Here is a 54,431-nt window from a genome sequence, read left to right as displayed (position 1 = left end):
GGTTACAGTATTAATTTTTTCTATGTTTCACTATTAAAACAGAAACTTTTATCAGCATTAGTTTAACTGATTTTTAAATACGTTATAACTGTAATAACACTAGAAAATTGTAGTATGTTGTATTAGTTATATCAACCAAATACGTATGCCTAATTAGTAAATAACCAATTGTTATACTCATTATCAGATTATGTTGGTTTAACGTTTGAAATATAAAGCCAAGGGCAAAACAATTGACAAAATGTATTCAGTTGGGGATTATAATTTGGTAAATGAGGGCGATTATCTTCAAAGTGTTGAGCACACGCGGCAAGTTAATCGTACTTTGGAGGAAATTGACGAAAATCTATACGTAGGTTCAAATTAAAATTACTTTAAATAGTATTTTCTTTGTAATTGCTAATCGTGATAAGATAGTATATGGGTGGGCTTAATATACTAAACCAAGTTAACTAACACTGCAAGTCTAATAGATTTTAATTTATAAAACATTTGGTTTTACTACATGATATCCTTGGTTCGATCACCATTGCTTCCATGCTGTAGCTCCTTGTGTAATGTGCTATGAACGGTGTAAACCGTTGACTAAAAAAAAACAAACTTCAAAATTGGAAAATTATAATTAATATACCTTAAACTGCAAAAATTAACTTGGCGCTGGGTTGGTGTAGTGAATGGTATCCTATATTTAGGCTGTAAAATCGATTCTTTTTTCAAGGACAAATAAACACAAAAATACTGATTTAGCTAAAATTTACACTGTAAATTCGAATTTATTTTTTTTGTTAAGTTATGCTGTGTTAGGAGTAATACTCTACTTAAGTAAACAAGTTGTATTAAATATACTTGCAAATACACATTTTGTAAATGTTTTGTTTGTTTACATATCTTTCCAATTTCAGGAAATAGACTCGATAGAGATGTTATCCCCCGTAAGTTCCGATACGGACGACGATGAAAACGAGACTTTTGAACGTCCGCAAGATGACGCTATATCCCCATTTCAAGCCGACGTAAAACGCGCGGCATTTTTGCAATATTTGAAAGAACGGTACCCCCAACATTCTGAAGTTATTGGTGGAAACTCAATGCAAAATGTAAGACTCTAAAAAGTTTTTTTTTATATTTTTTGCAAAAAAAATATTAGCAATTCACAATAAGTAGTTCTCTATGTTATTTTTGCTAGATTATAAAACAATTTTTACAAAGTTTTAAAGTTTTATTTAAAAATTATTTTAAATTGGCAAATGCTAATTATTATTAAATATAAAATCGTTAGTTTAATGCAGTTGTACTAAGTAGCTAGACGTATCTCTTTAAATAATAACTGGTTAAATTACTTAACAAATTAAAGCATAAATTTTATATTATATCAAACCGTTATCTTTAGACAAAAACAACGATTATTATTAACTTTAAACCTCATTTGAACTTCGGTATTTTTTGTTTAAAAAAATCCGGTATTTGGGTTTTTCAATACAACTAAATCAAGTTAAATTTGACAGCCCACCCACAATTTTTGTTTTGTTAAAGAGGTAGTTAAAACAGATTTATGTTCGTATGTGTTTATGTATTTTCAGTCACGGCTCTTACATTATAAAACTTGTACTCCAAGCGAAACAGAGTTTTGATTTAGTTACTTTTGAGTAATAAAAACAAGCCATTTTTTAATTCATGTCATCAAGAAATTGGTTATTTTGATTATTAAATAATAATAATATTATTCTTTTTCTTAAAAAAAGTTAAAACTTGGTTTGTTAAAAACAGTCGGTTAAAATTTTTAGTAATAAAAACAAATCTTCTTTCATGGTCGTAACTGACGGCTAATTTTCCTCTCCCATTGTTTGGCAACAAAAGAGGCATAGTTGTGTACGTTCATCAGACCGTGCAGTAAAAGGAAAAAAGGTCGTCACGCATCCGTCTTCAAATTGTTCCGTAAACTTAGCGCGCTGGTATCGTCACTTCGCAACTAACTAGTTTATCATTTATGGGCGAAAATAATTTAAGTTAAAAGAATTTTAAATTTTTCAAAAAAATATGGAATAAATTTAAAAGAAATTTGAAAGCTTTAAACACGGTAAGTAAAATATGCTTAATTTATTTATTTTACCGAATTAAAATTTATTTTTAAAGTTGACAGTTATTAAATTGGCAATAAAAATATTTAATTTTGCTAAAATGCAAAAAATGTTGGTTGTCAGAATATTAAAGATACTTTAATTTTTTTTTTTTTAATAAAAATATAACAATTTTTGCGACTAAGTGTCTTAATAGAATAAGCAAACAACAGAACAAGCAAAGTTTATTTTATCAACTAATAAGCTGTAATTACCACAACAAGAAACAAGTGAATTAGGGTGAAGAATGAGCGGTTAGAAAATTGTTAAAAATGTTGTTAGGCTCTTTGTAGTGGTTAGAAAGTTACAGGAACTTAGGCCGCAGCAGATTAAACAGGCATGCAATATAACACGTTTTGTTTACGAAGGAATTTCTTGTCTTTTGGTTAAGGTAATTAGCAGTCATTATATTCTTATGGGACCTTAAATTTAAAACAACGAATGATATTTTAATCATATTTTGGCAGGCACAATTTAATGCCACTTGTTTAGAAATGCTGTTTTTAGTATAACAAAGCATCTCGATTACAAATCTGTGTGTAATTATGCAAGTATTTGTCCTCTAAATCGAACATTACGCGCTATAAAGTAAGCTGTAAACAATATCAAACTGTGAAATAGACCATTACAAATTCAAAACAAAAGACGGCTAGGTCATATACAGTTCTACGCCGTAGCTTTTTATTGAAAAATAACAATTATGTTTTTGCCCGGTCGTCAATCATTATTACCAGCGCTTTTCTAACCAAAACTCATTCTGTTTTGTTTATTTATGGTAAGGTTAATTTACGCGAAAGTGCTGTAAACCTTAAATTAAAAACGTTGGTCTTTTTCTTTAAAGTCGGTCACGGCGTTCGCCCTTGTATAAGATTGATTATTCAAATAAAAGAGGAAAGTTTTTTAATAAAAGTCAGAATGATTTATCTCTACAATCTGTTATTTGCATTTTAATGGAAAAATAAACGACAGTTTTACATTATTGGTTAAATGGTTTGGGTCATATTTACTTTTTAAATTAACTAATTATCTTTAGGAACTCGCCAAATGTCTTACTACTTTTACATTTTTTTTAAATATATTGACATACTTTATTCATATTTACATACTTTATTCATAATTTTATAATAACTATAATTTTCAAAATGGTTTATTTTTTACAATTGCGACAATTATACTGTATTGTTCATATGAGGTTTTTACAATACTTTTACAGTTCTAAATTTTTGAAGGACCGTAAAATACACATGATTAATTTTTTGTATAAAAAATTATACTACCGTTTTTTTTTGTGTTTTTATATTCGGTTTATTGATATTTTGTTATAACTTATTATAAAATAACAATATGGTTTTGTTATAAAAACATTACCAATGAAATTGTAAAATGACTATGTTCCTGTTTGTTTTGCCACCAAAGTGGGTAAAGTGTTAAAAATGTTTGCCAAGATGACGCATAACTTGATTTTTCAAAATCAATCGAAATAAAGTTTTCTTTCTGTCTTTGAACTGAAGTCTTGTTTATTTTTCTTAAAAAAACACAAAACTGAATAAAATTTGTTAGGTTTAGTTTAGTTGTATATTTCAGACAAAACGAAAAAATTATTTTTTTTGTGTTGCATTTCGTAAAAAATAAATAAGTTGACACAATTTTTTTTTTAAGTATCAAAAAATGCAAAACAACATAGTAACATTTTTCAAATTTAAAACACAGTTTCTTTTGTGAATGAAAAACAGGGACCATAGATCAAAATGTTTGCACTACTAGATTAATACAGCAATTTAAATATTTGCACCATGTCATAAACTGTTCATATTTAAACAAGGTCGCCAATGTCAATGTATGCGAAACCCTTAACCTACTTTGTCTCTTTTGATTGCCTTGTTTGTTTAGGTGATAGTACTTTTTTAATTTGGGAGAGGGTTAAATTCTAAGGATTTTTGTAGGCCTATATATGATAAGAAGGGTAAACAAAATAGTTGAATATATTGACACAAATAACACTTTACACTAACGGAAAACTTTATAGGAAAATATTATTAAATATTAACTGTTATAGTTTATCTTATCAGGTAGTAAAAATTTTTCAAAATTTTATTTTTTGTTTTTCAGCCACAATTCTATCATTCAAGAACTCGGGCAAGTTACGCAGCTGACTTCTCGTACTATCGACGACCGCTGACGTCATCGTCCAACGAAAGTGACGTCACATACCACGGGAGTTTGTCACGTGGTGGAAGACTCCGAAGCAGTTTACCATTGGTCAGAAGCCGAAGTCGAAGCAGGGAACGACCTCTCGGTTAGTCACATATTTTTTTGATTGTATATTTTTGAATCACTTGTACTTTATGGTTCTTAGAAAAACTCTTGTACTTTGCGGTGCTTTCTTACTCTCTATCTTACTTTAACGTCTTGAGTTTTTACTAGGATCGTGAAGTACAAGTATTTCTATTTATTATTGTTTTACTAAACTATTCAAGATTTTGTAGTTTGATAAAGAAAATTGACAATCTTAACCTAAGTACATTTATTAATGCTGTACAAAGAGTAAAATAGTTAGTAATGCTTTAGTATTTTTTTTTAAGTTCACGTTTTATTTCATTTTAATAACATAAAAAAAAGCAAAAAATGCTAAGTTCCTGTTTTTTGGGGCCAGTGGAAGTTGTCCAGCTGTTTAAAAGTATCCGTTGCTCAAAACAAAGCTAACCCCTCGCGTATAACTTTACGAAACAACTTCAGGCCCGAGGAGAATAAATTATTCTCTGTATCGTTGCCACGAATTAGACAGGAATGTACATACATAACAGAGCCAAGTAGTTAGAGAACTGGCTACGTTGACCAGCAGGCATGTCTAGTATCATTATCAAGGGATATGTTTGGTTTGTTCTTAGCGCAGTGCAGAAAGCCATAAATCATAGTGTTTAGATAGGAATTTTTGTTGGTTTTACGATAGTTAAAGAACGACTTTTAAAATAGCCAGAGAACAATAAAATTTATAGTCAAAAGGAGCTAAATATATCACCTTAAACAATTTTAGTGTCATGAAAGTAAGGACTTTTAGCTGCAGAAAATTTTGTATGTAAATTGAGTCTGTTTGTGATTTTTTTCCCTGAACGGAGTAAAATATAACTGCCTTTGTAAAGTAACTTGTTGCTATTTTCCGTTCGCACGCTTTAAAATGACAAAGGTGTTTTATAAATGTACTCTATTTGTGTTGTATAATAGCCCATTCAACCTGTATTATAGATGTGTCTATTTAAAAGTCTGGTATTTGTATTCGAGTCGTCTGTCTTCTTTCACGTCTGCGTCTGCCGGGCTTAGACCGTTGGTCTAGTATCTCGAATAGCATGTTGCCCTTTTCAGCAACAAAGGAAAAATTGTAGGACTTAGTGTTTGCAAAAATTCCTTCGTCACGACATAGGTGTGGTTTAGTTCGCTTAGTTTAATGTGAGAAACTGGATACCGGAAAAAGATAACAAAAGCGCCAATTTAAATGCCAACTTTGTCGGTTAACATTACTTTACTAAAATGACTACACATAAGGCTGTTACTAAAAATGCAAAACGTTTCAAATTTGGAGTGTATCTATTTTTGCTTGTGTTTTTTCTCTAGTTTCTCGTTTAAGTCTAAATAACTGTATTGTATTCTAAATAATGCGTCATAAATGGTAAATAGAGTTAGTTTTTGTCGGTCGTGGGAATATTTTAACTTCCCGTGACAACGGTTTTGTAGTATGCTGTTGCTATTTTTAGTTTCGTGTTTTGTCTATTGTTAAGTGTTTATAGTTTTGTGCGAATTTACAAGTTGTGTAAAAAGAGATTTAGATATTTTTTAAGTTAATTATATTAGTATTACTTTAAGCCTTTTGTGTATGCTAAAAAATTAAAAATATTCTGTTGTCAGTATTTAAATTAGGGTTTAAATAAAATTTTGTTGAATAAAAAATAACGCTGGACCACTCCTTGGTAAGGCCAAATATTTTTTATGGAGGTGTAAATAATAATAATACTTCGCACTTTAAAAAAGTTCCGACTCTATTATTGAAAAGTGTTGAAGCGTAAATTACTTGAATGCTATGATCTCGCATATGGGGGCTCAAGCAATGCGACAATTTGCTTTGATATTCGAATACTGCGGACGATAGAAGCAATAAGCATGCTGCGAAAGCGCGCTGACCATAAAATAAAAGGCACTTTAAATCCGTCTTGGGATTGGGATTTTAAAGCCTTGCCAGCGGGATATGACACACACTTGTGTTTTTCTAGGTCGCTAAACTTCAAAGCGTTTAAAAGATAGCCCGGCCAAGCCTGGGTGGCTGAACTATTATTGTTTTGGTGAGAAAATGCTACCAGTTATCTCACTTATGATTTTTGTGCGGTGATCTGTGACCGAATTAACATTTAAAACAGTTAAATTTAATTTAACCTACAAATAAACGGAATTGTTTTTCAAAAGTTAGAAACCGTAAAAGTTAGAAGATGCGAAAACCGTAAATATTCCCAACACGTGACCATACAAACCCATTTTGTATTAACAAAAAACGGCGTAAAATAATTATTGAAAACAGGTTAAACTTCCAATCGATTTCAGCGAAATGTCAATTTCAAGTTCGCACTTATCTCACGGATTACTAATTCTGCACATCGAAAATTTCGTGCGTTAAAAATAGCAATTATTAAAAGAGAAGAATTGGCTGGTATTCAATAAAAATACTGCCCGTAAATTTTCTATTGTTTGGAAGATATCGCGTGTCTTAAACTAGGGTTTTTATATAGGCGCGCTAGATAGTCAGATACCAAGAAGGCTGCTAGGCAAGTTAAGAGCACAGGAAGTGGGCTATTATGTCAACATCACACTTCAAGTCCCTGCAAAGTCTTTGGTTTCAAATGACTCAAGTCGACCATCGAAAATGACGATTTTTTCGCCAAAAGGGCGTAGAATACCTGATATATATCAGATGACTGTTATTCGGTTTGTTTTGCTTTTTAATTGGTAGTTTTGTAGAAAAATCGGTATCCAGTTATTATGATTTTAAAACCTTTAACAATTTTGACACCTCAAATTGGTGTTTTCCAATTCCGTGTTTTTAAATGGTTTCTCCTTTTGAGAAAATTGTAAATTACTGACGCACAATTACAAAGTGTGACCGCTATGTGTGTGTTTCGTGTGTGTAATGATAGCCTTCACGCATGACAATTAATATTTTTCAAGTGCTTTAGCGCTTTGAGCGCAATTTAAGGCTGGGTCGTGCTTGTAGAACCTTTTTCTTTCTACGGCAAAGCTGCTGGCGCCGAACTAGCCGAAGTCAGTAAGGTTGTACTAGTCGGTATGTAGATAACAGGTAGCGGCGACGACAGAGTTTTGCTATGTTTATCGGTTAACGTAAAGTCTACATACAAATCAAATTAAATGAACGGTAAAGCCCTGTGTAAATATTAAGGTCGTCTCAAGCTATGTTTTTGTAAAATGAAATTCAAATTAAGACGAGACTGATCGAGATAGCAAAAACTAATTGTATTTGTTCACACTTGTAGAGAAATTGAGGTTAATTTTCAAGATAGCAATAATTAAGGAGGCCTAATTAGTGGCTTGTAAGTTAATTGACCTCAATTGAGGTATTAGACATGTTGCCGAGGTAAAAACGTTGCTGTTTTACAACTTTCGACTGCACCATTATTTAGCATAACATTATATTTGCCTCATGTTTAAAATGTTGTTTTGATGGTCTTATCAACGTGTAAAAAATTTGTTACATCTTGTTTATAGCTTTCCAATGTTTTTTGCCCTTAAGAGTAACTTTAAGAGTCGAACTTTTACTTTTTTATTTGCGAGTTAAAGACGCGTCAGTCAGCATTATGGTCAATTAACGGTTACGGTTTTTGTTTTCACAAAACATTACTCGCGTGACTTTCTATTAATTAACCTGACAAATATGCATTTCGTCGTCGCTGTACGTCATTATACCACGCAAACTTGTACCGGTAACACTGCGCGCATTGCGACCCTTTGAAACGATCGGAAGTATATTTGTTTAGTTATTGCGAGTTCTTGTTTACCACCAAATAGGTTTTTCATTTGAAATTTGTTTGCGGGTCGGAGTTTCTACGAAAACTGTGAAATCGCGGCAAAGAATTTCCGGAGGGTAACTGAACACCTAAATACGATACATTATTGGGTTTGGTTATATAGTACGTTCAATGCTAGGTCTGTGTTTTTGGCGACGTCCTTTGTGTAGCAAAACCACAATTCTGTTACTTTTTCTCTGAACCTTGAAGTTTGTATTTACAATTTTTTTGCAATTTTAACAATCGTATTTTTGTTACTTCGAGTAGGTATTTGTAAACATTATTGTAACCTAACCAGTTTTTGGGTTTAGTCTGCGATTAGTTTATTTAGTGATATTAAAAGCTAAAAGTAAATGTAGCCTATTTGACTATCAAGGACAACAATAACAATTTAGTTGCCAAGGCAGTTAACTCCCATAGCTTAACATAAGGATGTAAGTGATCCATATAATAGCCAATACCGCATTGAAATGGGATTTTAAGTGCGAATAAATGTGTATTAAATGCTAAACTGGAAGTCTCAATCTCTTATTACACCACTGGGACTTTTGCTAAAACCAATTACACAGGGAAAATAAGAAAAACATTTAAAAAGCTACAGAAAATAAATAAACCCAAGCTTTTACATTTGACACTGTAGACTACATTGCAGCTTAGCGGAATCTAACAATAGTATTTGTTGTTAATCTTAAGTAATTACAATTATTCAGTCTTTACGCACGCGATTTTTATTGCAACTGCAGTTTTGAACAAAAATTTTCAAGTAGCCGATTAGAATAAGCTTTGTTCATAGAGTTTACATCCTGCATTCAGGGTTCAATTTTCGATTGTGCTAAGTAAATGCGATATCTACGCCTAAGCTAGGTCTAAGTTGATAACAATAAAATGACTTAATTCTTTTGGAATTTTCTCACGGCATTGTTTGTGCTAAATTGGTTTAGTAGTTTTTGTTCTGCACGCGACTTACGGGATCTAATCCAATCTACTGTCTTATTAGCTATGCTTTTTGTATTTTTAATAAACCTGACAATTTTTAAAAGTTTTGGTGATAATATATAAAGATTTAATATAGAGCGAATTTTAAAAAGTTGTTATGGGTTGGGGTTTGTAGTTCAGCCCATACAATTTATATTTTTCATTCATTCTAATCTTTTGGTTAACCATGCCATTTTAGAGTGTTGATGTTTTTAGACAAAGTCTGTATATCCAAATACGTTTTTTAAGTAAAACGCGTTTTAGTTAATCGTTATCGACGTGATGTTTACGGCCAGCTTCGATCAATTAATAAATTAGCACTGATCGTTAAGTAACTTGCTTAATCCGATTAACCTGTATTTGCATATCACAGACTTATCATTTTCAACATTTTTGACTAAAGCATTTTTAGAAATATATTAAAGTTATTTTGTAGGTTAAAAAATAACATTATTTGTAGCATAGAAGGTGTTGCTTTTTAAATTGGTTATTATCATTTGTGGTTTTTATAAAATTCTTAGGAGTTATCTTTTAAAAATCTAAATTAAAAGCTGATGACAGAATTTTAAAGTTTTTTTTGTTAAGAGAATACACCTGTTAGTAGTTATCTTCCAATTTTATCAAGTGTTTTCAGTTAAGGAATGTTATTTTTAAATTTTTACATGTTTTTTCAAGTGTGTAGTTTACTGCCAAAATGAGTCATTTTTTAAAGGCAGGTTTTTATTGTTTTGGAAAAACTTTGGCGATTAAATTACTTTGCTAGTAATGAAAAGCTAAATGACCTTTATTTTTATACATGTTATTCTTAGCAATGTTGTATTATAATTCCTTGTTTTTTTAGATGAAATAATTAATAAACTTGCAAACTCTGTTATAAAGGTATTATACACTTGGAATATAGCGGTGAAAGTAGGGTAACGTTACTACCCAACGAACTCACAAGTTTGGACACAATACGGGCGCTTTTCGTACAGTCATACCCAGGTCTTTTAACAATGCCGATGCTAGACCCCCAACGACACACGATGTACATCAAAAACAAAAAGAATGGGGCTTATGACGAAATAGACCATGTCGGGTAAGATATTTTTAACAAGCAATTTGACCGAAAAATTTAGCTGTATTTTAACCGAAAACTGTTTAAAATGAAAATTAAAACTTGATTAAATGATAAAAGGGAACTTTTACTTAACTTAGCGTGTATTATATTTTAAAATACATTTTAAAGCGACTGACACTTTATTTTGCAACCTTACCCGCAATCTAAAAATAATCACGACCCAAATGCTATGTAAGATATATATGTAGGCATATGTTTTTTCAGTTTATTTTTTTAGTTATATTTGCTCTCAAAGATTTAATCTCTGCTAAATTTGGGAACTCGAAGCATATAATGTGGTTGAAATTTGTGCTTTGATGTTTAGCTTTGTCTACCAGGCTGCCCGCGATGCAAATTAAACCAATTTCTCTTTACCTATAACACAAATTAATGGCTAGATTTCAAGAGCTTTTTAAATCAACTTACTACTAGTTTTAGGTGTGTTTTTTTGGTTAGGCCGATTAAATTTTTATTTTGATTTGTTTTTAAGGATGATCAAGGACAGATCAATTATTCGAACCCGACCCTATAATGGATCGGGGATTCCCCTTCCCGGTAACAAAAAGCCTGCCACGAACTCGAAACCTAATTTCGGGGCCGCAAAGAACGCGCCGAGAGCCAAGTACGCCGAGGACATTAACGTTGCCGAAAGAAATCACAAAAACCAGGAGAAAAGGGCATTAAAACCACCGACCAAACCGTCAATTAGGCAATATCAATCAGCGCCGAGCCTCATAAAACAACAAGTACCTCTAACGAGCGAAGCGAGAAGTCGTTTGCCTCAAAAAACCAACGAAATTTCGGCGAAAGGAAAAGGAAAAGCACCGACCCCGCCTCCGCGTTCAACAAAATCAAAGTTGGGAGAAACGACTGAAAGTCAACCCGGTAATGTTTCTCCGCCGTTAAGTGATGCTAGCTCGGGGAACGCTCGGAGTGGGATTGGGCTTGGCGGGGGGAGCATACCACAAAAAGGATTTGCATTTATACGCAGTGAAACTGGAGAAGTATTGTCACCAAACCAAAACCAACAGAGAGGCTTACGTCAACCTAATGCATCCAGACTATCACCTCCTTCGGTTGAATTAAAGAAAAATGGCAACGGACCACAAATTGCACCGAAGCCAAGTCTTAGGCAGCCTAAAAACGGCCAAGACATTGAAAATTTTCAATCCCCTTCAAATAGCACTAACCCCAAACAAATACAACCTCGTTCTCTTGGTTTAAAATCGCCCCCTTCAGCTCAAAGGTTTGGGCTTAAAAAGCCTACATCTCTGGAAGCGCCAGATTATGATCAGCCCGGTCGAGGTAGTGGTGTAACATATACAAATATTAAGAGATCTGCGTCGCCGGAACGACGTGCTACGATTAATTCGTCCGGAGGCTACGCGGGTTATTGTAAAGCCGGCAGATCGTTCAAGGGCCAGCAGTTAAAGCCAGTTAGTATACCACAAGTGCCAGACGTAAACAAAACTCAGCCACCTTCAATCGAAGCGAGTCAGACTGATCGAAACGTAATCCCAGCGAACGCGGTACCGCCTAGTAATGAAATCATTTCGTCTGATAACATCAACCTAATATCAAATAAAACAGCACCCCACTTCGACCGAACTCTATCTTATGAACTGGCAACGACGGGTCAACAAAATACGCCTTCGGAACAAAGCGAGCCCAAAAAAGACGACGTAAAAGCCCCTAAAAAAGGTTTATTTGGTTTAAAACGACTCGTTTCAAGTAGATCAAGTTCAAGAGCTAACCAAGGTCCAGCAAAACAACGTAGCCAGAGTGCTGACCGCACTAAATCCTTGAGCACCAAATCGCCGGATGTTTCACAACCGCGTAAAAACACCGGGTTGACCCGATCAGCAAGCTCGTTGGGACCAAACCGCTCAAACTCGCCAAGCCCTGAGGCTTTACCTTCAAGACTTCAACACTTGAACCCAAATAAGCCTTCCCCGAAGCCGCAACGCCAACCCACAATTCCTAAAACAGAAAACCTTAGTTCTTTGATAAAAAACGACGATTTAAGGCAAAACGATCCCATATATTCTCCTAAAGAAACAGACAACAAAGCACAAACCCCATCCGCGGCAAATGCGCAGGTTCTGCCACCGCCACTGCCAATCGGGGTTTTAAAGAACAGTAATTTAGAGAAAAGTGTATCCTCGACGTCGATTCTCTCCGACTCTGGTAGTAATTTGTCTACCACGCCGTCCCTAAAAACAAAGAAGGTCTCTTTTCAGGAAAACGTAACAGTTTGCGATTCGAACGGTATCAGCACCTACAGCACCGGTCTAAGACGAAACTCGACCGACCTAGTCGAGCCAACTTTATACGATCAATCGTTGTCTAATGACGTCACTGAAAACGATGTAGACGCGGCAGTAAATGACGTCATACGAGCGTGGAGAGCGCAGCCTAGCTCGCAAGAAGTTGGTCAGATACCTTTAAACAGATTGCGGCCCGGTACACCCCACAGCATGCTTGAAAAAATTAACGCCATGTCTCGGAATTCGCCAAATTCGTCGCAGAATTATTCCTCGCCACGTTCTGTTTCTCACCAATCTGCAGTCGCGGCAGCCATACAGAGCATAAGCGGTCCAGTGGAGCCGAGCAGGAGTGAAACGTCTTCCAACTTCCACCAACGCTTTGCAGTGTCCTGCGCTTCTCCTATTCCGACCTTAAGCGCTAGAAACGAACGACCGCAAATTCCACACAAGGAAAACTGGAGCCCGTTGAAGCGGCCTATTAATGAGACACACAGCGGTGCGGATGAAGTTATGGTTGCAAACCCTGTGCAAGTTACAACAGATCATAATAAATTAAAGGGTGCTAACAAAGAGCCTTCTTATTTTGAGACCCAAAATCAACCAGCACCAGCAACCCCACCATATTATGAATGCTGTGAAACGCCGAACAATCGTCCTATCACACCGAGCCAGTTGAAATTGGCATTAGGAGATCAAGAAACTCAACGGCAGCATCTAGCGACCAAAAATACTGGCGCAACTTACACGCAAGGTGGAGCTCCCAAGGTAGGTTTAAACTAAATGAGTTTTTAAGTTTAATATTGTTTTAAATATAACACGAGGCTTGCTACTCTAAGGTAATATGGAGAAAAATACTTATTTATAAATTACTTCTTTTATTTTTGTAGGCATTGCGAGAAAACGTTAACTACACGCCTTTAAACAACCCTAATAAACCACGTGATGACGTCACTAAAGAACAAGTAATTGAGATGGAGCGCCATCTCGAGGGCTTAACCGGAATGGTCGAATCAATCGCAAAGGTAAGACAAAAAATTGAATTGTCACATTTTGTTAAATTACAGAATTCTTTACTTTACAATTGCGCGTTATTAATTAGTCGCTAATAATTTTTTCGTGTAAACAAATTAGAAAAATGACCATTTTTAATTATGTAAGTTGTTTATACAGCCGAATGACAAGAACACTAAATTAGACACCTCTGATGTTAGAGAACAACTTCTTAAGTTAAGAGAAACTTCGCAGATTTTAAAAACTCAACTTAGCGACTTAAAAAGATTACAAGTAAATGTTAATAAATTTTTTAAAATAATTTTTTAAGTATTCATATTTTTTCGATTGTCTGCTTTTAAAAATATCCATATTTTATCAACAAATACATTGTAACTGGTTTTCAATCTATAATATCTTATTTATTTTTATTAAGCGTTCCAATATGGAGAACATGAACGAACTAGTTACCGAAAAAGCAAAAGACATCACACAATTTATATCTACCACCGCCGGCGCTCAACATAGACCACTGCGCATGCGCAGACTTCGCCTTGATCAAGATCGACATCAGTATGGAACAAACGCAACTGCAACGGAAAAGCAACTGTCGGAAGTCGAGGCAGCAGTGGAAGAATTAAGAAATGAAGTTGTAGAAAGAAGGTAATTTGAATATGAAAATAATACCTAATTTATAAACGGTTGTAGGTACAAAATTAAAGTATAAGGTCTATGTTTCCCCTTTACCTTATGGTGATAGATTTTATACCTTATTAGAATAGTTTTTAAAATTAGACGTGTGTAAGCTATTTGTTAAAGCCAGGACAAAAAGCAAATTTTGTGGCCTTAGTGCGACTCGAACCAAAAACCTTTCGGTTCGTACAAGTACGATATACCGATATATCACATTACCAGACTTATTATTTATTTACGTAAATACGATAATTGTGCGTTTGTGAATAAATTAATTTGATTATAAATCTTAGGGTATTTTCTCTGTTATTAAAATAAGTAATTAATTGTAATTAAACCCCATTAGAACATTCTTAAAATAGTCTAAATTTTATGGTTCTAATAACTGATTAAATCCTAATAATATTTATAAAGTGTAATTAGTGTTTTCGGGAAATTTTATAACTAGAAAACAGTAAACAAAATTATGTATGACAATGTTTTTAAAAAAATAATTAAATCAAAAAATTGGTATTTAAAAGTCAATAGCTCAAGCTTATGAAAACTTACCTTGCATCACAAACTGCAGTTTTATTTACTTTGTAGACTTAGAAATTGTACATACATATCGTCTCTATCATTTTTTTTATATATATATTCTTATTGCTATAGATGCAGGGTAAATTCCAGAGAAGTAGAAGCGCTGGTGTTGCAATTGAGTCAAGCCGGAAGAACGGTTGCAAAACTCAAAGGTAATTTTTTTATTTGTCATTTTAATTATAAATGCATTATCTAATAGTTATTAATATATACCAGTGCCAATATGTTGAAATGGTATAAAACCTATAAACCTCAGGACGTTTATATTTCTATTAAGCATAAATGTAAAGTTTGATGTAGTAGACGAAAATACATTAAAACGACTGTGTAAATATTTACAGTCTATTTTAAAACATTAATTGGGTTAATGCATGTTGAAACATCAACAAAACTACCTAGCATAGAATTCCCTTCACTATTAAACCAAGTTGCAATTATCTAATTTCGCAATCGGTTTAATTAGTTTAATGTTGTAATTTTGTTGATGTAACAATCGGCCTAATTACTTCATGTGGGTTACCTTCCTGTTGCCCACTCTAGTATACAGTGTAGCATTAAATAGCGGTCGTCAACAAACAATCTATAGGCTACTATTGATTTTATATAGGAAAGCTACTTGCGTAGGCCTATCTCTTGACCTCAGTTGTCAGGTTTAAATTGTTGTTTTTAATCAGCCTGGGCCGTACTTTAGCTCTTAACAGAGAGTTTACGTGGTATGCAGTTACGTGCGTTGTTTGAGTGCCTATTGTTGTGCAGCAGCTGCACATGCATTTAAACGCAAGGTAACTCGCATATCCGGATCCCAGGCTATTCCTGTTGAGATGCTATGACGTTTTAAGGAAATGATAGAAAACAAAAGTACACACGAATCAATACATGCAAAAAATAAAGAAAAAGTGTGCAAAATATGATTTAAATCAGACTAGAATATTTTTTGCTAATTAACCACATTTGATAAACAAGTGATAACAGATTTAAAGCGAGATAGGCAAAGAAAAACAATACCGTAAAAGCAAGGGCTATTTTTACTTTCGTATATAAATGATTCACAATAGAAAACTGAAGATTTTATTTGTGGGTTTTGTCTTTAAGTCGCACGCCAAGGAAGGGTAGGCCTAAAACTATCCCATACTAATGGGATAGGCTTAGTTACCATTTACTTGTTAGTTCCTTACAGTAGTGACTTACCGTTTACGTAGGCTATTTTTCGACCTTTAACCAGTCAGTCGTGTGTAACGCTATAGACTTGGTTTTCAGTCAAGCATGTTATTATGAGGGTTTTTAAGGTGTTGAGTTGTTTTAGTAGGTATTTTTCGACCCTATTGTCGAGGAATTAATTAAAGATAAAGCGAGTACGCGCGCAGATTTTAAACTTAATTTTCGTTTAACGTGCATCTGTCAAAACATGGCAGACTAAGATAAAAAGAAAGCATTTGCCTCTAAATGGTTTGACGTGGCTTCGCTAAACAACAAATGATAGTTATGACGTCATATTGCATGCTAGACAAACTACGTTTGGAAGCGAAGTATGTTTTTATACGGTTAGATTTGCTGTTCGCATGCCAGTTTTAAAAAGAAAAAACTTTTTATTAAAAATCGTTTTGAGCAGTGTTTACTAGAAAAAATAATAATAATAATAATAATAATGTATTGACGCGACAGTTTTATTAGCCTCGTGCAAAAATCACGAGTAACTATTTATTTAGTCTGATTGATTTGTAATGTTGCCATATATGTCACTACATCAGGTAAAGGATATTCATTACATAACTCCGATGTCGTAGAAAATTATTAACTAAAGATATTAGACCAGAAAGTTATATTGACATAACGATATTCATAATCGTAGTTGTGTAACTTGAACCAATTTTATTGGTTCAAATTTGGACTGTGAAGTGTAAAGCACACATCCTGTATCGCTATACCAAATAAGAGTTAAGGCTTACAAGTTAAATGCAGGCTTATCATAATGCCTTGTTTGCAATTTCGCTACCTTTCTTTATATCAGGTGGTTTACGTAATAAAGAATTGAGAATGGGGTTATTTGAATGGCAATTAGCATTCAGGACATTTCATTTTACGACTAGCCTTAACGCGTTTTCAGCAGCGACAGTTGTCTTAATAAGGCAAACGACATTGTTTTTTATGTTGTAAACAAGATGTAATAATTTCGCTACATAGCGCAATCGCCTGCTAGGAAATTACTCACAGTAATTATACCTAAAGGTGCTAAATATCTTAGATTTAAAATCAAGTAGTTATTCTCATATTTCATATCTTACAAAAATTACCAAGGCAGCAAGGGTTGGAATAGTATAACAATATATACTGTACTAATCGCGTAGGGGATTTTTTAAAAAAATGTAGCAAGAATTTTATCTTAAAACTGGAAGCACGTGATTATGAGTCACCTCACGTATTAAAGTTGATGTATTTGTTGAGAGAATTATTTAGCCATTTTCGAACACGTGCTTTAGATGTCATCGGAAAATTTTCGAAAATTAACAAATTTAAATTAGTAAGTTAGCAGTTTATTTAATTACTTACAAAGCACGTGATATAAATAGTTGTATATATTTTACGTAGCTGCTGTTGCGCTTGCGTATATAAATAAGTAAGTTTAGGCAGTCGCTTATTAAATTGGAAAGTCATAAATAATTAATTATTTTGTAAACTTGTTTTAGTTGCTTCTCTTTAAAAAGTTTTAGTGAGAATTGGTCCTTCATCAATTTTAATAAGTTAGTCAGTATATGTCAATATTTATTTTTCTGTTTTGTTACAGGGCTATGACCAAAGTACAAGTTATCGATTTGTACCTAATTAGTGTATTTCTTGATTGTAATTTAGACTATTTGTATCTCATTTACAAGAAAAACAACCCAAATAAACTTTTAATTAGCGTAATTTCAAAATCCTGTAAAAATTTTAGACTTTTAAAAATAGAAATCATATATTTATAAATCCCCCATATTTGGATCACTTGTCGATTCGTTCATGATATGAATTCACGCATTCTTTTAAGGGCCGTCTCGATTTAAATAGACGGTAATTTAATATAATTGCGCGTGTGGGCAGAAATCAGTTGAGCCTTTTTTACGTTGTTTATATATTATGACTATTCGACTATATAAAGAATCACTAATCTATTTTAACGATCATTGTGTTACTAATCTCTAGTCAATAGGCGTGTGTATAGGTAAGACAATATATCTAATTTTTTGATTGCCCTCAGAAGAATTAAGTTAATTTAAAAAGTCGTGAATATACATCTAAATATAAAGAAGAAAATGGCAATGCAAGCCGCTACCCTAAGGAACGAAAGTCCCTCGTTTTTGAAACGAATAAGGACAACTCCAAAGTCAATACGAAAAAAACTTGGATTTTCACATCCAGCTGCTACTACTCAATATTCGCCAACTAATGGTGTTAAATTGGATGGGAAAAACGAATTGAAAAATACGGAACTAACTCAACAAAATACATTCGACTTTAACTGCAGGTAAGAATTTAAATATTTACAATTACCAAAACTAGGATAGTGTGGGATGGGAAGTTGTAATTGTGTAGGTGGCTTAATTACTACCGGCAATAAACAATTAGAGTTAAATAGTAAGAATGCCACTTAAACTATTTGTAAAGTGATTAATTATCATTTTATATAAAATAAAATGGTATTTAATTTTTTAGTGTATTGGTCATGAGTTTAGTCACCTTTATGTTTATTAATATTATTATTTATTTTTTATGACGCATACATTTAAGTTCGTGCTATGAACTAAGCAATTCGTATTTAAAAATAATTTACGTTTTTTTGTTTGTTAGGTATCTCGGTCAGCGGACGGTTTATACATTAGACCCTGCTGGTTGTTATGAATTTGCTGAAGAACAATTTAATAACATCGACGAAAAGGCTTTACCAAAATCACGGTTTAGTATTAAATCAAAACACGTTGAAATTACACATAAGCCTCGCTCGCCAGTTCCATTGAAAGCAAAGCCAAGGTTTCCTTCTGTTTCCGCCAATTCGCCGTCGCTATTCAGAAAGCGAAGCAATACCACACCGCAACAGCCCAATCATTCAAACACGATTTCACATTTGCCAACCACTATGCAACACCACGACCGAGCGCAATACGCTGCACTATACAAACGTGTGCAGTCGGTTGAAAATATTCCATTGGCCCATGATTCAAACAACAACTCGAATCCCAGCCATTTAAAGTCATATGCGTCTAGTCCCAGGCTGAGAAGCAATACCACAAGCTCCTATTACGGTTCTGCTCAAAATCTAGCCGAGCCGTCGACAGACACTGTTTTGTTACATGAGATCGCGTATTGCGTTACAGTCCCTGGCCGACCTCGAGTATTTCTACTTACCTCCCGCGGAAAGGAAGGCCTCAATTGCCGCGCCCTGTTATTCTCGACACGAGAAAAGGCGCAGGCCGCTAAACTAGCCTTGGCAAAACAATTTCAAATTGCTTTCGCTGAATGGAAACAGCAAGCTCAGATTAAGCAATTACAGCGCCGCCTATCGCGTGGAATAAGCAACGATGACGTATTTGAAAGAAATACGTCACCGAAACGTTCTTCTACCCAAACCAGCTTAAGCGATATAGAAGACCAAGACGAGTTCCCAACCCAAGTTGCCTTACATCAAGAATTCGTCCGAAGAGCCTCGTGTCTTCATAACCCGGACGAACTTGCGGTTGGCGAGAACATTGACCAATTAGAGCGAAGCTATGGTCACGTGTTAAAATCACGAAACTGTCATTCGTCGCCGTGTACTAGCTCCGAAGACGAAGTTTAAATTTTTTTTTCATCTTTTTCGAAATATTTTTCTAACAAACTCATTTTGTTCTAATTTTAATACTGAAGTGTGTGCTATTTCATTTTTTATGTGTTGGTTTATCATTTTTTTGCTAATATATTTTTACTTGTGCTAACAAGGTTGTGTTTAAAATAAAATACTCCTATTTGAAAATTGTGGATGATGTGTTGTGACACAGTAAAAATAAAATGCATTTAACAAACTGGTAGATAGGTCACCCCTACACTCGGTTTTTCAATTGTCGTATTATGGTTACAACTCTCATATAACATTTGCTGGCGATAATTTACCTGCGTACCACAAACGACAGTTCTATTCATTTTGAAGGCCTCTATATTAGACAAACATTATATATATATATATATCTGAATATCGTCCACTAAACTCCATTATATGTAAATTATATATGAAATATAAGTTACACTAAAACCAGCGTCAAGAAACCCATAAACAGGGAATTACCAAAAAATATACCTCGTTCTTTAAATAATAGTTTGAGTTAGAGATTTTAATCAAACCCCCTTTTCTTTTTTTGGTTGTTTTACGGTTTCCCGATTCCGTATTTTTTGCCCTTTTTATTTCCTGTTTTGCCTTTGTAATTTAATTTGAAAGATAGCTAAATACCTCGATATAGATGTCAATTTAAGCATTAAACTTTAATAAAACTGGCTTATTTACGTTAACCCAAAATATGTAAATAAAAAAAATCAAAAAGGGACTAACTTTTTTCAATACTTGTAAACAGATTTTTTCTATTGTAACAAATCATATGTTAATATATTAGGGGCTAACTTATTCCATACCTTATTTCCATACAAACCTTGATTGACCTTATTTAATAAGTCAATACTGGCGTTAGGCATCTTATAGTGTTATTATTGTGTTATGTTTTAAACATTAAAATAAATAAAATATATGTTCAGCAACGTATTATTAAACAAATATAGAGCAATGTAGTCAAACTGTCGTTTGTTATTTATATGACGTACATGATTAACTCTTTACATATTGTAAAAACAATTGCTATGAGAAGTGCACTTTTATTAAACAAATAGAGATCTAATACCTCTTTAATTGTTATATTAATAACGTCCTATAAAATTGTTCTGGTATATTACTAGAATTTGTTTTTTGTTAAAATGAGTTGTTTTATTTGGTCATGTGTTTGATTTTATCATATGTTGCAATAATAGCACTTTACAAATCAATTACGTAATTGGTAAAATTACGCAATATAACATATCAGAGTGACATAGCCTATATATAGACTGGGACAAAAACACATTACCAAAATATATTTCCCAAAAACTAAGATTTTAAAACCAATGTTTACCGAATTTTGGGTCGAGTTGTTTTAGAGATAAAAATGTTTTACCCAGATTAAAAATGGACTAAAAGAAAATGTCTAAATTGTCGATAAAATGACATTTTTTGGCATAAAGTTTTCGGAAAAGTCATTTTGGTCATGTGACAGTAATCCCTATTCAACAATGGAGAACTTTAATTTATTTATCAAGTATTCATAAACAAATTATATTATATTTTTTAGGTTCATTTCCAGCATTATGTGAAGAAATCCGAACAGTGTCGGTTGCCGAGAGCGAAGTAATCTACGCCGAGGAAAAGTTTATTGATATGGAACCAACACGCTTGGACGAACAGTTGAAGCGATGTAAACAACTTACAGCAACTCTGTTCACCCTAAAAAAGTAAAAAATCCTATATTTTGTTGGAAAAAAATATTCTAATATAGACATAGGTTGTGCCTTTTTTATTGCCATTAAAATGATACGTTTTATATTTTTGGAAAAAACTGTTGTTGTGGGGTTTAAACCTTTATGTAGACGCCTTTGTTTAAGTGGAAAAATGTGGTATTGGCGCGGTTTAAGCCCGAAAACCTTTGACTCGTTGGTTATGCCATGACTTATTCCTCGCTACTGTTTTTTTTTCAAAATTTTTTTGGGAAGAAATTTTTCACGCATCGAATAATGCGCCAATAACCGAAACGGTATATCAACATTTGAAATAGTTTTACCGACACGTTATGTTACTTTCTCATATCTTTTGTGGTTATCTATTGGCTTTGGAAATACCCCGAGGCCTGCTTTTTTGCCATACATCATCTTAGCTAAGCGCACAAATATTTGCAAAAAGTTTTTTTAAACTGAAATATAGTTTTATCCATCCGGTAATTTTTTGTTGCAAAAAAAAAAAAAAACTTGTACATTCCTTTCAAGTCGATATATTAGCTAACTTAAGAAATATTTTAGCGCAATACTTAAAATTTATTTATTTTAGTTAACTCAAAAATGTTTAAAATTCATTTTTTTAGTTTTTTTTAATTTTTTTTTTAGTTTTTTAAAAAATTTCATTTTTTTAGTTTTTTTAAATTTTTATTTTCTTAGGCTTGCCACAGTTCAAGAAGCTCGCAGTAAGACCCCGACAAACGTCCCCCATATTCGCCCCAACACACCCATGCGTCCCACAACCCCTAGCTCCCAGTTATGGAGAGAAACGAACCTTGGAAGAAAGAGGTTTATGGAGGACATTAAAAAGATTAAAGTTGATAATCATAAGAGGATGGCCAGTTTACAGGTAAATTTACAAAATAATTTAAAAATTTAAATTGTGATTTTTTAAATATTCTTTTAAGAAAATTTAATTTTTAAATAATATTATTATTTTATTTAAAAGTTTAAAATTGTTGTTTTTTTTTTACTTTTTTGTATCTGGTTTAACCTTAGAAATTTTAGAGAGTTTGGGAAAATTAGTTTTTAGATTTTCATTTTCATAGTAATTCATGTTTGTGTGCTGTGATAGAAAATCACTGTTAGTTAATTGTGTCAAAAACACAAATCCAACATCAAAAGTTCACTCACTGATTGTATATTTGCATTAAATCGAACCATATTCAAAAAAGGCACAATTGCCATTATTGTTATGACGTAATCATGCACTTTGTAATTGATTTTCAAACACAATTTCACAAATTTTTAAATTAAACCCAGGACGCCAAGGCCACGTGGATACGACGTCGAAAATTTATTCGCGAGCACGATGCCAAAAAATTCGAAAAGGTGAAAACAAAACTGCTGTTTATTTCCTTTTCAAATGTCAAATGCATGTTGTTTTTTAATCGCCTGACGCACAATGTTAAAAATGAAATATTTTTGCACGATTTTTGGTGAAGTTTTTATGCTTGTTTTTTTTTTTACAGTTTTTCAATTTGAAATATACTTCTATTATTTTACACTGCTTGCTGCATGTTAATAGCGGTTAAAAATTAAATTTTTTATCAATAAACATTTTTTTTTATTTTTGTAGGCATTGGAAATGGCAGAGCGGGCGCTAAACAGAACTGATCACGTGACCCAGATCGAACAACGTCAATCAAATCAGCTGATCGACTTGTACAACTCACGTGCTGTGCGCAACGAAACGGGAAATTTAACAAGTAAGAAAAAATAATGAATAATAAAATGTTTAAATTTAATTCTTTAAAAAAAAATAAATATTAATATTGTTTTTGCAGAAATATTTTTTTTATTTTAATTTTTTTTTTTTTTTTTTAGCCTCAGAGTCGAGTTCCATAGAATCTCTTCCACCCCCTCCGCCTCCCTCATCCTTATCACTTCCTCCAAACTCTTACAAACCCAAAACTCTAAATCTCCACACTGCAACATCCGGTCATCAGTTTCAAGAAAGAAGAACAGATCCCCACTATGCAGAAGTTCTTCTACCCGGTTCGAGTTTTAGTGAAAACCAGAATCTAGACTTCCAAAATCCAAATCCTATGCTTCCAGTTCACAACTCAATGTTACCTGGATCTACCAGTTCCCTACCGAGATATTCGAATCCGAATCAAAGACAGAGGTACACTGGGTATATGGGTGGACATCCTGGTAACCCACAAGGGCGTGAAACCCCGGTTATGATGGAACGTTCGAGGTCTGTCACCCCGTCTCAATGGGCAGCAAATCAACCAATGCTTCCATGTAAGTGTTGCATAAAATTCTTATTGTTTTAAGTCAGTAAATAAAAGCAATTTGAATTAAATAAACCTTTACAAGTTCGTATTTAAGATATTGTAAATGAATTTGATATGAAGGCTAATTTTTTGTACAAAAATAATAAATTATAAGAAGAATTAAAATATTTTCAAAAATATTACATTTTTTTAATATTTGATTAATATTTTATGACAGATTTGACTTTTTGCAGCAATAAGTTATTAGTCCTGTTTTATTTTTTAGATGATGTCGATGGTTCAGTTGGTATCGATCGACAGTACTTGTTAGACCAACAACAAATTTCCTATACTGAAAAAAACCAAAGATTGAAAGAACAATATACTAAGCTTCAACATCTACAAAAGAAACAAAGAATGGTAATTAATTTTTTTATTAAAACAAGCAATTACATTTTGGTTATTTTAAAAACACATATGGCGCCTAATGAGCTATATTATACCGCTATTGAAAACCGTTAATTTCTACGAGCTTGGATAAGCAGTTTTGTAAATAAAGTTTATTTTTGTGTTTGGGCCAGCAAAAATTTTATTGAAGTTAATGGCAAAGTTAACAATATGTATACATTGCCCACTATTCTTATAATACCGAAAGCCATTTGACTGAATAAACATTTTTCCAAGAAAAATTTCAAAAGCGACGTTTTACTGGAATTTAGGTTAACTTTTGTATAAATAAAATAACAAATCCTAGGGGAAAAAGGTTATGTCGGTAAAAAAGGGTGAAAAAATAGGGCGCTGTGAATCAAATTTTCATTCGATTTATTAGTTTTTGGTCAAAAGATATAATTACTTAATGATTTCGATAATAACTTTAAAATTTTTTTTTGAAATAATTTTTCTATAGTCTTATTATTTCTTTATCTATCTACAGGTTAACAAACAGAGAATTCCGTCTAAGCAGATACCAGCATATCAACATAACATGTCGATAACAGCAAAATCATCCGATGTTTAATTCCAAAAGACATATCTTCAAATCGTTTGGCGTACTCAAAACTGAATGTTCTTATTGCTATTAGGCCTTTAGCTCGGCTTAATATAATGTTCAATGCAGTACTATTTATGTGCTTTAAACTTATTCTGTATTTGCTTTGCTTTTTTGTGATGGTATTATATTATGTTAGTGGATGGTACGCGAAGGTTTTTACATGTTAAAGTGAAGTGGTTACTTACCACTGAGAGTTTTGTTTTTGAAAGTTTTGATTTAGTAAAAAGAATTTTTTGTTGAATGTTTGCGCTAAACTTAATTAAGCGAGAGTTTTAATTTATTCGAACGATTTTCGTGCACTATTTTTTATTTTTTGTTCCGCCATAGCAGTTATATTTTCCAATAAATGCAATATTCCAACATTATTTGTATTATTGAGCAAAAAAATATTTTAATGTAAAAATATATTCAAAATTTGGTGAAACTACAAAGACGATAATTTTCCGTAAAAAGGTTATCGCCAGACAACGACGATATGAACAAGTAATTTTAATAAAATATATTATTTAAAAAACATAAAAAATAGTATATTGGGTTTTGTTATCGAATTTAAATCTTAAAAAAACGAGGATAAACATATTTAAAATTAAGTGAGTGCCCGGTTACCACGACTATTAATCACCTAATTAATTATGTTTCCATGGTTGCAAAGTAGACGCTTTCATAACTTTTAGCACGCGATCTAAAGTGTTTTAATGAAAATACGCTTAGAAAACTATACCTAAAAAGACTAGGAAATAATTTATTAGCTTTTTCACCTGAATCTATAATTAGTTTTGTTAAATACCTCAGCAAATTATGTTGATTTTGGGTTTAAAAAAGGTAAATGATTTTAATACAAATGTACATTTCTTACAGAATTTTAGAAAAACAATTATAAATGTTTGTACGATTTTTTTTCAATTTAAAAATTATTTTATTTTTGTTAAATATTAAAATATATTTTTTACCTATATTTATACAATATCTATTTTTAAAGGCTGAGGTTATTGTCATTAGGATTGAATCAAGAATTTTTTCGATTTAACTATTAAGAATTAAATAAAACACTGTAAGGCTAAATTTTCTAACCACTTTAACATGCTAGTTTAATGAAACATACTGATACTGTACAATGAAGATTGAAGCGGCATTGCAGTATTTTTAAATAGGCCTATACAGAATCGAATGTATAGCCTATCCAAAAGATCTCATAAAAAAATGGACCAAATAAATCAAAGAGATTGCGTATATTAATTGTATCCTAAATTGTTCGTAGCTTTATTAGCCTCGTCCACCAGGTTTAAAGGGGTAGTCTGGTAGTACTAATGTGAAGGTGAAAACGGACAGAATTTATACCGTTCCGTAATCTTTCCTTGCGTAGGCAAAAAAATGATGCAAAATCAACTAGTGTAAGGTATAAAAATTCTGTATTTCCGCATTTTTAAAATGGACGAACGACGCTAATAGAGCTCCAATTGGTCAGGGTTGGAGGGATTAATCCATGTGATCCCTTTATTCTATTTAATTTATTCCACCTTTATAATTCATGCAGCCATTTAATATACATTCGATCCAGTATATTTTATACCTACACTTACCATTGTGATAAAGTTAATTATTTTTGTCATTTTTAAAAGGGATTTATTTTAAAAAATGTGCAGTTAATAATTTGTAATAAAAATTGAATAACAATGTATGATCGAGCACCAAGACCAACTGCCAACTACTTGGTTGGAAGTACTCGGGATAATGTTGGACCAGGGACATACGACCTTCCTGTACCAAGGTTAGTAAATACATTACATTTAAAAAAATTAAACTAACATTGTAAATTCCGATTACTTGTACTTTATAGTCCTTTATTGACTCAACTTTGCCAAATTTTTTTATTTTGTGGTTTTATAAAATATATATTTTTTACTCCAAAATACACATACGCAAACCTTAAAATTTTTATACATCTAATCATTGGTTTTTATTATTTTCTAATTCGATAATTTTTTCATATTGTTCTGGTTACTTTTTTAGTTCTTTTCTTACATTTCGTACTTTTACATTCTATTCTTTGTTGAGGATTATAAAAAAATACAATAGGGCATTTAATTAGAAACTAACATTAAATTTAATGTTACATAGATTTTAAGTTGAATCTTTTTTTTAATCTATTTAGCAACAACTTTGTACAAGCTGATGGTTATGCTCCGTTTCAATCAATGTCGGGTCGAGAAACTTTGTTTCACATTGGTGACTCTGTGATGGCAGCTCCCGGACCTGGTTCTTACGACCCTAAGTAAATAACCATTTTGTTCACACTATTATAAAGTTACAATTTATATTAAAGTAAACCACCTAATTTAGGTTGTTATTTGTGTGACTTGGTAGTGCTTACTGTGCTTATATACAAATGTGGAACATGGGAAAACCAAATATCTTACATATAGTTATTAATATTAATTACTAACACTTGACCTTACTGATGCAATGATCTGACCTATTTTAACTAACAATATATGATTTAATTACCTTCATAATATTTCACAGGGTTGCACAATATCAGGTTCTGGGAGGTCGACCGCTTGCCAACAAAAGTCAAAGATTTTCGGAACCTCCTTCTACCAACCATATAACACCAGGTCCTGGGAGATATAATTTGTCCAAGAAGAGTGATTGGATAAAGGCGGCAAAGTCTTCCACTGCACCGGTGGTGGAAATTTCACTTGTAAGAAATTTGTAATTTTCCTTAAAGGGTGTACATTGCCAATACAACTGTTTTTTTTTTCTTTTTTAAAAGAAAAATTACTACTAAATGTTACAATATTGTAAAATTGTGCGTTGACCTAATAATTTATTGCCACAGAACCAGTGACCTATAGTTTGCGCGGCTTTCAAAAATAAAACTTTTGTTATGATACCAGTTATATTGGTATTTATTATTTACTATGATTTCAAAGGGTAAAAAATTATGATTTAAGTGCAAACATTGTTTTTTAAATCTAGGGTGAAAAAGTTCAGACAGGAAAAGCTATTTTAACAAGTCGAGTTCGATATTTACGCAAACCGGACGCACCTTCCATTCCAAGTCCTGGCCAAGCTTATGGTTATGAGGAAACAGATGATGGTACATTAAGGAAACAGGTTGCTAATTATTTTATTGGTATTACTTCTCTGTTTAGTCAGTTATTTTTTTATAGTCAGTTATTTTTTTTTTAATTTGATTAAACAACATTTGTGGTGTAAGCCATATCACATGTTGAAGTTTTATTTAATTTGAATTGTCTTTATCAAATTTAGTACAAGAACATTAAATTCTAAAATTATTAGCTGCGTTTGAATTAATAACACAAACTATTTATTCATAAATATTAAAGCTTATGAATTTATCAAAAATAAGCTACAACTCTTCGTAAGCTCATTTTAAAATAATTGATTATAGTTATCCAACATATTAAAAGGTTTTACAAAAATAACCACTTCTAAAATTTTTAATTTCTTTAACAGCCACCTCCACCGCAGGACAAAACAATGGGTCCAGCATTTTACAAGTTAGTTTTTAATTTTATAAACTTTATTAATGTTGCAATTTTTAATATGTACATAAACAGGTTAAATGTTTATATTTTATTAGGCCAAATACTGAAGTTAAGACACAGGCTACTGCAAAATACAAGGGTGTTCATTTTGGGTCTCTACGAGCAGAAAGAATGAAATTTGGGGGTAAAATGGGACCAGGACCTGGTGATTACAACCCATACAAACCCAAGGAACCCACTGACATTGCTTCAATTATTAACCCCGAGGGAAAAGTTTTTGAATCAAGATTGCCAAGGTAATAAAATTATTAAATCAACCTAGTTTGTTAACTTAACATAGGTTAAAAGGTTAATCTTGTTATGTGTTACCTAAAGTAACTCATATTGGTTAATGAAAGTGTTTTATAATTAATCTGAATAAAAAGTTGTTGTATACCTTAACACTTTAAATGAAAAATGATATGATAATTTAATTAAAATATTAAAAAAACTATATGTTTGTTGTTTATATTTGTTATATTTTTGACCTATTTAATTCTTGTCATAAGACTTATATGCCCTTATCTTCTTCATAAATTATGTTTTATAGATATCATGAAATAGTGGTACAGGAAGAAGAAAAGAAAGCGGTACCAGGGCCAGGCAAATATGAGGTGAATGGTCAATTCTTAAAGAAAACTCCAGCTGTAAATGTTGAAGGTTTGGAAGTTGAACATCCTCCTTTTATGTCTCAAGCCAAAAGGTAAAATTTAACTTTATTGTGTAATAGTTCAAAACACTTGACTTTACTACACATGGAGGTCCTGGGTTAGATCCCCACTGCTTCCATACTGTAGTGTCTTAGAGTAGGTCTCTATAAAGGGTACAAATTTTTGACGAGAAGCAAAAACTAATTACCAAATTAATTATATAGCAATTTGGCACAATAATATGCTAAACTGCCAAATGCAACTTTAAACTAGGTTAAGGCAAACAGTATTCATGTTTAGGCCATAAAATTGACCATTTCAAGCAAAGAAGATTTTTTGACAATTTCTACAATTTTTTTCTAGGTTTAGTGACCAAAAAGGAATAACTCCGTCTCCTGGAGCTTACAATGATCCCAGGAATGCCCTGGAAGCCTTAAAGAAAATAACTGGAATGAAACGAAGTCCATTTGGTCAAACTGCTGTTAGGTTTCAACCCAAAAAGGGTTCGGTTTTACCACCAGGTAAATAAAATTTACATATTTGTTTTTGATTTTTAATACATTGGATTTAAAAAAAATAATTGAACCATAGAAGTATCTAAGAGCCAAAGATCATGTGGGCCTATATTTATGCCTTCTTTACACAATTTGATTTAATTTGATGAATAATAAAAGTTGACCCTTTTGTTAAAGCAATAACTAAAGGAAATTTCCTAAAACTCTTTATGTACTTTATAATAAAATGGCGATATTAAATTTAAATATATATACCAATAATTCAGTTTGCAAATGTATAGTACTTGTCGATTTATTATTGTAAACAATGTATTGTTATACAGGCCCTGGTCACTACAACATATTTAATACTGGTATGGCACAGGAGAGTTTAAAGAAAGCTTACCTTGAAAGTACAAGACATGGTCCTTTTGGAACCACATCAGCAAGAATTATGCCAATTATCCAAAAACACGAAGTTGCCTTGCCTGGACCCTCACATTATCAAGTAAGTTTTACACCATAGTTGGTGTTTAGAACATTTAATTTTAAATTAAGAACCTAGGCCTTCGTTTTTTATGTTGAAAATTTGCTGTGTTTACATGTATAGCTCTTGAGTAAGGATTTATAAATGTTACTAATCCTTACTGAGGTACACCAAATGACACAGGATTAATAATTAGGATAAATAATAAACATATTATGTTGCCCTTAATTAAGGCTGTAACGTTGTTTTTTTATATCAGTTGGTTGCCAAACTCAACTTTATTTGTGGATAAGCATTTTTTTGTGTTTTTGTCATATTAATTCATTTACAATACTGTTCATGCAATTTTTGAAACATTTCTTTGCTTAATTGTAGCCTAAACGTGCAGAGGAGAGATACAAAAAACAACTTACGTCAACTTTTGCTTCACTAAGTGACAGGCTATCAGCCCCAGCTGCTCAGGTAATTTTTAAAATAAATATTTAAAGGTAACTACATCTTGTTTACGGTCCTTGGATAGCTTAACGCACAGAATTTTTTTACTAATAGCCACTTGTATTTGGCAAGTGTGTAAACGCAGGTGTTTGAAGGCAAGTGCCAAGTGCGTCTTACTTTTATTTTGCACCTGTATTGAAATTATGCCTCATTAACTATAGTACGCGTTTTAGCCCCTTAAATTAGGTCATAGAAAAAGGCTCAAGTTCAATTGTCTGTTGATATACCAGTTAAAAACGTTAACATTAATTGCTAGTCGAAATTAACTCATCTTACATTCACGTTTTGGGTAATAGCTTTTTAACATCGTCAGTCAAAATAAAAAACCAACACCTAGATACTAACGATATCAGCTTAAAATACCCAGATGCCCCTATATAGATATAAGTGTTAAGCTGCACAACCATGTTAAAGTAGCCCTATTTTCCGGTTAACTTATTTCCTGTCTTTTTTAATTGGCAGACTCTTCAAGAGAATCCCCCGCCCGGGTCCTACGAGGTCGCCAATTCGTTTAAGAAATCTCAAGATCGCCGGGGCATGACAGTCCCGCGCACAAAAGAAGGTTTTAAGAGAAATCGAGCCTTCCTATCGGCATCGAATCGATTTGCACCACCCAGAGATGTAGTGTTAAAGCAACCAGAAAAGGACACACCCGGGCCCGGTAATTTTAATCAATTTTGTTTAGTTTTAAACAATACTTATTCGCAGCTAGCCAAAAAACATATGATCAAATGAATATCACAGATAATACGGCCTTTTAATTAAAGTTAACCCAAGACTGGTTTGCGTTACAACTTTAACTTTAGACTGTCATCCTTTTCATATCGCAAATAAAAAATAGGTTAAAAAAATGCAAAATGTTCTTAACAAATCTTGCTTATTTTCCCAGGTACATATAAACAAGATGCGGCAAAGGACAAAGCAAAATTGGCAGTTATGGTAACAAAAGATCAAAGGTTTAAACAGGTGCAAATTAGTCGTGTGTATAGACTATACTATAGTAGTATTATAATCACTGGCATATCACAAAATATATTGTATTTCATAATGTGTAGCTAATATAGTAATAATATGAACCTCTAGGTTTTGTATAGTTAGGGAAGTAATGATGGGTAGTTTTAGATATACTATTACGATCTTACTCACGATTATTTTAATCCATTTTGATACGGAGGGATTATATATTTTAAAATAAGATTTTATTGGCCTATATTCTTTTTTCTTTTATTTTTTGCAACATTTTTTTTGAATGTTTTTTTTAGCATTTGAAAAATGACGTGCCAGGACCTGGCGCATATGAACTTAGCCCTCTATTAGCTAACACGTTACTGAAGGGAACGTTTAACGCTACATTACACAACCCGGTTACACCAGCCGTGGAAGCCAGTCGCACTTCGACTGTAAAACAAGCGTTTTTACTTGGAGTCTAAAAAGTTTGTCTGTTTCGTAAAATTTTACACAATTTTTTTAAAAAAATGCACAAAAGTGTTTATTTTTATAGAAATTTAAATTAAAATATATTTTTTTTATAAACACAATTTTATTATAATTAGTGATGGTAAAACCCTAACAAAAATACACCTAATTGTTTAAATTGTGGACATTTTCTGTCAGTTATGTTTGTTAGTTAAATTCAAAAAGAATTGTCGTTTTAAGCTATTATGTGGTTTTCCTGTTCTATTTAACTAAATGACGTTTTGTTATTTTAAAAAGATATTTTTAATTTAATAATACTCGTTACGACTTCAATTTTAGGTTTTTCTAATTAAAAACAAATATTTTACATGATTTTGTAATGTTTTGTTGTAATAAAATAGAATTTACTTGAATTTTTTCTTATCTGAAGGCGTTTAAAAAGAACAAATACCGTTCTAGTATAGGCCCGTTTTCCTGTCATGTTATCTTAGCAGTAAACCAAAGTAAGTTTGTTTTGCGTATGGTGCAACATGAACTGATGATGACATTGTAAGAATTCCATTATGGTGCAATCTCGAAGCTACGTAGAGTGGCGTGATGTCTTGCCTATGAGGTAACGTTATTTTAAAAAATAAAAGCCTATATGGCAAGTTTTAAATAAATTTAATAATTACTGTTTTAGTAAATATTAAGAAGTTGTAGTTTTCATAACGCCAAGTGCCTCTAAATTATCAAAAAAATAGGAAAATGGTTGACCACACAGGGGCGGTACCGGGTCGCGAAAGCGCTTTACGCGCTGTAGTAAAGGTGACGTCACAAACGTAGTAAACAAGTGCCGGTTGTGGTCGCTTACGCACATTTTTGTTTTTATCATTGCTCGCTGGGTCGTGACGATGGCTGACTGAACCATAGCGAAAAGAAGAACGAATGAAAGTCACGTGGTACAGAAATTCTTTGAGACATATTTTACGACGATTACTTGGAAAACGAAGGTCGGTGAACGGTTTGTTTTGTAATTTTTCGTTTTTTCGCATAACGGCAGTGTCAATATTTAAAACTGTTCAAGAAAGGGTTAAATATATACTTGTGTTTCATATTGTTTTCGTTTCTGTTAGCTAACTCTGTCCTAAGGCGGGGTGTTCGTCACACAGTAGGATTTTATCGTTAGTGCAAGTCTCGACTTGCCATAATTCGAAATGTAATTTTCTGGGTAAACGCCAATTAAGGTGTTTGTTGGTCGTTATTTGACCATTAGAAACCTTACAAGCCACTCTAACAGTGAATAGTGTACATGTTGAAAAATGCATTATTAGAATTACAAAAAAACAAATAACATGTCAGCAAGCATTTTTACCTGCAGTCAACCTGTTTTGGCAATGTTTAGTCGCTTTTTAAAATGAATGACTTAGAAAGTGTAAATAAACCTAGAGTTTAAAATATCTGTTATGGCATGTTTTTATAACATTCTGCAATACTTATGCTAGTTTTTTTACAATTTAGTATCAAAACCTAGACAGTATGTTGCCAGGCCATGCTTGTATTTCATAGAGCTGTAAATAACTAAGGTATATTCTTTTTTTTAAACCTTTGTTATATCTTAATAGTTGGTTTAGATGTATATTTTTTAAGAACCTTATTGATACTTTATTCAATCAAATTTAAGTAATATTTTATGAAACTACCTACTGTTTTTGAAATAAAAGTGTAATATTTTTTACTAGAATTTCTATTAGACTTTAGCTTATGGTGGAATAAAAATGCTGTTGCACTTCTATTTCCTTCCCTTTCCTAGTTTGATATTTAATATGATATAGAACCAAAATTGTTTTATATAAACCGCCTAAGCACTTATTAATTAAAATACCTAAAATTGACACTAATTTAGCCTTTGGTAAATTAAAATGCTGACATGTTAAACAAAAAATTATCAACTTTATGGCACTTAAAACTTGAGATATTTTCTATATTTGTTTTGTGCTGAATAAGTTGTTAAAATGTGTATTGTATGACCTGAATACGCTAAACTTTATAGCCATATTGTCTGCTTTGTGTTTTTTTAAAAGGAACTTCATACACTAAAGTAAACTTTGTTTTTATATCATAACTTACTGTTAGAATAATTTAGCAACCAAACATCAATATTTATAGCTTACTTTTTTGTGCAAGTGAAAAGAAGCAATTTAAGCTAGAATTTAAATGATTTAGTGTTAATGTAAAAAATCTATATATTTTTTTTTTTAAATTTAGGTATGTATATTGTTGTTTTAAATGTATATATTCTAATTTAACCATATGCTGTAAGTTACTGGTCAAACGCGTTCTGTATAGGATGTACTATAGACAAGCAGTAAAAAAGCTGATGAATGATTTAGTGACTGATTTTAAAACCAAACCGTTTTTTTAGGTTTTCAGTATATTTGATGATCCAGAATGTAAATGATATTGTATATCAATATTTAATTTGAAAATCAATAGATTGTCATTAAAATACTTATTACAAGGCCCATCATATAAGTTATAATAGAAGTTGTTTTGCCAATTTTTATACCTTAATAGGATTAAAAAAGTACCATTACACTCTTTTATAAAAAATAAGCAAAATTGTGCTAAATTTAATAGCTCCTCTAATGTAAATAAAAGTTAATACTAAAAATTCTGAACTATTAAGGTTGGTAGAATACTTACTCAAACAGCCATATTTTACAGTCTTATTAATGTTTGGTGTTTATAAGAACATTACAAAAGAACTATATATACCAACTATATTTTACACTAAAACAATACTTTTTTACAGATCACACAAATCAATATAGTTTTTTAATAAAAGTTTGTAAAATCCAATGAAATAAAAATGGCCTCCAAAGACAAACCAAAGACCAAGTCTTTATTGGGAAAAAGTGGTACGCCCAGGCCTCAACCTATTAGAGCCACTCAGCCCTTCCAGGTAATACCTTGTTCAGATATATATCTCTGTAAGCTAGATTGTACATAATACAATCAAATACGAAATTATTGTTATGAGTCATACTAAATTTGTACTGGTACTGTTATCCTAAAGTTATGATAGCATACCGTACAGTTCGTACACAAATGTAAAGTTGCTAGTCAGCTTTACAAAGGCCATTAAAAATCTGTTATTTTACTTTGCCATATTATTTATAGTAATTGGTATTATTTACACGAAATATGTAAGTAGGAACTTAACTGTGGTATGTTAAGGCGCTTCATTTAATAATTACTTTTACAACAATAATAGGTAAATAACACAGCTATGGTAAATGTCATCCTACTTTAAAAACAGATTAGTTATTAGAAATGTAATAGGTTAAGCTCTAATAATTGGAACTACTTCACAATGGCTGTGAACAATTAAATAAAAAAATCCAATTTTGTATCTTAAATTTTTCTAAAACTTCAATTTTATTTTGGTAGCTTCTGCAAGGAAGTCCCGCTCGCAAATCACCTTCTTCTTCACCCACGCCTCGATCTAATGCAGCTTGGCAAACCGGCAACCACCAACGCTGGTCACCGGACCATCGCTCCTCGCCAGATAGGGGTGACAGAAAAAGTCCCAGCTCACCCAGCATAAAAGGTAGTTTTTTGATTTTTTAAATTTTGTTCAAACCAATTTCTAAAAGCTAGCTTCTTCTTGTTAGTTTCTGGGTTTGTGTAATTTTTTAGGTTTTTAAAATTGTTTTTCTGACTTAATTGAATCAACTGCTTTGTGTTCGATTACCTTTAAGTGATAATTACTGCTATTTTTGTGTCATTTTAAGCTAAAAGAGAGTTTTTGGCTAAAAGTCTAAGTAAATGCCATACTATTGTAGTGCAATTAAAATCTTAGCAATTTAAGTTCAAATATTTTTCAAAAAAAAAAGGGTGTGTGTATATAATGTGCATAAATACCATTACTGTATAATAACTAATAGGCACACGTTTACAATACTGTTTTTCAATAACTTGTAACATGGTGTTTTTCGATTAAAAATGGTTGGTTTGTATAAAAAATCACTTATCATAAATGGTCCGTTGTATATCATAAGTTACCAAGGCATTTCGGAAATTGGAGGACAGACTATCAAATTAATTCTTTAAACTGCCCTGAAGGCAGCAGTAAAAAGCTGCTATTTATTTACAAAAGATTTCGAATAACATTTAACTTGTGTAAGTTTGGACATGACCATCTGTTTATTTTCCTTTCTAATTATTTTCAATTACAACAATTGACGTTAAGCTAACGAGGTATTAATATTCTTAAAGGCTTATGACCGTTTAGGTTTTATTTTGAGTTGTTTAATACTGTCGATGATGTCATTTATTGGTATAAGGTCAAAACCAGATCATATTTCTTAAAGATTATAATTTTTTCGCTTGAGAAAAAGTTTTGTAAGTGTAAGGGTAGAATAGGTATACAAATTGCTATCTAAAAATTGAGTATGTTATACTTTATTCGAATATCCCATTCATGTGTTTTTTATTACTTTTTTGTCCTTTTGTCATTTTGTAACACACCCTGTTTGGTAACTACTGAATTTGTGCTTATTTCTCAACATAATAAGCTCAAATTGGAACAGATTTTGTAAGTGGTTTGGTTTTTGATTGAATTACAAGACAAGCCCATTCTGATTACCTTAACACAATATACCTGTATGTTATAGGGACATTATATTTGTATGAAGTTAACCACAATTTCAATGAACATTTGAATTTAATTGAAATTGCGAAATTGTTTATTTTCTGTGGTTTTTAGTTTTTTGTTATAGAAATTTCAATAAACCGCTTTTTTTAAATTTAGTTTTTGTTTTTAATTACTATGTCCTACAATTGATATTTTAGCAATACAATTTACAATAAGAGAGACAGCAATGGCCGGGCGCTCGACCAAAAACAAAGGCTTGTTGCAACGAAAATGACCTTTTTGTGGTTTCCCTGTTATTTTAATCTTTGCTGTATCGAGTGGCTAGCATTTTTGTTTAGCGAATCGGCTCCAAAATTTCTGTAGCAGCACTCAACTCTATTTCGCAGCAACGGAGAACAAAATTGCCCAACGTTTTTAATTTTAACACTCTTGGATTCCGATTTTCAAGGGCTTTCGTTAACACAAATCGGCATTGAATGACGAAGTCTGTTTTAAAGAGCACAGTAAATTTCTTTAGGTATATCTTACAACCGCCAATTGCGAAATCGTATAGCTATTTTACGACGGGCAATTATGTATAGTTGTCGTTGTCGCAAGCACACACTTAACTCCCCCTTACAGCACATTGCCCCCCTGTTGTTAAGACGTGGCCATTGTTTAAATTTTAGGTATATTTAGTTGGTAATTGCCCGGCTAACAACGAGCTTTTGAATAAACTGAAGGCGCAGCCCAAAGCTAGGCTAAAAGCGTTTAGATTTAGCGCAATGGATAATTTGCCCAACTTTATTTAGGCCTAACAATATTGTTTGAATTCCTCTATTTCCTGACATACGATAATTTCAATATAACGCTGCCGACAAAATATACCTTCTGGTCAAGCTGTTGTTTTTGATTGGCATTCAAAAGACCGAGCAAATTTTTGATTTCCTTTTCAAAATCCAAATGTTAGCCCTGTTTGATTAGGCGGAACTATTTTTTGCAAGCGAATTGATAATAGTAAATTTAAACAAGCGATAGGCTATCAAAATTCATAAGGACGCAATCACATATATTAATAATTTTATATGTTTAACGGTTGTTACTACTAGCATGTTATTAAGCCTTGTCTGTTTTTAATAATTGATGATTGTATCGTTTACAATAGTAGCATAATGATCTTATTTACATATTAGTTGACAATTAGAATCTATATCGTCCATATATTACACATCCGATTTTTTGTTATTGATTAATATGTAAAAGTGTTAAAATTTATTACTTTATTACAATGACAATTTAATTATTTTCACAGTCTTGACTTTAATACTAAAATTCAAATGCCCATTTTTTATAAATAATTTTACATAAAGCATGTAGTCATTTTTGTTTAAGCGTACGATTAGAACCGTTGGCTGACCGCAGTTTTGTAACGATTTCGGACTAAAATCTGATTAAACAAGCGGCTTTTTTTGATTACAGACAAGTCACAACGAATAAATATTATTTTAATTAACGAAAAACGCAAAACCAATTATACCAAAACATTTAAACGTAATAACGCATACTTTTTTGACTTTGTTTTTAAGAATTCTTTATGTAAAAAGTTAGCTTGTAATCGGTTGAGTTTATTTAACAGGCGATAACAAGATTTTGTTACGAAGCACCGTTCGTTCTTGTTTGGATTATGACGTCACTGTGAAAGTGTGCTTAGCTAGTAACTGCTGTACGGTTAGCTGCAACACCTATTTTTAAGGCAATTTGGTTACTTTCCTCGGTTTGGCATTATCGAAATTTTTTTACCCAATGATATGTTTTAACCAGGTTTCTGTCATATTACTTAAAAACCGTTTTACTGGATGGGCCGATGGCTGTTTTAAAGGCTATGAGGCATTTTTTGTTAACACCCACTTACCCTAAAACCCCTCTCTTTTTCTAAAAAGAACTATTGACTTAAATTGCGGCGAAATATCGTTTTTGAAATTTGGGATTTCGGTCAAATAGATTTTGTGCTTAAAAACTCCTGTTTTATTAGGGCAAGATGATGTATATTTACCCAAATACACGCTCACAATGTGTTTTATTTTTGGTTTTCGCTCGGCGCACCACAATAAAATTGTTTCTAGATTACAACGTTGCGATGTTGTCGTACATCTTGTCCCAAACACGGTCGAGTTTAGAAATTATCTGTAGGCTTTGCCCGCGACAAATACTAGACCTCAGCACGGGTGTCCAGTTACATTGGTAATCCATTTCCGTCGTTGATAGTATTTCGGGGCTCGGCCCAGTGTTATGTATGGAGTATAATAAAATCGCGTATTGTACGCGCCGGGCAGCTGTATTATATCAAGATAGGGCCCGATCAGCAGCGCTTGCCAATAATTGTTTGTATAAAACTTTGCCGGGCGTTTTGGCCTCGCCAGCGAGCCTGTAATTGTAATATAAAAGAAGTTTATTTTTTACTCTCTTTCGGCGCTCCCTTGGTTCTTAACAAACCGCGCTTTAGAATACAAATGGCCAGTGACGTCACACAATGGGACTCGCGAACGCGAAATTGCCGTGTCTGAACCGATAAAGAATTCATGATCTGTACACTTTGCCCGACGACGACGACGACGACGACAGCGTTCTATTTGGGCGAGGGATAAGCACTGACCAACATTTATAGCTATTATAAAAGCGAGGGTTTTTAATAACGCTCGAGTTTATGACATTTTATTGACTTTTCGCCGATAGCTCGCGTAACTTACAGGCTAGTTTTTGCTAGTTTTTGTGGCTGAACACTTCAAATGTAAGTTAACACAATTAAAATAAACGACCAGTTTAAATATACATGACGTGGCTCAACTAAAGGTTAATTTTTTCTCGTATAGTTAAGCAATAAAAATAATATAAAGCGTTTTGCGTTTTTTGGGGCAAACCATTTAATGCCTTATGTTGTTTATTTTAAATATATATTGCATTGGCCTGGCGATTTACGTCTATGACTTAAAAATTGGAGCTCAATAAAAGATTAAAAAATATTCTTTAAAACGCTGACAATTCAAACTGCGTCACTACATGTTGAGATAGTAATTGCATATATTAACTTAATACATGTTGCTTTTCATAAGAAATTGCGCCTTATTTTTTGCTGCGTTGAACTTGTTATTGTTCGATGTGTTGTAAACGCGGGAATTGCTCGAATCCCTGGACAATAGAATATGGCAGGTGCAAATTTTTGAGGTCTGACGTAGGAATTATTACAGCGTTATCGTAATAGGTTCGACCAAGCAATTTTACGAGGTCGTTTTAAACAAAGCACCTTTACTTTGCCGCCTTAGATTGCGACAATTACATACCGCTTGCGGATTTTACAGCTTATGTGTTCTTTACGGTCCTTAAGTTAACTCGTTACTTTTACGGTTCTTTAAAATATATATATACTTTAACTTGATAATTACTATACTTTAAGATATTGGGTATTATCTTAATTTAAAAATCGCGATATTAAGTGTACATTGTTCTTATTACTTTCACGGTTTTTAAAGAACGTTAATTTTACGGTTCCTGACAAGTTTCTTATTACTTTCACGGCCCTAACATTTTTGGGGCTCGGTAAAGTACACACGATTCGCGGATTATACCAAAGGGTATTCGGGTATAAACTACAAGTATTATGCAAGATCGCATTTTACAACAGTACTTATTGTTGTGCTTACCATTACATTAGCCGAGGAAAGATGTTAACGCTTTAGCTAATCTATGACGTAATATAAACCACGATACCTCATGTAACAAACCGTAAATCTACGTGATTTACACATCATAAACCAAGACGTTTTAATGTCAGTATTTTGCATACTAAATACACTTAGGTATTTAAGAATATCCTAACATGGTGTTTTATGGGTAGATTGTTAAACCAAGTGTTTACGGATGCTTGATTTTAAGACTTTTTTGTTGGTGATTTTGTAGGCTGTTGATCAATTTTTAAACTTTTTTATCTGGGTTATTTTTCCTAGCATTTTGGGCTTGTAAATCAGTGTTGAATATCATTTCAGGCGACGCTTTTTTTAATTATTTCCCCACCCACCATTCCATTGACGATCATTTAGGAAACTGGCTTAGTGTGTTAAACGTAAGACGAGACCCCTCAAATTAATCGGAATTTTCTTTACAATTCCTCATTTGTTGTTGTTACGAAATCGAGTACAGCGCCGGTAATTCATACAGACTGGCAATCTACACCGTTTCATATCGGTTCACAGGCGCGTAAAGTAAGCCACGCTGACTTAAGCTGTCCACGAAATTGTCGTCTGATATTGGGCTTATGTGTTTTTTGTTGTGTTTTGAAAACCTCTCGTTTCGTCGTTATCGCTGCGATATATTAGAATGACTGTACAGCGTATGTCACCACACACACATACAATAACTTCGGCAACTCGAAGGCATTTCCGCTGTATGCTCAACTTTGTGTTGCTGTAACTTAGGCCTAAACGAACACGACCGTACGAAATTAACCAGCAAAACCTGTGTTTTCCAACGAAGCGAGTATGTAATTGGCTTTGAGAAATCCTTTTTTTGGCACATCGAAATACGATTTATTAGTTCAACCAGCGTTTAAGCGAAAAAATATCGCATGATGACCAGGTGGAACGATATTGTAGACCTGAATTGATGACGTATAAGTTCCTATTCTCAAGCCATACAACAACAATATGTTCCTTTTCCTTTTAACTTTTAATAAATCCTAAGTCAATTTAAGTTTAACGCTTGAAATGAGAACACAAGAAAAGTTATTTGATTTAGGCAAGAAATTGATTTTAATCAACTCGGTTTCGCGAGGGCATTGCGCAAATACGGGCCACTTTAAACGTAAGAAATGAGTTTTTTCGGCTCCCAGCGGCACTACAACGAGGTAATCCCACTGCGGCTCTCTGATTAGATTGTCCGCTTGGCCAACTTCTCTCTGCGAAAAAGATACACTTGTTGACGCAAGCCGCTTGTTTTTATCGTAAAAAGCTCACATTAGCCCTTATAAAAGGTCTCCTTGTTTTTCTTATCTGGCCTACCAGTAGAGTGCCATAAAGTCGATATAAAACATCCGAATGACCGGTCAGCGCAAGGACCGCAAACACAGGTTTTTGACGCTCAAGCATGTTTGTTAAAACCTCTTGTTATTCTACTTGACTTGGAACGTATTTGCAGCTTGCTGGCATACCGTACCTAATTGATACACGGTTTTATTATTGATAAAAGCAGTGGTGCCGGCAATTCAAAATAAAATTCCTTTGGTGTAACTTCAGCCTGTTTTAACCGGTTTCAACAATCTAGCGCTGACGTCAGCATATCAGTCCTTTCTAAATATTAAAAGACACCCAGTATTTGCTTGAACGACTACGACATGTTGTGGCATTTATTTCAGTTGAAAAGCCAGTTTTTGAAGCCTATATTTAACCATATCACGCCCGAATGTTTTGAGTAGCCTGAAAAAATAAACCTAGTTAACCCAAATCGATTTTAATCGTTTTTTAAGCAAAAAACTAAAAGGATATAATGTTAAAACAACAATAACACAAAAGTTAATAGTTACAGTTATTTTTATACAAATTTTTTTTAATGTGAAAAATTGATGATTGATGGTATAGTAAATATCATGAATTCCTTAGTTTTGTGTAAAACCGTTTACAATAAGTTAAAATTTAAGAAAAATACCTTTTATAATGTTTACTATATTCTCTATGTGCTTTACCATATCCACCCACTACTTTGGGACTTTTTATGAGCTAAAATCAATCAACTAACAATCCAAAATAAAGTTTGCAAAAATCTAAAATAAACCTACACTTAATTTGGCTGTAGTACTAAACTGTAATATTTATCCCATTAATATTAAAGAAATTAATAAATTTTTAAAGGTTGAAAATATGTCACACTAAAATTAAAGAAATTTTGAAGTTTTTAAACATTTAACGCTTTGGTATTATATATATTTAAAAATTTTTGTTGTACAAGTTTTGTGGGAAAAATTTGATTTTTTGCTAACGATTCAAAAGCGCAATAGTCACCTTATCAAAACTTATTAAAAGCCTGTCATTTGTTCAATTTAAAACAGTTGACATTTTGCTGGGTTTGAATTTTAAATTAAAAATGATCCAAAACAGTAATTGACCAAATGAAGGTTGGATTGATTGCCTAATACTATTTCCTTTAGGTTCTGTGTGTAATATTTCAGTATTGCGATATGTCCATTAATTTGTAAATCTATGCTTAAAAATGTGCTTACTTTGTGATATTTTACTGATTAGTTTTGGCTATTTCATACTTGACTTTGTTCAATAAACTTTTAATTAAAAATTCTTTACAGAACTTGGTTTGATATGGCATTTGTAACACAATAGAGATAAATTGAATTTGTATTAATCAAACAACGCCAAAAGTATTATGTAATGTACTCACATAAATTATAAAAAGTTTGCTATGTATATTTAAAATCATAACATATATTTCAAAATATTTATTGAAAAATGTAAAAAATTAGGATTTATAGTTGAGGCCATTACTTTATTTGTTTAAAATTAGGAATTATTGTTTAGGCCATAATTCATTTTATAACCTACTTTTATTTCGACGTTTTTAAAACTTAAGCTTTTAAAGGGCATCTTTTATCATTTCTTCCAAGTTTATTTTAGTGATAAGAGGGCGCACTTAAATAGGTTATGTGTAAAAACAATATTTTTATGACTTAAATTTATAGCAGAATATTTTCATTTAGTTGACATTTGTTGTTCTATGAATGGTTTTTATGTTGATTTATTATTTCAATGTTGTTTTGTGAATTATCAGAGCTTATCAAATGATGTTTAAAACACATAAGCTAGATTACTGAAGTTCACAAGGATATTTTAACAAATTTGATTTTTTGGAAAAATATATTTAAAAAAAAAAAAATTTCACAGTAATTATAAAAACTATTGCATATTTTTTAATGTGATTTAAAAAAAAGTTTAAATGCACTTATTCTCTAATGTTTATTTTTGTTAATAAAAATTATACTTAAATTAATTGTTGAGTTCTAAAAATTTCTATCAAATAATTATAACTTTATTGATATGGTATGCAATGTGCAATTTGGTAATAACTAAAAAAAATCGGATTTGATAATAAACTTGTTTTACCATATTGCATTCAAAAATAATGGTTAATTTAGCAATGTTCTTTCTACAGGATGTTTTGTCACTGATAACCGAGCTTTTTGCAAATTTGTATAGGAAATTGGCTGGTGATTATACTCTTCCCTGCATGAGTTTAGTCATGGCCTTGATAGCTTAAAAGGGAATTTAAAATTACTAGATCATGTTTATGATTGACTAGTTGACCTTACCTATATTTAAGTGATGTTTTAAACTTAATCTTTATATCGTAGAGAAAAAATTGTTTAGATTTTCGTCACCTTTTTAGTTAAAAACAAGCAAAAACTTAACCCACGCAATTGTTTTGTTATAACGTAAGGTTTAGCAAAATCTTTAAATTCCATACCCTATAGCTAAACTATTTACGCAAATTCTATTGGATTTTAGGCCAAAAAATAATCACAAAATTACCCCGCCTACGTAAAAATTCTGAACGTAAGGAACGTAAAGTTAAGTGCGGGGGAGATATAGCATTCCTTTAAGTGGCTGCGAAGTTTGCTTTAGTAATTTACTTATATATTTGTATAATTAATAACAAAAAGTTTAAGCCATGATAAATTATGCTGCATAATATATTTTGTTTATTTATATCAAAATTTTTTCTCTATTTATAAACTTTTTTTTATGATTAACGTTTTTCTAGTGGCTTCCACCTTTTTTTACTGTCTTAGAAAAGAAATGTTTTTACTATATAACGAAAAGACATTATTTTTGTTTTGAAAACACATTGTACCTACAAATCTTGTTTAAAAAATTAATTTTTATGTCTTAGTTACGTATATAACAAAAACGAAAATTGATAAACTTTTTAAATATTTTTCAGCTGTACAAAATCGCCGAAGTCCTTCTCCAAGTATTCGTCGAACAACAACATCGTTAGATCCGATTGGACCTTACCTAACTGGACAATGGCCTCGAGAAAGTATGTCGCTTCACCAGCATTCAAGCATGCGCGACAAACAAACTCAGGTACAAAGAAAAAAAATTTTAAACTTGATTTTTATAGTAATGTGAAATTGCTGTTTTTTGCAAATATAATTTAATTTAAAAATTAAGTACTTTACAGTAAGAAAAAAATATCAATTTGTTAAAGTTTAATAAAATTCTGCTACTTTACTTCAAGAGCTAATTGTTATAAAGCACATTTATCAAAATCTAATTTATTTTTATTTATAATAAAATTTTATTTTATTTTTTATCTTATTTTAGACTCCGGATTGGAGTGTGGAAGGCAACTCGGTGAAGTCTTCATCCAAGAACACCCGTTCTTCCTCTTCCATTCCGGATGCAAATGGACCATTTCCTGAGCTTAAACAAGTAAATTTATGATATTATTAATTTATTAAAAATGCTGAAATAATTAAATTAATACAAAATTAATTAAAAATCGCCAATATTTTGTGTATATCGTTAACCTTCATAATACCCTTAAAACAAAAACCCATACAATTTATATATTTAGCCCCTATTTAAATAAATGCTCTTACAGAAAACACAGTTATTCAAAATGGGTTATTTTACTTTTGTTTTCTATTTTAATAATTTTAGTTACCATTTAAAAATTCACAGTTTTATTAATATAAAGTAAGGGTTATAAACACAAGTCATTAAACTGCATTATTTACTTAATATGAATGTAAATAAACTTGTTCGTAAAATAACCATGTTATTTTAAATTGTTTAGATGCGGCAACAGATTCGAAGAATTGGGAAAAGTTCGAGACACAATGATAAGAAAGAGAGGTCGCCACCTGTGCATGGGAACCACGCTGCTCTTCAACAACTACCTGTAAGTTAACAATTTTATATATATATGGATTTTCTTATACGCCAATTTTTTGAGCTGATTTTAATGTTGCTGCTTAAACCTAGAGTAATAATTTTTCTTTATTTTTACCTTAGTTATCTATATTTGCTTGTTATTTAATTAATCATATTGTTTTTTGACTATCAATATTATTTTTTTGTAAAAAAATATTTATGTTATTCTGTAATTTTTTATTTTAGGCAAAATCTCAAACTAAGTCGACCCCAATCACAATCGGGGGTCAAACCTTTGGAAGAGTCCCGAAAAGACAAAACAGTGCAGAAGCATTAAACAAGGAGATAGATGAATATACAAGCAACCCACCTTCAGGAGAACTACCAGGACGGGTAAGTGTTTTTTTCCTATGCATAATTGTTTAGTCTACATACACAACTTTTATTCAACTACTACCTTTTAAAATGGCGGCTTGTGGCGTATAGTAGGATTTAATGCACATAAACCAAAAAAAATTAAAATTTTGGTGGTAGTTCTTCCAAAATGTTAATGATTGTAACAGGTAGTCTTAGTATCAATATGGTTTTTCATTTTGATATTCAGCTCAAGTTTAGAGAAAGGAGGTCTAACATAGTATTTTAAGTAATTTTTTTAGAAATTCTGGCCTATTTACGTTACAACATTTAAACAAAGCCAAAACTATGGCATGTGCCACAGCTTTTTTTTAAGTGTGTTAATATCATGAATACCAGTGTAGGCCCTAATAAAGAATGTCCATGTAAACAGGGTAACTGTTTAGTTTACAGCCTTTAAACATTAATTATCTCAGCCTTACCATAAATTTTGTGTGCTGATAAGTTGTAGACTTTGTGATATAGACTGTTTATTAACCTGCCTATCAAAGTTGTGGTTTGGTAGGAGTAAGTAAAGCTACTTTAGCAGGAATTGAACTCTGGACTGTTGGGGCTAGAAAATAAATTTAAGTGGTCTAAATTTAATTTTTTAAGAAATATAGTCGGCCTTAGTTGGCCCCATTGTTGTAACAGATGAAATAAAGAGTTAAACTATAATTTGTGAAACATAACAACTGTGAAATTGTTAAAACTATTAAAAAAGGGAAGTTTTTGGTAAACAAAATTGTCAAAAACAAAATCATTTTGTCACACACAACAATTCTATATCAGAAGTCCAACTATTTTCCTGTTTTCCATTTAAAATAAAGCTTTAAAACCTTTGAACCAAGAGGCATAGTGATAGCTGTTTAGCAAACTGCAAACTGCTTGTGGTTTTATAATTCAGCAATACAAAATTACAAGTGGCTTTGATTAATAAAGTAACTGTGCAAACACTGCAGTCTGGGCCACATGTTATTTCAACCCACTTCACTTTGCTGCTGTAATTTTAGAAGCCGTGTAATAACGTTTTAAAATAAAAATAACATCCTATTTTTTAAAGTTTAAAATTTCAACAAATTAATACACTGCAATATTGAAAAATAGTAATTTGGCTAGGCGTATCTCTTTAAAGTCATATATTAGCGATATTTTTATACTCAAAAATTAATAAAGTTGGTGTCACTCAACACAAAAATGATTTTAACTTTAAATAATTTCACCTACTTTTTAAGTTATATAACTTTAAAAAAAAATTCAACTAATTAAAAAAAGGGGAAGCTCTGTTTGTAATGACGTAGAAAGTACTTGCTTGTATACATTCACTATGCTACTTGGCACTTCCTACGTCACACAAAAAATATGGTAACCTGGTTTTTTATGTTAATCATTTTTCAGTATTTTTGAAAATTAAATTGTAAGTACCACAGACATTTTTTAGAGGTTCTAAAGCCATTTTGTGATTTATTATCAATCCTACTAACGTGCTATATACATCACTAACAAAATTGCAAAACTCTGTAACATAACACTTAAAATAAAATATAAGATAAGTCCTAAAACAAATAAAAAATCAAAAAAAACTAAATTTTAATATAACTCAATGATTCGCCTTAGTATAAACATACAGTTCACGATTTTAAACTATATACAATTGTTTACCATAGAGCAGTTAAAATGTCAAAAAACATCCTTTTAATTTGCATTTAGCATATGCTGATATACTATTCATAAAATGTTGATACAGTTATTCAAAATAGGCATTCATCTATACTTTACGTGGAACTTTATTTATTTTTGCATAAACAACTGTGGCTAATATAAGATTTATTAAACTTTTTACAGTTAACAGAAATTATTGCTTTTTCATTACAAAACTCCTCTTTAAATTAAATTAAACAAATAAAAAACTGCCAAAAAAAGTCTATGCAAGAATGTAATACACTAAAATACTTTTTACTGGCAAAAAAAAAACGCTTTTTTAAGGGAATGATGTAATATGTTTCTGGTTTGGGGTGGCGTTTTTGTGACACCATACAATTGGCTGAAATATGGTTCTACTTTAACCAATACTTAACTAGCAGTCTTTTAATACCAAAACCATTTAACCTTATTACCATATTAAAACTTTATTTTTTGAAAAGCATTTTGATTTTTTTGTTTTTATCCGCAGTTGTTTCAAGGGATAACGCCACCCGATGGCCACCGAGCACCTTTACCTCGAAGCAGTACAACAAGAAGCATGGAGACTCAAACTCCACAAGGTAACAACTTTTATTTTCTAATTATTTTTCAAAAAGTTGTTGCTATAACACTATCACCAACAAATGGTAAAAACCGCAAAAAACTTTTTGTTTATTTTCACAGCAAAACTGCCAAAAAATATTTGTCATTATTTTTTTACTATTTCCTTTTACTGTAAAATAACAATAAACTCAGAGCAATAAAAATTAAAGACATAAAAATGACAGCAACTAATTCTGGGTAATAAAGATAAATTAACAACAAAAAAAACAAACAGGCTTTGTTATTTTCCCATGCACAAGAGTGCAAATTAAAAAAATGGTGTTTCTATCTTAAATGTAATAAACAATCGGTACATGGTACTGGTTGATCAATTTAAACACTTGGCACTAATTTGCGGGTTAAGGGAGTTTTTGATTCGTTTTTTAGACCTGGCTTATAGGAAAGTTATCGTTAATAATTAAACTAAGACTTTGAATCATTTTTCGATATCTGATAAGTTTTTGATAACATTGTTTTAGGCACTGATAAGTCTATTTAAAATTAAAAAGGTGAATACCTAATTTAATTAAAATCCTATACTCAAAATATTATGTAGCTGAAGTTATGTTGGATCTTAAAAAAATAGTTAAAATTTAAAAAAAAATTCTAAATTTTAAAATTTTTTTATTATTATTTTTTTAAGAATATGTCGATGGGGGTCACTCACCCACACCTTCACCCACGGTCACCCCACAAGTTGGCATCAATTTACCCAAGACTGTATTTGATGTAGAAGTTAAGGGTAAATAAGATTTTAATTTAAAAATACTATTTTTCATACAAGTTACAACATTTTTATTTTTTTAAAAGCCTTTAAATTAAACATATGTATATTGACTACTAAGCTATATTGTATATAGATAAGTGTACTGTTATCTAGATCAGTATTGTTTAACAAATATAATTTTGTTACAGATGCAGGCATTAGCCCATGTCCAAAGTATGCATCGAGTCCGAGACCGAATAATAGTTATATGTTTAAACGTGAGCCACCAGAGGGAGCTGAGAGGCCTTATATCAAAGTACGTTATTTGTTAAATTTTTGAAGTATTTTTTTTCTTTAAGTTTTGTATAGTGTACTGTATTCATTTTTATAAATTTGTTAAAATAAAAAAGAATTAAGAAAATTTCACCTTTTATTTGTTTTATATCTAACAACCATTAACAAAGTGACCAATGTACCATTTCATAGAAGTATTTTTTAACAGATTTTTTTACAATTTTTTTAATATATTGGATTAAAACCTTAAAACTTAAATTTCTTAGGAGGAAATAGCAAGGGAAGTATCACCAGGATGTCCAGACAAAAACAAGGTCAACTTTTATCCTTATATTTCCTCTGCATTTGCTTCAGTAAAGAAGGTAAAAATCATTTAGATTATTATTGTTTTCTAAATAAATCACTTTCAAGTTTGTTTTCTATCTAGTTAAAATTTAAAGTAGTTTTTAGTATTGTGAAATAAAAAAAAATTGTGACCTTTATATAAAAAATACTGTATTCAATTTTTTTTTTAAATCAAATTAACTGCCATTACTGCTGTTAAGAATTGTAAATTTGTTAAACTGCTCTTACATTTATAGTGCAACTATACAGGAGTATAATAGTCACGAATTACCCTAAAAATAGTTGTTAAAAATGATTAGAAAGAATAATTTCAAAATTTTAATTAAAAATTATTTTTTGCAAAATTTTATCAGAATTCGAAAATGCCTGCAGTGATTTTGGTGCCAGAACAAAACAATAACACGGCAACCCTGACCCCGCCTCGTAACAGCCCCCTAAACCTCGCTAACCCTCAACCTCAAGTTCTGGTGGACTTCAGTGAACCCCGCATGTAAACTCAGGGACTTTCCCTCTCGACTGTGGGTTAATTTGGGCGATAAAGAATGATGCACTATTAATACACAACATACAATGCACATTTAAAAAATTTGTTCCATGAATTAATAAAAAAAAATTTTTTATATTTTGTAGGCCTTAAAAAATGATTTTTTTTTACAAAAACCTAAATTTTAGTTTAAAAAAATGTTACATTTAGATACTTTAACAAGTGGTTACTTTAATATGGTAGAGAAACTTTGATAAAAAACATTATTTCTAAAAATTACATTTAAATATGTGCCTCAGTAGTTATTCCTTTGTTATTAAATTGCTGTAGCTTGTTTTAAAAGTTAACTACACCATATAAAAGTAGCCCTTTTACATTAAATACCTAGATTAATATATATTAGAATTTATGGTTATTCTTTGTTGCCTTTATGGAGATAATATATAAAAGGTGCACTAATGAACTTTTGTAGTAATCAAAATAGCAGCTTACGCTGTCTGTAGTTAGTTTGGTTACTGACATTTTACGAAGTGACCATCCTATTTAAAAAGTGTAAATATTTTCTTTTATTGTTTTAAGTTCAATTTAATGCATTTTTGTTTCAAAAAAAAATTAAAAAATATTTTTTCTAAAAAAAGTTTTTTTTTATTCAATACTTTTTGAAACATAATCATTCCTAAAAAATATAAATTTTATTTTTACAAATTTTTAAAAAAAGTTTAAGGATTATCCAAATAATTATTATTTATGAAAAGTAAATACAAATTGGTGTAGTTCATTTTTGTCCTTGCCCGTTGTTTATCATTCTAAGCAAGGTGTAAGATTTATTTTAAATAGAGCTTGTTGGTCTTACAGTTAGCATTTTTTTGTAAATATTTCACTTTAATACTAAAATTTGTTTTATTTTTGCATTTTCGTTAAAAACACAAATTTTTAAAATACTTTATTTGGCCTGAATGAGTTTAAAAGTTCAATTTCGAAAAAAGTGACTTTAAAATTTAAATTTTCTGTGCCTGGCTTTAGTTACTTTACTTTTGTGCTTTTTTCAAACTATTTTAACAAAAAAAAATTTTATTTGTTGTTTTAAAAAGAAAAAATTTATTCTGTTATGTTATGCAGAGCAGTGGTTGTGACCGTGTTGTTTTTTAATAACAGAGCATCGGTCGTGCCACTTTTGTGTCATCCTTGTCGTTATATTTTCACATTGCGTTATTGGTTCGTGGTTAATTATTTTTTGGCGTTTTTTTATTTTTTTGTTAAATATTTTGTTGTTGCTTGCATTCCGTAGAGTGGGATTTTGAACCCATTTCACTTGAGTGTAATTCTACGTTGTTGTTTTTGTTTAATTTTTTTGTATTTTTTCTGTCAGAATTAATAAAAATACTACCGCAGTTGTGCACATTGGCCTTGTTTTATAGCCTAGCCTTCTACTATTTAACAGTAAATTTCTAGCACTCAGCACCAATATTATTTTTTTATATTTGTCCTTGCTGTGGAAAGGCCAACTCCACTGCCTATGCATAAAATAACTTTTATTGCGTGACCAAGCCTCGAGTTGACAATTACCTTAAAATTAAACCTTATTGTTCTTTAGCTCAGTAGACATAAAAGTCCCTTCAACTTGGCTAAATAAAAGTACTTTGGTATAGGAGCGGTGAGAATCGAACTTAGGACCTCGTACATGGAAATCACGCTACAAGTGACAAGCTAAGTAAGTATTTGTAACTGTTTTATAAATATTATTATTAGTTTTATACCTCTTTTTAAATATTGAATGTTATAGCATTCAGTAATTAATTTTATTTAAAGCTACACTGAAAAGTGATTCCGAGTTAAAACTATAGCTACATAAATTGCTTTAATTCAATTTTTGATCTGTTTCTTATATTAAAACGTTTGTTACTTATTATGGTTCGAAATCTTAGATTTCGAAACATATTGTTATTGTCAGTGTATTTATTATGGTTCAAAATCTTAGATTTCGAAACATATTGTTATTGTCATTATACTTATTATTATTATTTTTATTATTATTGTTTTTATTCTTTCTAGTCCCAATTTTGAAATAAGATATCTTTTGTTCCTTACAATTTAAAAATCTGAAATTTTAGTATGTTGTTTATTTTTAGATGATGTTTTTATTCTCCTATTTACAACATTTATTTATCATAAATTGCTAATTAATAGGTGTTTTTTTATTAAAATTTAAGGGTTGTTATTAATTTTTTTAAATCTTGGTCAATTGTATATCATGATATTAGTAACTCAAAACTGAATTAAAATTTTAATTTTTAATCACTAAGTACTAATTAATAAGTGTTTGTTTATTTAAATTTAAAGGTTGTTGTTTATTTTTCAAATTTTTGTCAATTGTATATTATGATATTAGTAACTCAAAAATAAATTAAAATTTTAATTTTTGACACTAATTACTAATAAATAGGTGTTTGTATATTTAAATTTAATGATTGTTATTAGGTTTTTAAATTTTGGTCAGTTATATGTTATAATATTTATAACTTGAAAATAAAATAAAAATTAATTCTTGTTTGTTTATTATATTTAAATGCTTGTTTGTTGATTAAAAGTTAAAGTCCGATATTAAGCATTAAAAATTTAGTATGATGTATTTTAAAATATAAGTAGTTATAAAACATATTTGAAAAATAAGTTTCAATTGTTTATCATATTTAAATGCTTGTTTATTTAATTTAAATCAAAAATCAATTTTAGGAATTTAAAATTTGGTATAATCTATATCCCGATATAAACAACTTAAAACTGCGTTAAATATTAGTTTTTGTGTGTAAATGCTTGTTTGTTTATTCGAAGATATGTAATATTCTTAGTTAATGTTTATGCATATCTTTTTTTATATATAAAAATTCATGTTAAAAATAATCAAATAATTTCGAACCATATTTTATTTATCAAATAAATCTAGTTTTTTTTATTATTACAAGTGCTTACTTAAGCTATGTATACAATTTTGCATCATTGAAAGGTCGTGGCAGTTAGCTCAGTGCGAAAGGCCCACAACTCTCAGTACTGAGTTCCGAGGTTTGGTTCCCAACTTAGACTCCTCAAAATAATCAACTTACCAATTTTTTGTATTTTGCATACATAGGGCCGGTCATATGATCACGTGACCTAGCAAACTAGTAAAAAAGTTTTAAAAAAGTTTTTTTTTTTAAATCAAAAGATAACTATACCAATAAAAACTGCACTGTTCTAACAGCCGTGCTTGCAAAAATTTTTTAGCAAACATTATTATTTCCGAGAGTTATGACAAATTTATGACATTGATTTTTAAATTTTTTTAGAACTGTTTTGGTATAACTAATGCTCAGGATAAAGAAATTTTCGAAAATAATTAAAAGAACAAAAAAACATTTTTTTATTTCGCGTACATTGAATTGTTCGCGCGACATTTTGACCTAATTAAACCCAAAATAAAAATTACCTCAAACTTTTGTTTTACTCAAAATTTTCGCGAAATGTCTTATCTTGAATGTTAGTTAGGCCAATGCGCGTCTAATAAAATACAAAATTTTAGGTTTTGAGATTTCATAAATTTTTAATAAAAGTTTCATAACTTTTTATGAATATTAATATTTTCGAAAAATATTTTGTTAACACTGTAATTAGACCTGTGCGGTTCTAACACAACAATTATTTTTCGATTTAAAATTTTTATTTTTTTTTTTAAATTTGTATGCAATATCATTGGCCTAAAATATCACGTGACCCAATTAAACCCGAAATAAAAATTACCTCAAACTTTTGTTTTACTAAAAATTTTCGCGAAATGTTTTATCTTGAATGTTAGTTAAGCCAATGTGCGTCTAATAAAATACAAAATTTTAGGTTTTGAGATTTCATAAATTTTTAACAAAAGTTTCATAACTTTTATGAATATTAATATTTTCGAAAAATATTATGTAAACACGGTAATTGGACCTGTGCGGTTCTAACACAACAATTATTTTTCGATTTAAAATTTTTTATTTTTAAAAAATTTGTATGCAATATCATTGGCCAAAAATATCACGTGACCTAATTAAACCCAAAATAAAAATTACCTCAAACTTTTGTTTTACTGAAAATTTTCTCGAAGTGTTTTGTCTTGAATGTTAGTTAGGCCAATGCGCGTCTAATAAAATACAAAATTTTAGGTTTTAAGATTTCATAAATTTTTAATAAAAGTGTCATAATTTTATGAATATTAATATTTTTGAAAAATATTTTGTAAACACGGTTATTGGACCTGTGCGGTTCTAACACAACAATTATTTTTCGATTTAAAATTTTTAATTTTTTTTCAAAAAATTTGTATGCAATAACATTGGCCAAAAATATCACGTGACCTAATGAAAACCAAAATAAAAATTACCTCAAACTTTTGTTTTACTCAAAATTTTCGCGAAATGTTTTATCTTGAATGTTAGTTAGGCCAATGCGCGTCTAATTAAATACAAAATTTTAGGTTTTGAGATTTCATAAATTTTTAATAAAAGTTTCATAACTTTTATGAATATTAATATTTTCGAAAAATATTATGTAAACACGGTAATTGGACCTATGCGGTTCTAACACAACAATTAGTTTTCGATTTAAAATTTTTTATTTTTTTTAATTTGTATGCAATATC

The 54,431-nt window shown here is 31.2% G+C and overlaps 4 protein-coding genes across 5 annotated transcripts; all 4 read left to right on the top strand.

The window, feature by feature from the left end:
- The first annotated feature begins 251 nt into the window (after positions 1 to 251).
- LOC145742847 (uncharacterized) lies at positions 252 to 24,982 on the top strand. Of its 2 annotated transcripts, XM_082560670.1 has the most exons (16): positions 252 to 352; positions 903 to 1,097; positions 4,227 to 4,413; positions 10,034 to 10,232; positions 10,744 to 13,285; positions 13,408 to 13,542; positions 13,691 to 13,804; positions 13,947 to 14,173; positions 14,855 to 14,934; positions 21,160 to 21,319; positions 22,016 to 22,205; positions 22,619 to 22,687; positions 22,935 to 23,064; positions 23,183 to 23,605; positions 23,864 to 23,997; positions 24,512 to 24,982. In XM_082560670.1, the coding sequence occupies exons 2-16, from the start codon at positions 921 to 923 to the stop codon at positions 24,593 to 24,595; spliced, it is 4,851 nt and encodes a 1,616-aa protein (XP_082416796.1). In that variant the 5' UTR covers positions 252 to 352; positions 903 to 920; the 3' UTR covers positions 24,596 to 24,982. The 2 variants fall into 2 exon arrangements, with proteins under 2 accessions (XP_082416796.1, XP_082416797.1); XM_082560671.1 differs by lacking the exon at positions 22,619 to 22,687.
- Positions 16,426 to 20,196, top strand: LOC145741723 (uncharacterized). The gene is made up of 2 exons (XM_082559366.1): positions 16,426 to 18,281; positions 18,605 to 20,196. The coding sequence occupies exons 1-2, from the start codon at positions 18,070 to 18,072 to the stop codon at positions 19,587 to 19,589; spliced, it is 1,197 nt and encodes a 398-aa protein (XP_082415492.1). The 5' UTR covers positions 16,426 to 18,069; the 3' UTR covers positions 19,590 to 20,196.
- Positions 24,983 to 26,255: 1,273 nt separating the features above from the next.
- On the top strand, positions 26,256 to 32,116 carry LOC145742759 (sperm-tail PG-rich repeat-containing protein 2-like). Its single transcript, XM_082560548.1, has 13 exons — positions 26,256 to 26,396; positions 26,781 to 26,900; positions 27,152 to 27,329; positions 27,608 to 27,745; positions 28,109 to 28,152; positions 28,236 to 28,436; positions 28,730 to 28,882; positions 29,193 to 29,350; positions 29,668 to 29,831; positions 30,186 to 30,272; positions 30,768 to 30,966; positions 31,195 to 31,271; positions 31,568 to 32,116. The coding sequence occupies exons 1-13, from the start codon at positions 26,302 to 26,304 to the stop codon at positions 31,733 to 31,735; spliced, it is 1,782 nt and encodes a 593-aa protein (XP_082416674.1). The 5' UTR covers positions 26,256 to 26,301; the 3' UTR covers positions 31,736 to 32,116.
- A 2,403-nt stretch (positions 32,117 to 34,519) lies between these two features.
- On the top strand, positions 34,520 to 51,277 carry LOC145742149 (glucocorticoid-induced transcript 1 protein-like). Its single transcript, XM_082559916.1, has 11 exons — positions 34,520 to 34,665; positions 35,154 to 35,313; positions 44,335 to 44,480; positions 44,721 to 44,828; positions 45,196 to 45,300; positions 45,519 to 45,665; positions 47,839 to 47,929; positions 48,595 to 48,693; positions 48,867 to 48,973; positions 49,218 to 49,313; positions 49,650 to 51,277. The coding sequence occupies exons 1-11, from the start codon at positions 34,573 to 34,575 to the stop codon at positions 49,788 to 49,790; spliced, it is 1,293 nt and encodes a 430-aa protein (XP_082416042.1). The 5' UTR covers positions 34,520 to 34,572; the 3' UTR covers positions 49,791 to 51,277.
- The last annotated feature ends 3,154 nt before the right edge of the window (positions 51,278 to 54,431 follow it).

The sequence above is a fragment of the Corella eumyota genome, chromosome 2, assembly GCF_963082875.1.
Source record: "Corella eumyota chromosome 2, kaCorEumy4.1, whole genome shotgun sequence".
Classification (NCBI taxonomy): Eukaryota; Metazoa; Chordata; class Ascidiacea; order Phlebobranchia; family Corellidae; genus Corella; species Corella eumyota.
The sequence above is the reverse complement of the archived record's forward strand: the minus strand, read 5'-3'. Positions and strand labels throughout refer to the sequence as shown.

What these genes read in the sequence shown, in the direction of transcription:
- LOC145741723 (XM_082559366.1), top strand. Translation starts at nt 18,070, where the DNA reads ATGGCAATGCAAGCCGCTACCCTAAGGAACGAAAGTCCCTCGTTTTTG. An exon ending in ACATTCGACTTTAACTGCAG is followed by an intron (nt 18,282 to 18,604) that starts GTAAGAATTTAA and finishes TTTGTTTGTTAG; the next exon opens with GTATCTCGGTCAGCGGACGG.
- LOC145742149 (XM_082559916.1), top strand. Translation starts at nt 34,573, where the DNA reads ATGGCCTCCAAAGACAAACCAAAGACCAAGTCTTTATTGGGAAAAAGT. An exon ending in GAGCCACTCAGCCCTTCCAG is followed by an intron (nt 34,666 to 35,153) that starts GTAATACCTTGT and finishes TTATTTTGGTAG; the next exon opens with CTTCTGCAAGGAAGTCCCGC. An exon ending in GGAGACTCAAACTCCACAAG is followed by an intron (nt 47,930 to 48,594) that starts GTAACAACTTTT and finishes TATTTTTTTAAG; the next exon opens with AATATGTCGATGGGGGTCAC.
- LOC145742847 (XM_082560670.1), top strand. Translation starts at nt 921, where the DNA reads ATGTTATCCCCCGTAAGTTCCGATACGGACGACGATGAAAACGAGACT. An exon ending in AAGCAGGGAACGACCTCTCG is followed by an intron (nt 4,414 to 10,033) that starts GTTAGTCACATA and finishes TCTGTTATAAAG; the next exon opens with GTATTATACACTTGGAATAT. An exon ending in ACTCTGTTCACCCTAAAAAA is followed by an intron (nt 21,320 to 22,015) that starts GTAAAAAATCCT and finishes TTATTTTCTTAG; the next exon opens with GCTTGCCACAGTTCAAGAAG.
- LOC145742759 (XM_082560548.1), top strand. Translation starts at nt 26,302, where the DNA reads ATGTATGATCGAGCACCAAGACCAACTGCCAACTACTTGGTTGGAAGT. An exon ending in CTGGACCCTCACATTATCAA is followed by an intron (nt 29,832 to 30,185) that starts GTAAGTTTTACA and finishes GCTTAATTGTAG; the next exon opens with CCTAAACGTGCAGAGGAGAG. An exon ending in AAGATCAAAGGTTTAAACAG is followed by an intron (nt 31,272 to 31,567) that starts GTGCAAATTAGT and finishes TGTTTTTTTTAG; the next exon opens with CATTTGAAAAATGACGTGCC.